The 68,423-nt window shown below is 41.9% G+C and overlaps 4 protein-coding genes across 6 annotated transcripts; 2 read left to right on the plus strand and 2 right to left on the minus strand.

Annotated features, from left to right (window-relative positions):
* The first annotated feature begins 9,278 nt into the window (after positions 1–9,278).
* LOC138929626 (uncharacterized) lies at positions 9,279–10,553 on the plus strand. Its single transcript, XM_070289031.1, has one exon. It carries the CDS (start codon positions 9,566–9,568, stop codon positions 10,550–10,552), a length of 987 nt encoding a protein of 328 aa, XP_070145132.1. The 5' UTR covers positions 9,279–9,565; the 3' UTR covers position 10,553.
* An 11,001-nt stretch (positions 10,554–21,554) lies between these two features.
* On the minus strand, positions 21,555–41,097 carry ZnT35C (Zinc transporter 35C). Of its 3 annotated transcripts, none has more exons than XM_017163854.2 (8): positions 40,944–41,097; positions 39,066–39,244; positions 34,331–34,441; positions 33,389–33,509; positions 29,661–29,840; positions 23,174–23,708; positions 22,651–22,798; positions 21,555–21,940 (listed from the first exon to the last, which is right to left on the minus strand). In XM_017163854.2, the coding sequence occupies exons 1-8, from the start codon at positions 40,973–40,975 to the stop codon at positions 21,795–21,797; spliced, it is 1,452 nt and encodes a 483-aa protein (XP_017019343.1). In that variant the 5' UTR covers positions 40,976–41,097; the 3' UTR covers positions 21,555–21,794. The 3 variants fall into 3 exon arrangements, with proteins under 3 accessions (XP_017019343.1, XP_017019345.1, XP_017019344.1); XM_017163856.3 differs by lacking the exons at positions 39,066–39,244; positions 40,944–41,097 and adding exons at positions 38,559–38,637; positions 38,702–38,909; XM_017163855.3 differs by lacking the exons at positions 39,066–39,244; positions 40,944–41,097 and adding an exon at positions 38,559–38,909.
* Positions 41,098–42,013: 916 nt separating this feature from the next.
* dao (down and out) lies at positions 42,014–47,486 on the plus strand. The gene is made up of 6 exons (XM_017163807.3): positions 42,014–42,667; positions 43,441–43,681; positions 43,957–44,237; positions 44,366–45,413; positions 45,471–45,813; positions 46,123–47,486. The coding sequence occupies exons 1-6, from the start codon at positions 42,258–42,260 to the stop codon at positions 46,428–46,430; spliced, it is 2,631 nt and encodes an 876-aa protein (XP_017019296.1). The 5' UTR covers positions 42,014–42,257; the 3' UTR covers positions 46,431–47,486.
* Positions 47,487–47,577: 91 nt separating this feature from the next.
* Positions 47,578–49,023, minus strand: PolD3 (DNA polymerase delta subunit 3). The gene has a single exon (XM_017163809.3). It carries the CDS (start codon positions 48,950–48,952, stop codon positions 47,666–47,668), a length of 1,287 nt encoding a protein of 428 aa, XP_017019298.1. The 5' UTR covers positions 48,953–49,023; the 3' UTR covers positions 47,578–47,665.
* Positions 49,024–68,423: the final 19,400 nt, after the last annotated feature.

Consider the following 68,423-nt stretch of genomic DNA (forward strand, 5'->3'; position numbering starts at 1 on the left):
GATCCTTCTCGAGCAGTGCAGCAGCTAAATAGAATACTCGTTTTGTTTATTCATCCCTTAGTCACTGGATTATCTGCAGGCCAATTCAATTTATGTGCGACACTTAAATTTTATGCAGTTGTCGATAGCTTATAATGGACCGACCATAAAGGAAAAAACTTGGTACGGCCCCTCAAGTGTATAAAGACTATGCGGCTTAATCTCTGAGCGTTGTTCCCTGAGAGCAGTGCCATGACAAATCGTCCTTATCGGCGGTCATATAAACATACAAAACCAGGGGAGTCATTCGCACGCACCCGCAACAACACAATGCAGACGAGAAGCTGATAAAGATGTTTTCTGGCTGCTTGTTTCTCCGCAGTTCTGCTGGTGTCTTTGCTTTTTTTATGACTTCAATTAACTCTGCTCTGCCGTGTCCGGGGCTATCCAGAGCTATCCCCGGCTATCCTGGCCGACCCGAGCTGTGGATGAGAGGATTTGCGTTCATAATTTTTTATCTGCTCTGCTTAAGTTGTTCGCGTTGTTGTTCCCCACATTGTTGCCCAGTTGTTGTTGTCCTTGGCATGCATCATTAGTTAGCTTAATGTACTGTACGGATACCCTAGTGCTAGACCACGCCTCACAGGAGCAGGTGCCTCTCTCAGGCGGGCTGGCTCCTGGCTGAGCGGATGGTGCTGGTCATCAGCCAGAACAATAACGCCGGCGTAGCCTTGGATATAGATACCAATCACGATTCGCACACACTCACAGCACTTGGCCGGCAAAACCTATACACAGGGGAGAAATTTCCCGTTGAAGAAAAACGGCAATCAATCGCCAAAATAGAACCCTCTTAACGTTTCGCTGCTTCCCAGCTCGTTGAGCACAGTGAGCACAAGAAGTAAGAGCTGTCCTGGTTTTGTGGTTGTTTTATTTTATTCTTGCATTGTCTTGTAGCGATTAATTAGAGCTTTGATCATATGTATAGAGAACTTTTAAACAATGTAGAAAGATTATCCCTCTTCGACCTTAGCTTTCCTACTTGTTCTAGTGCTCACTGTAGTCATCCGAGAAAGATAATCGCAACTAGAACGGCCCGCTTATGCTCAGTGGGCCATTTAGACGGGAGCACCAGCAGCAGCACCGACACGAGACCATGGCTACGGCTTTCCTGAGCCCGCCTTCGACGTAGGGCCTAATGCCACGACCGCACTCCACTTCTGCTGCTAATACTCCTCCGCCAGGACCTCCCCGCATTCGTTTCGCGGATGGCCTTTGTGTGTTTGACGTTTATGTTAACATGTATGTTGTCTGGGAGCGCGTGTCTCTGTGGTGGGTTGCGTGTGTGGTGGATGATGGGTGGTTGGTGGTGCGGGGTGAAAGAACCTTACTGTTGTGTGCGTGTGGGCGGCTGAGCATCTGCGGCGTGCCAGGAACCCAGAGTCTGAGATCCAAAACTCGAACCGGAGCCGGAGAAATCTCTCCCTACTCGCCATCCGACTTATGCTCCACACCGCGCGGCTAAAGCGCCTTTGTGTGTTCCAAACAGTGGGGCAAATGTCTTGGAAAATCGAAAGCAGATTCAAAATATAATGATAGTAGTGTTTCTCGATAAAAGTATTAGTTATTATTTAAGAAAGATGAATAGTCCATAAATCACTTTTGAAGTTACATTACAATATTTTATTCTATTTGAACTAAATAATATTTAAAAGATGTGGGAAAGAGGTGGTCTTGATAATAAATCAATTCGAAAGTATTTATTTTCTATTTTACCAATATGATGACTTTAGTAACATAAAATTCTCTCTGCAAGCCACGAAGATTTCGCATTCAGAATATACATATATATATTTTCTTTTATATCCTGATTTGAGACAACCCCTTAAGTATTTTCCCCATAATCCTCTGCCTCGATCTCGATAAATATGCCTTCCCTCTTTCCCTAACCCCGACCACTGTGCATTTATGGCCTTTGTTTAACTTTGCTCCTTGCCGCTGCTTGTTGCTGCCCTTGTTGTTGTTTTGTTTTGGTTAGCAGTTGGAAAAGCGGACAGATACCGGGATTGAGGGAGGAGGAGGTCGCATCCCCAGATACGGCGACCGGGCGGGGCAGGGAAATGCCCATAAAAAAGCGCTCGAGGTTGTTAAATTGACAACGTTAAACACTTTGTTTGGCATTTTCTGCATTATTAGGCCAACTGGCGCTGCTTGTCGCTGTAATTGATGCCAGAACCCTCGAAAGCCCCTCTTCTGGCGCTCCCTTCGACCCGATCTCCTGCGAAACACTGATTTAAATGGCTCAAAAGTTAAGTTTTCGTAATGCGTAAGCGGCTTAGACGGGTTCTCATATATGAACGATTGGGTGAGAACCTTTCAACTGACAACGCTGGGGCTCCCAGCGACTGTGCGAACAAATGTTTCAGTGTTATAGCTCCGTCAGTTGATTTCACTGTCAATTTAAAATGACATTATTGTATTGAAAAGTTTTTAATCCCTTTAAGTGGCTGCCACTGAGCGGAAGGATGAAATGCGACAAGTTGAGTGGATCAGGGCAATGAAGCGTCGCGGGACGTGGCACTGGCTTGCTATTTTATGCATAAAATTCGATTAAATGCCGGAAAGGTTAAGAACAAAAATCTCTGACTCCGACATCCTGCGCATCCTGATGCGCTGCTTTATCCTTAAATTAGGCACGAGCGCACGTAAATCTGTCATGTCAAAAGGGCAAAAGCCCAAGCTCGTAAAGTCACCCGCTGCCCCATCCCCATCTCCTTTTCCTTTCTTTTTTTTTGTTTTTATGACAAAAAGCAAAAGGATTATGTACCCCAACCTGGCCCCAAACTCCTCTCAAGCAAATCGCATAAAATGTAAAAACGTATTAAAATTGACAATAAAGCGAATTTTTTATGTTTATACACAGAGTTAGACAGCGGCGGGGAAACCGTTCAAATTTTTAAAAATGCCGAACCACTTTAAAGCTCGTTATGCATTTTTTATGCCGCCTCAAAGGGCCGAGCCAGCGGAAAACTGAGCATGAGCATCGGGAAAACCAAAGGAATAAGGCAAGTAAGACTCTGTTTATTTGCCACTTAATTTCCCTCAGTCTGTTTGCAGCTTTGCACCCCCGCCAGCACTCAATCGGAGCGTAGGTTCGTGCCTTCTGCAGCCCGACTTGAGTACAAAATATCCGCTCAGCTGCAACTTATGAGGCACCTGCTCCGGTGCCTCCGCCTCGTTTTTCCATATGCATGAGCACGTGTCTGCCCCAGCCGCCCAGTTGCCCTGGCATCCTTCCATCCAGTCTCCATCTTTAGCAGTAGTTCCCACTTCAAGTTTTCTACCATTGCCTTCTTATAGCTGGTAAGGATCTACCCTAAGATAGTTGGTTTTCCCGGAAAGCGTTTGAGCTGGATCGCAATTAATAGATTTTAAAAGGAATCCTATTTAAAATGTTGAAATTAGCAAATAATTAATAACATTTTCATGCCAGGATTTTTTAGGATCGTATTAATATAATTCACAGAATTAATTCCCTTCAAGATTTCATAAGAATATCAAGATTTGCTAGCTAATTTTATTGGTTACTTCCATTTCTTTTTCCTATAATTATAGTCAACAAAAAATTCCTACTTAAAATCAAATGAATACAGCTGCAGGCTTAACACTGACATTCATTTGATTCTTTTTTCACATAATATATTCATTTTATATGTTAAATTTATTTGAAAAATTATTCCTGGTTAATTTATTCATGGCAACACTGGCGTACAGAGAGCATTTATCCCTCGACTTTCCAATTTGGCTTTGCCAATTTTCCCCGTTTCCCTTTTTGGGTTCGAGTTATTATAGCGAGTTTGGAAGCATAAAAATTTCTTACTACTTGTCTGCAACGAACCGTAAAAACTTATGACTTGTCTATTGGACGCGCACCGACATATATATATGTATGTAAGTGGGGGAAAAACTGACCTGGAAGACGCGGTGGGGAGATCTATATCCGCTTTGTCTGTCGGTAACAGACCTTGATGTGGCTCTTGTTGTTGTTCGTGGCTCTGCTGCTGCTTTTGCCGTTGCACTTTGTTTGTTTGTGCCGGTAATATTTCCTTAAATCGAGTAAACAAGTGGAATTCAACAAAGCGGAAACGGAAGCACAATGCGTAGCTTCTTTGGCGCACATACACACACTTCCGCCCACATCCCGCCCAGGCCCACATGAGGGTAAAGCAGCTCCTCCGTGTAAGCTCCCCAAGCGCGAGGGATATTGTCTCAAAATATGGCGGCAAATATATTTTTGCTCAGCTGCAACAACAGCCAACAGGATGGCAATGGCTGGGATCTCCGTTGCTCCTTGCTTAGACTGCTGCTGTTGTTTTTCTTGGAAATTGCTGTTAAAAATAACAAAAGCACGTCGTGAGTTTCTCTTGCTTGCCTGCCAAGTTGCTTCCTTCCTCTCGTTCGGCAGTTGTTTGTCTTAGTTGTACCTACGCCCTCATTTACCCTCCCGATTGAAATTGAGACACCCGGCAAGCAGCGAGGCAATTGTATTTATTTGCACTGCTAAATGGCATAATCGAAGGCAACACGGGTCAAGGACTGCAGCCGACAACTGCTGGGGGGGTTGAACTTCCGGACGGATCTGTTGTCACAGCCGCCAGGGATCTTGGCCAGGTTTTTATTTTGGAATCTGGATTATAGAGACTCACATTCTCCATAGGAAATATAATAAATTAATCCTAGAAGGCATATAAGTATGTTGACCAGAGTTTGGAATATGTAATATTTTTAGCCTTTTGTTTCAGGCTGTTTGCGCTTTTATAACCTTATATTGCTAAGCTTTTTACATAGACTTGAGAGCCAAAATTGACTGTCATTTTTCCAGAATCACGTTGAACCATTTAAGTCACCCCTTAAATGTACTACTTACTTTTTCTAATAAGGTATAATCAATAGATGAAGGGCTGCTTAGATGGTCCTTTAACCTAAAGTTGTTGACAGATTCTCCGTTTTACAATTTGGGACTGTTTTTGCCACTGTTCTTGCCGACGTAGCCAAGAAACAACTTCAAAGTAATGTTAGGTAAAGTTAAAAAGGGAGCATTTATTAAATACCACTTAACTTCCAGCAGGTCTTCAGCCGCTGCCAACGGTCGGGGAAATTCTCGAGTAAAGCAGCAGAAAAGCTAACTACGAAGTTTTAGCTGCTGTTGATGCTTTCGCCGGCATATTTCCCATGCCTTTTCATCTTCCAGAAACTGCCAGCAATGACAGGGAAAACTTCAAAAGCTTGCCGGCAATAACTTTAAAGCGAAGACGCAACTTGTGCCCAAATTGTTGGTCATCAAATTATGTGTATGCCGATTGTTGCGGCCGCCGTTGTCTTTCGGCTAGGTTACTTCTGTTCTGGCCGAAACAAAAAATGGTCATCATTAAAATGCTGTTACCGGCACACTCCGCACCCTGGACCTGGCCTGGACGCTTGACCCGAAGCTCTGCTGTGTCGACAGAGGGCAACCGCAACCAAGATTGTTCAGGCATATACCCTTTTTTAATTTGCAACATGTCATTGGCAGAAGGGACGCGGACGCGGGGCCGAGCCTCCTCCACCTTGCCACGCCTCTCCCGTCAGTGTACGCTTTGTTGCGTCCTTTGTTTGGCCTTCTCGGGCTCTGGCCTGGCTCTGGCCCTGGCTCTGGCTCCCTTTTTTGCGCTTTGGCCAAATAACCCAAGCAAAAACAGAATTAGCAGCAACGCCGACGACAGCGAAGGGAAGAACACAAGATGAAGGCAGGCAAAACAAGACAGGGCCGAAATGTCCTGCGAGGGGCTGGCCAAGAGTTTTGACCATTTCAATCAAATGTTTCAAGGATTAAATGTATATCATTTTAACTTTTTTTTAGCCTTATTTAGCTTGCCATAATTTAATAGTTAAGATGTATCTGTTTTTTGGAAGATTGAATATACCCTGAACCTTTAAAAACCCTAAATAGATGAGAATATTTCTTCTTTTGTATATATTTTCTATTAAAATTGTTCCACTATTGTTTATTTTCTGTTCTTCCACAAGAACTTGTCCTAATTCTACAAAATGCAAAACTATATGTTCCCATAAATCAAAAGTCAAAAGTTAACTTTCGAATTCTGGCAAGAAATTTGCAAAGCGACCTGCGATGGTCACCGCAAAAATATATACAGTGTGATAGACGATGGGAAATGACCACCTAAAAAAAAACAAAGGGAGAAAAAGGCTATAGGTGGGCGGCAAAGGAAAAACAAAAGGAGGGTGGAAAGCGTCGAACTGGGGGGCGAAAGCGGGATGGCATATACAATGTCATACAAATGACCCATATTAAATTTATTACGGCATCGGGAACAGCACAATGAAATTCAATAGCCGAGAGGAAGAGGGAGCCTAATGGCAAGCAAAACAAATCAGCAACGCCTAAACCGAGAGACTTATGTGTATTGTACATACAGGAATATATATTGTGCCCTATATATAAAACATTGCCTTTTGAGAACGGGGAAAGGAGGGAATGAAAATCCGCTTAAACTCGATTTTTTGGGCAAACTTTTTCGCCCCACTTTTCTTTTTCTTTCGATTATGTTTTTCTTCTTGCAACGCTTGTTACTTCTCGGTCGGCTTGCCCAAATTGATTTATAAACCTGTCTCGGGTTGCCTTAGAGTGTGTCTTTGGCGAAAGAAAGTCCTGCCTTTCCTCGCCACGCTCCGATTTTAATGAAATATTTCAATTACTTTGCGATTAATTGGGAAAACATTTTCCACTGCATATTCGAGGTGTCGCGTCGCAGCCAGTCGTGCTCAGTGGCTTCGAATTTTCCTTTTATTCACCTGCGTCATGTGCACGAAGCCCATTATCCTGCAGCTAATTAAGAAACGTGAGACAAATGACAAGCGCTGCCATAATGTGTGTTATGCGAGAGCCTCAAAGGAGACGTGTACAAATAAAAAGCAGGACAGGAACTCAAATTGAAAAGGCATTAAGTCGGGAATGGACAGATACTGTGCAATTTTGTTAATTGTCTTGTTTTATATATTTCACATTGATATCTTGATATTTTCGGAGAACTTATATAAATGGTTCCTCGAGACACCGTACCTCTAGGTCTTTTAGGCCCTGAGATTTGTTGTCTCATATCAAAAAAGTAATAGAACGAGTTCATGTTACATCTTACAAACATTTTCCATTGCCAGTTTACTTATGATACCCTTGTGTCCCATGGGTATTGGGTATAAACACGCAAACTTGGCTAGCACACACATACATCGATGGCACTCTCTGAGCTTAAGACTGTAGCTAGAAATTTATTAATTATCAACTGGCCGGGGTCGGGATTGTAGATGTTCAGTTCGATCTGGAGAGGGACGTGCGTCGGGGAAGCTCTCAATCCGCACAGACACCCACATACAATCACAGCAAAGTCCTGATTGGCATTTAAAGCTCTTTAGGAGAGCTCTTCATGGCATCCGTCGAAACGAAGGATGGCCGAGGGTCGCGGGGCGGACAGCAAAAATCGAAGTGGAGTGACTACGTTGAGCCTCAGCTGAGCTGCTTAACGCTGCCAGAGTTCTGACATAATCCATGCAATTGTAAATTTAATAAGGCCGCCGGAAAGGGGGAAACAAGAAGTCTGTGGACTGACTGCCCAGAGATTTGTTGTGGTAGTGTGGTGTGGTGTGGGCCAAGACTTTCGCAGGAAAGCCAATTAAACAATTCCAGAGCTTTTGCTCTTTGTCTTTAAAACAGGAAAGAGAATTCTCTCAAGTGCACATCGTATTTTTGAGCTCATAACCAGGATGTTGGTCAAAAGACCAGGTCATTCAGAGCATATTTAAGTTATATGGCATCTTAAATTAGAAGAATAAAATACGATATTAACTAGATATTAGAAAATCTATAAACCTTTATTATTTTCAATCACAGTCACAGTATTTTATACAAGAATAATATAGAACCTCACCCAAAATTCATAGTATTTTGCTGTCAACCAAAGCACACAGTTTCAGTTGATCCTGGGCAGGGAACAATCCAATTATTATTACACACGCTAATTGAATGCCTACCAATCTATGCTAATACATATATTATTTATGCATTTTTCCGAAATTTTGTTTTTCTTTTATTGGTGTCGCCGCACATTTGCCAGGAGTAAACCATAAAAGTTGCTCTGCTGCCGCCGCTTTTACCATTTCAATTTATTTGTTGGTTTCTTTTTTGCCTTTATACCTTTTTTTTGCGGTTGTTGTTTTGCATTTGTGTGTGTTTGTGTGCGTGTGTGAGAATTTACATTTTCGTTTTTGCGCAAAAATTTCACAAACTAATTGTATGTAAATATGTCAAATGTATGTCGTCAACACCTGCATGTTTGTTTGTGTGTGTGTGTGTGTGGCACTGGGTGTGTGTTTGTATTGCATATTGACAATTTCATAAATGCGGTAACATTTTCAATTAAATATGCGCAGTTTCGGCAAACACAGCTGCACAAATCGCCACCCACAATGGCGCCCGTATGTGCACGAGTATTTTTCCGAGACGCCCACAGAGAAAATCCCCAGCCATCACCCTTCGCCCACCGCCCACACAGCCATGCCATCAATCCTTGGAAAGTCGATTGATATGTACATATGTGCAGGTGTGCAGCTTTTTGGTCGGTTACAAATTGCAAATCAATCAATAAATAATTGAAATGAAAATCATTTTGCTGGTTTCAACTTATCTTTTGCAGAGCCCCCCGTCCTCCCTCTCACATTTAAATTTCCAGCCCAGCCCCGTGCGTTTCGCTCCGCTACGGTTCGACTGCGTATGCAAATGGGCAAAATTGTGTACATCTATCACAGGGATCGCTTGGGAGCCCAAATCGAAATAGCCCAGACGAAAGAGGGGGGCGGAGGGATAAAGGTGACAGCATGGAGGGATGGAGAGGGGAGAGGAGGTAGTGCGAGTCCTTCGCCAGGTGTGCGAGATTAGTGCCCAACTAAATTGTGAGTGTTACGTCTTTGCAAAGGTTAAGTACACAACACTTTCAACGGATTCAAATTATATCACCTTAATCAAGTGGGAGTTGCTGAGTGTTTTTAGGAATCTTTTCCTAATCAAAGAAATATATATAAAATATATATATGGAATGGCCTTATAATATTAACAAATATACATAAATCTGTATGGATTTTTTCATCAAGTGGGAACTGCTGAGTGTTTTCAGGCCTTGTTTACTAATCAAAGAAATATATAAATATATATGTCGGAGATGAGTTCGGGGAAGTACGCTTCTCCCAAGAAGCGTAGCGCTAGGCATAGCAGCAGAGACCAGCGCGGTCTGAATTCGGGGAAGTACGCTTTTTCTAAGAAGCGCAGCGCGAGGCATAGCAGCAGCGGTCTCTGCTGGCGAGCGAGGTCCGTTGTCGCGCTACCGAGTCATAGGAGAGAAAGAGAGGGAGATAGATGGACTTCAACGGAAATAAGAACTTGGACAGAACATATAAGTAGATGGAGAGAAGGGAGTTCAGTTCAGTTTGGTAACGATCGGCAACGGAACTCGCTGTGCTACCGCGCGAGGATATCAACATGGATGAAACATTCACGTCTCCGTCATCAGAAGTGGGATCGGCTCCGCCTCCTGAACAAAGCCCGACCCAATATATGGCTGCGTTGGAGGAACAAAATAAAAGTTTAATGGAAATAATAAAAACAATGCAGACACCAAAAGCACCGGCGTCGGACGGAAAGACAACGCATGTGACACTGCCCAAGTTCAATCCAGATGGTGCTGGAGCGGATGCATCAGCTTGGTGCACGACTATTGACTTAATCTTCGCAGACAACATCGTTGAAGGCAGCGCACTAGTGATAGCTCTCAGCAAGGCGCTGGAAGGCAGTGCCTCGCAATGGCTCTCCCAAGTGTGCTTCGCCGGCATCACTTGGAATCAATTCAAGGAGTTATTCATCCAACGATTTGTGGGCATTGAGACAACGGCTGCTGCAGTGATGAACGTTTTAAACGGGCGTCCCAAATCCGGAGAGAGCTACGCCGAGTATGGCAGTCGTATAGTCACCCTACTACTGTCCAAATTAAAGGCAAAGGATATGGAGGAGATTGCGGTGTCAATAACTTTAGCCCACATGGCTCAAATTGATACAAATTTGCTTCGTTGCGTTTTCACCACAAATGTGACGACGCGAAATGAGCTACAACGGCAGCTGCAGGCGTACGCGTTCAATAAGCGTAAGCACGAACAGGACGAATATTCGCCAGCTACGGAGAAGAAACTACGAATCCAGTCGCAGCTGAAGTGTCATTTCTGCGGAAAAATGGGACACAAGTATGCCCAGTGCCACGCCCGGATGGAGTATTCATCACACGGTAAAGGAAAGACGTACAACGGAGGCAGCGGTTCCGCAGGGAAGGATCGTCCAAACATCAGATGCTACAAGTGCGATGAAATTGGGCATGTGGCTTCTGTGTGTCCCAAAGGTCGTGCGCACGGAATCGACAAGTTTAAGGAGAAGCGCGTAGACATATGTCAAATACATGAGCCTAAAGGTTTGCTCTAGCAACTGGGTGAGACATTTCCATTTTTTTTTGACTCGGGCGCCGAGTGTTCATTGATAAAAGAAAAATTTTCCAACAAAATTTCTGGAAAAAGAATAAATAACCTAGTCATATTAAGAGGAATTGGCGATAATATTGTGAAGAGTCATCTACAAATTTTGTCCACTGTCCAAATATCGCAATATAATTTGGAAATTTTGTTTCATGTAGTATTGGATAATTATTTAAAGCATGACATAATGATTGGTCAAGAAATATTTAAACTTGGATTTGGCGTTATAATTGAAACTGATAAATTTAATATCTACAAAGCTAAAATTGTTAATGCTGTACAAGAAAATACATACAGTTTGGAAAATTTACTAGACAGTAACATAAACTTAAGTGAGATTGATAAATGTAAATTAAAAAAAAAACATTTTGGAAAAGTATTCTGATAATTTTGTAAGTGGAAGTGGAAGTTTTTAGTTCGAGAAAAAAATAGACCAAATTATTAAATCCAATGTTATTCGTCCGAGCAGATCACCATTTGCAAGCCCAATGTTGTTAGTCAAGAAGAAAGATGGCAGCGATAGATTGTGTATTGATTTCCGTGAGCTAAATGCGAATACAATTTCTGATAAATACCCACTACCATTAATTTCGGATCAGATAGAGCGCCTGCGAGGTGGCAAATATTTTTCTATATTGGACATGGCCAGCGGATTTTACCAGATACCAATTCACCCTGATTCCATAGAAAAGACAGCGTTTGTGACCCCAGAGGGTCAGTACGAGTTTCTAGCCATGCCATTTGGGCTAAAAAACGCGTCCTCAATTTTTCAACGTGCCATTGTGCGAGCATTGGGGGACTTAGCCTATTCCTATGCAGTTGTTTATATAGATGATGTACTGATTGTTGCGAATACGAAAGATGAAGCATTTGAAAGGATAAACAAGGTGTTGGAAGTCTTGTCAGAGGCGGGTTTCACGTTTAATGTAAAAAAGTGTGCCTTTCTACGCACTGGAGTTGAGTATTTAGGATTTTACGTTAAAGATGGCGAAATTAAACCGAATCCCAGTAAGATTGAGGCCCTTTCTGTCCTTTCCCCACCAACTACTGTGACGCAGTTAAGACAATTCATAGGTTTGGCATCGTATTTCAGACAATTTGTCCCACGGTTCTCGGAAAAGATGAAACCACTTTATCAGCTAACTTCTAAACTCAAAACATTTCTCTGGAAAGATGAGCATGAGCAAGTTCGACAGAAGATTATTGAAGTACTCACTAAAGACCCCGTTCTAATCATTTTCGACCCCACACTTGAAATCGAACTGCATACAGATGCCAGTGCTGATGGCTATGGCGCAATGCTTATGCAAGAGTGCACAGGTGGTGGGCGTACTTTCAGGCCTTTGATTTTAGTGTTGAGTATAGAAAGGGTAGCCGAATGGCTCATGTGGATTTCTTATCACGAAACCCAATTTCTACCGCCATTCCTAGGATAGCAGAGGTTCGAGTAGATCTAGCAGCAATAACAAATAACTGGCTGATAGCTGAACAGCAACGAGATCGATATGAATTAAAATCATTAGTTAATAAGCGAACATATAAGTATGCTCACGAATGTCTAAGAGCACTGCCAAACAAAGAATTAGTTGGGGAATTAAATGAAGAATTCCAAAGTGACGATGAGTCCCGAGATGGGATGTAGTATGTGGACGACATCGGAGGATGTGCGTCAGTGTCCCAAGTTGGGAAAGAGTATGTGGACGACATCGGAGGATGTGCGTCAGTGTCCCGAGATGGGATGTAGTATGTGGACGACATCGGAGGATGTGCGTCAGTGTCCCAAGTTGGGAATGAGTATGTGGACGACATCGGAGAATGTGCGTCAGTGTCCCGAGTTGGGAAAGATTATGTGGACGGCATCAGAGGATGTGCGTCAGTGTCCCAAGAGGGGAATTGTTGATTGCAGTGTAACAGCTGTCTCGCAGGGACGAGAAGCGTTATGTCATGGAGGTCTTGGTGACCTGGAAATGTTCTTGGAAAAAAATAATGTAAGAAGAAAAATTAAATGTTTGAAGATGAAAAGAACTGTAATTGAATTGGTAAAGAGAAACTAAGTTGATGTTAATTGGTTAAGTTTAAATTGTCATTTTATGGAAAACGAATCATTTATGTTATAATTGAAAAAGAGAAGAATAATGAAAAGAAGCGGTGAATAAATCAGAGCCAAGAAAAGAATGAGAAAATCAAAATAATTCTTACGGTTTTGATTTATTTGGTCATTGAGGAACTCAACACACAGGGACGTGTGGTAGGTCAGGAAGGCCGTGTCGGAGATGAGTTCGGGGAAGTACGCTTCTCCCAAGAAGCGTAGCGCTAGGCATAGCAGCAGAGACCAGCGCGGTCTGAATTCGGGGAAGTACGCTTTTTCTAAGAAGCGCAGCGCGAGGCATAGCAGCAGCGGTCTCTGCTGGCGAGCGAGGTCCGTTGTCGCGCTACCGAGTCATAGGAGAGAAAGAGATAGATGGACTTCAACGGAAATAAGAACTTGGACAGAACATATAAGTAGATGGAGAGAAGGGAGTTCAGTTCAGTTTGGTAACGATCGGCAACGGAACTCGCTGTGCTACCGCGCGAGGATATCAACATGGATGAAACATTCACGTCTCCGTCATATATAATACATATATTGTAAGACCTTGTAATATCAACAAATATATAAATCTGTAGACAATATTATTAAAATTTATTTTCTGAGCTGCTCAGTCGTTATACAACAACCCTTTCCTATTTTTAATTTAAGACTGTTCGAATTTCAGCGGCTGGGAAAAAGGATAAATTGAACGGAGTAACAGAGGCACTTGCTCATCTTGTTTGCAGGGGCGAAATTCGCTAAGCCAGCCACTTCAGTGAGCTGCTGCCTCTCCGGGTTAAATTTAATTTCCAAAAAGTTCCACTTTTGTTATTTCATTTTCTTGTCGCTTTTTTGTTCTTCGTTTGTTGTTATTCGCGGCGCTTCGTTTTTGTCGTTATGCCAAAATCCCGCACAAATCCTTTGAGCCAGCACACGAACAGCTGCTTTTGCAGGGAGTCATATGGTTGTTGTAGCCGGTGCCTTTGTTGTTTTAAGCGTTGCTGCTTTGGTTGCAGATTTACGCACCAACAAATCGTGGAATTTTATTTGGCATAAGGACGCAGCGGATTCGGGCTGGAAAAGGGGTGAGCCAAAGGGCGCGACATTTCCAATTCAGCCGAGTGACCACTCATATGTATGCACACCCCCGCACACCACATTCAATCGGATCTTGATTGCATTTTGTAAATACTAACAACAACAGCAGGCGTGCCGAATGCCCACACAATGTCTCACCGCCGCGGTGGCAATTCAATCAATTTGGCCACCGGCCATTCAGCTGAGGTGATAGATTTCAACGGGCCTTTGTGTCCTTGACAGTTCTTAATAGGTTTGAAATTGGTACTTCAAACTGAGATATCGATCTATTATTCATTTGTTTTATCCAGGAAGTGATAAATTCATTTTTTCTGCAGTCTTTACAAGATTTCCATATAGATAGAATAAAATATAAGAGTATTTTATGACCTTTTTTCAGAACTTTAAAATTACGTATACGCCACCGTCTCCAATTTAGATTCGACTTCATAAAAATCCATTACAAATTTCAAAATATGTTCCTAAAATCTTTTATTTTTTTAAAACACATTTCCTTTTTTACATAGATTTTATTACATAAAATTTAAACTGGAGAACGTGACGTATACGTAATTTTTAGTTTGTAAATATTTAACGCATGTAATCATTGTTTCTATAAAGTAATAAATTTCTCTATTAAGCACAGCATGATAGAAAAACAAGAAAGAAAGCTAACTTTGGCCAGCCAAAGTTTGTATACCCTTGCAGGTAACAATTAAAATATATCATAACTAAGCCAAAAATGCATTAATTTCGATTCGTAAAGCAGTTGTGTGTTAGTTTTGATTAATTTAAAAAAACTGCATACCAAATTTAAAATGTTAAGAAATCAAAATTTTTGGCCATTTTTGCTAATTTTAGTGATGTCACCCCTTATCAAATTTCGCAAAAATGGCCAAAAAATCGATTTCATCCGGACATGTCAAGAAAGATTCGCATGTTAAAGCTGATCAAGAATATATGCGGTTTATGGGGTCGGAAATGATTCCTTGACTCAGAAAAATATTATTTTGTATTATAAAATCTGATTTTTTCTAAAATTAAAAATATCATAACTCGGCCAAAAGAGCATTAATTTTAAATCTGAAAAGGTATAATCTGCAAGGGTATAATAATAATGGTAGCCTTAAATTTAATTTCACAATTCTGCAAGGCTTAAAACATTTTTTAAATTTCTAAATAAACCTTGCGGTTTCCAGAAGGGTCCCTTGGTGGTGTTGGCGCGTCAAGAGCAGGTCTGCCGCCAGAATTCTCCTCCCATTTGGGCCATCACACAGCCTTCCAATCTAAATAAAGCCGAAAAATAACCCCAAAAACCCTTGAACTGAACTTTTCCTACTTGCAGCGTAAATGAAGTGCCACATGAGCGAATGCGAGTGTGGGTGTAAGTGCATTTGGGCGAGTGCTTGCTGGTGTGCGAGCGAGTGTGATTGTGCAAGTGTTTTTATTAAAACCAAATGACAAAGTTTTCCCTTAAACAGAAGCCGGCGCTTCCACCGCCAGAGAGCCCAGAACCCAACAACGTCAACAACAGCCAAAAGCTAATTTACACTTTCGTTGCTTCGGCTACTTTATAAGCGCGAGTGTGAGTGTGTCTGCGCTACCCTGCCCCCCACCCGCCATCCGTGCCATCTATACATATAACGCCATAATGGAAAAACTATTTTGCGAGGAACAAATGTTGTCAAAAAATGTGTGAATGCTAAAAAACAGTCAACACAGTCAAGTGAATGTGAATGAAGTAGGTGGGGAGCGGTTCGTTGGCAAGTAAAAAAGCGGAAAAAATTAAAAAAAAAAACGTGGAACACAGACGAGCACAAGACCCTTGAAATCGGATATACTCTAGGTATCATGGACTAGAGAGTCTTTTGATTTAGTCATAGATATATTATAAATTACAAGAAATAATTAATAATTCAAATTTATTAATATAACGCCAATGAACCTCTTGTGCTAACATTTCTTTAGACAATTTAAATAATTTAAAAATCCCTAAATTATTCAATATGTTCTATAAAAAAATAATTTCCTTGTAGTAATAAAATCTTATAATAAAACCACTTTTTTCATTAATAATATACATTATTTTAGATCTCACATATCTGCGTATCATTCGACTGACAAAAATGCTATTACCCCCTGGTAGGGTATTTGCAAGAAAAAACAAATCAAATGTGTGAAGTTTAAAACTATTTACCGCCCAAAAGAGTGTGCTGCGGAAAAAGTTTATTCATTTAGCTCAACGAGTGCAGACGGCAGCAGGCAAGCCTCCGAATCGGGAATACTTACCTATCTTTTCACTACATAGACTATTCCGGGTTTATTTCTCTCATTAATTGCATCAATTTAAATTAAGTGAGCTTTTCCAAATTAATACATACAAGTACACAATTCAAGCATCAATTTTAATAGATTTTTATAAGATTTATTAACAATTAGAGGTAACAAAAACTGAATTTTAATTAAGATCTCAACATGAGCTGCACTTTATTATTTATAGAATTGAAATTGACTTCTCCATGAATCCATGAAACATAAAATCCAGTAAAAGAATTCTAGGCTCACTCCCTTAATTATTTGAAGATAACATTCCAAGTGAATCAATTGAAATTTAACCAGCTTTATAATTGTTTATTTTTTATTTAACTAACTTAGCAAGAGTGAAAAATAAAACAAACTAAAAAGTAACCCCAGAGCTTCAAATAACTTTTCTCAGCCGCAAAATATTGGTATTTCGTGCCGGGTGTTATATTTGCGGCTAGCGTGGGCAAAAAAAAAAATATTCCAAAACCAAAAAACAAACGTATTGAAAAATAGAAAAAGTCCCCTTGCGAATAGAGCAAAAGCCCACAGCGATTCCGCCACCTCGATGTCCACCAACCGAACAAACCGACACCGCTGTCGTTCGCTAGTGGCATCCAAGTTCATTTGCAGTTTTTCCCCTCTGAGCCAGGGCCAGGTACAACTCAAATTATGTTTCGGCTTGGGGGATACGCAAACATGAGCAAAAAGTTATGAATGAAGCCACCTCCGAGTGATGAATGATGCCCAGCCCAAGCTTATCCAAAGCCAATATGTAAGCCAGCTGGGGGTCATGAGAGGTCTAAGGACAAAGCGTGTTTGTAGAAAAAATATCTTTATGTCTATTCTAAAGTCAGGACACTATGACGAGACATAAAAAGCCCAAATGCGGCGAATTTAGAGACTACAGTTGTCTTCCATATACTGGCTTAAAATAGTAACTCCAACAAGTGCTATAAATATTCTTTTATTTGAAAGATATTATTTATAAGAATAATAAGAATCAATTGAGGAAAATATAGCAGTTAAAGCCACCTAAAATTTGTAAATTAATTTCAGAACAAGTAACATAAAATGTAAATAGTAAAGTTAAAACAAAAATATATTCTCGCATACTAGGAAAGTTAATTTTTAGGTTTTTTAAGAGTCATTTCCTTTGACAATAACGCATATACCAACCCGTAAAATTATCCGATTATGTAGATGTAACTTTTCTTGTGCAGAGTTATTTTCATTTTATATTAATACTTATACCTTTAATTTTTTATTCTTATTATGTCCTCTGAATTTCATTGTTTTTTAGCAAGTTACCCCCTTTATTGACTTTAATGTTATTGGTAGCCCTTTGGGTGGCTTCTGATGCTTTTGTTTGTGAAGCGCAATTACACAGCCGCCTATGTTGTTAAACCGTTTTATTTTTTCAGATATTTTCTCGTTTTTCCACTCCTCCATTGCAATGGCAACAATTGCCGTTGCAGCGCTTGTAGTTGTTTCCCATTTCTCCCCTAGAGCGCATGTATTCCCTATAAATTTTTTACGATTTTATGCAATTGTATAGTTTGCAAAAGTTTGTTGCAGCTATTTTTCGGTGCCGCCGTCGTGGTATTGTTTTTAACAAAACAAAAACAACGACAGCCACTACAATGCACCAGTCGACCCGGGCCGAAAGGGACACGCCCAGTGCCGGGGCCCTCCCCCTAACCATGGCCCGCCGCAAACGCGCCGAACAAATGAACTCGAATGTCCTTTATATGCGTTCAGTGTTTATTGTGCCATTTTCTATGCTTTTCTGTCCTAGACTCTGCGCTAGAAAACTTGGCAACAATTTGTTGTAGCCGCTGCTTTTACTGGTATGCCTCCGTTGTTTGCTGGCCGAAAAAAGAAAAAGGAAACAAAATGCATCTTCAAGGCCCCTCTGCGGGCACCGACCAACATCGATCCGTTTTGCAAAAGCTTTTGGATTAAGTTGTACATAATTCATGACACTTCTTCAGCCCCGAAAAGAATGTTCAGAGAATCAGGTCTTTAATGGAAACCAAGTCATAGATATAGAAGTGTCGAGATGTGGATGAAAATGCTATATTTTCTAAGGTTTTTGACTATTAAGAATAATATTTTCTTGAAGAGGGGCATGTAATTATTTTAGTCAAAAGTATAGAATGCAATTAAGAAGTTATTTTAGAGCCTTATGTCGCTCTAGATATTCATTCGAATGTTCTCAGGGAAAATTTCAGCCCTTTCTAACGATTTCAAAAGTTGTTATATATTTGAGACTCTTAATTAAAATTCTGGTAACGGGGAAAATCAAATCATAATGCCGTTTTACACACCATCTTGTTTGTTGCCATTGCATTTCCTTGGGTAATAGTGGTTTTAACTATATATTATATATCAGAGTTCCCAAGAAAAGCAAAGATATTTAAATAAAAAACACCCATCTTGCGATGTATCGTAATGCAAAATATAATGCACCTTTTCCCCCTTTTAAAAATATTCCTCTCTTTTCAGTCTCATCCATCAATTGAATATTTTTCCTGTTTGGCCTGGAGTACATGCATGTCTGCGGATTCTTGTTTCTCTTTCATTTTTTTTGTTGTTGTATATAGGCTTTATTAAGCAACTGCAACGCGTCCGCTCTGGCATTATATTGGCAATGCAATCTACCCGTGCGCTTCCCTTTCAGTTGTCGCGGCTTCCTTCCATAGACAAATATTGCACTGCCAGATGCCCTGCGGCGAACCTTCTGCACTTTCCCCATGCACGGGCACGTATTTTTTAACGCCGCTTTCAACGATCCGTGCGGCCCGGACCCCATATGTGGAGGAGGGTGGTGGTGTGTGGTGTGGCAGGCCCCTCTTTACACAGCATGAAAATGTCGCGGCTTTTGCTTTCGTCTGCTCTTATTTCTGCTGATTTTTTTATTATACTGCTTTTTGTGCTGCTGCTGTTGTTGCTCTTTCCACAGTAGTCAGCTACTGGCAAGTCCGGCTCCAGCTCCAGCTCCGACTCCGGCACCGGTGACGATGGCCAGTGGCCGCCGATGGCCGCGGAGAACCGTTCGGCTTATATTGAAAAATTTGAATGCTAGTAAAAAGTTTTAATTGTCGCCGCCACGGCTGTCACATGTTGGCCTGTATGGCTGGGTCATTTAAAAATGCCGCCGCTGCCCGTTATTGTTAACAATATTTTCCAATACAATTTTCGCTTGATTAAAATATGCAATGCACTTGTTTTCCACCGGGGCATCCAACTGAGTAATACTTGCCCGGCGGCTTAAATTCGCTTAATGGTAACTGGAGTTTATTTGCTCGGAGCGCGAGCGCTTAAATAAAATTTATATTTTTCAAATAAATCAGCAAGTCCTATTGCCTCAATAAGTTTTCGCTATCCCTGCTCCAGTTTCATGTTTCCAAAATATCTCGCGCCCTTTTCGTATACTTTGTGCATTTATAATTTACACTCTCCGCCTTGCTTTTCTTGTTGTTTATCTCCCGGCTTGAAAAGTTCGAACTGGCTAAAAGTTTTTAATGAGCAACGACGTTGGACGTCATCGTCTTAGCTTTCCCCGCCCATCTCCCCATCTCCGCCAGCGCATTGCACGCAAAATTTTCTAGCTGAAATTTGTTGTGCATTGCAGCGAAATGTCGGAGTGAAATCGTGACAGCGAGTTGGGTGGCTTAAAGCGAGGGAGCAAACAATTACCCAAAGCTTAAAGTTTGTCAAAGAAATTGTATATATTTTAATCAAAAGCTTATCCAATTATTTTAGCAGCCAGTGACTTTGAAAAGACAACACAAGAGATTTTATTTTTTTGTCGAAATTGTATTACATTCCTGGATAAAATAGTCGAAATTACAAAATTCTGCATAAAATAAAAACAGAATTTTAATCTTAACCAAAGCTAAGGTATTTGAATTTTGAACAATATATCAATGAAATTTTTAATTTAATTTTTAGGATCCGTTTTCTTAAGATCAGCAAATCCTTTGCAATGATAGATAATTTAAAGAGTTATAACATAGTATAAAGCAGTCCTTACAGCATTTAAGAATTGGCTTTGAAAATTGGAACAACGTGGCTAAATATGAGAATGAATTTAGCATACATTCTAAGCAATATTGATTATAAAATAGCTCACAAAAATGGGTAATTAAACAGATGACTAAATGATGCATTGTTTACATTCATTGCACACTGTAAATATGCCAGCAGACTCTCTAGGGGTTTTGGGCACCAGTGTTACAGAGATTTTTGATTCCCAAATGCAAATTAACTTCTAATAAATATCATATAACGATTCCCACCCCTGCCCTAGTACTGGCAGAGTAGACAAGAAACTGTCTTTATTAACTACCAGTGTGGGCAATGCACTTGGTTCTCTTAGGGCGCGCCTCCTTTTTGGTTTCATGTGCGAACTGCATTTGGTTTTAACTGCAGGTCAAGTGGCCGTCAAAGCAACGGCAAAAGCCGCAACGTAAGCACATGGCCTAAACAAACCTCTCAGCTCGCTCGGGGCTGCTCTTTTCTGTTTAGCAGTTTAGCACACTCGGAGCTGCGCAGGCGCAGAGAGCAAGGGGTGGCGCGGCAGAACCTTGGAACAAGAACAAATATTACTGCACTTTTGGGCCCAAACCACCAGGTGCTGAGCCGCGTATTCGGTTGTCGCTTCGCTGAAAGTTACGGAATTTGTCCAAGTTGACGGCGGCGTCTTTGCTCGCTGGAAGCATGCAAATCTGTCAACAAATTGGCGGCGATTAGGCGCCAACTGTTCTCTCCCAGACAGTGGGACAGTGGCACTCCCGCGGCGGCAGGTGGGCAGGTGGGCCGGAGGTGGACAGCTGGGCTAGTGGGGGAGCATGTCAAAAGCCAGACGGCCAGTTTGTCGGTCAACAATTTAGACATAATTTGAAAGCGCCGCTACGTTCCACACGCAATGCGTCGACCTCGACATAAGCGTCGCTTACGCAATGGCCCCACATCCAAATTATGCATAATGGGGCAGTGGGTAGAAAGGAGCGGGGCGCGCGGAGTGGGTGCTAGGTAAGCCACGTCGCGTCCCCCATAAATTGGCATTAGTTCTGGGCGCGATGGGCATTTTTGTGTGCAGTGTCGCCGATGGCAGCCATCGGGAGCCTAATAACTTTTACGCGTGTTTGCATGTCACTCCTGCAGCGAATTTGATGGAAAATTCGTATGAAAAACTCTGGAAAAAATGGTTTAAAAAGTGGATGAGTGGTTCAGCCAAAGAGATTGCGAGCTGGAAATCCGATTAAAAATTATAGCCAGCGGCAAAACCAATCGCTTTGATCACAAGCCCAGTGCATACCGCACAGTCGATGTGTCCCTGCTAGTTCTTACAGCTCCCGGGCTGAGTATAAAAATCGTCGCGTATTCCGCATTATTCAGATTACATTTTGGGCGTTATTTATCATCCGCCACACGCAGCCAGCAAGCTATGATAAAGTGCAAAGTATGATGATTCCATATGTAAACCAACGTTAGCTGTGATGGGTGCCTATTACGGGCTATTTATTTAACCAGGCCCGGGATTTGTGGTTCGCTGATAGACACTGAGAAGAAACATAAACTCTAATATTAATAATATATTTTGTAGTTGATTTGTTTATCTGGTCTAGCCAGCATCATGAATTTGTTTACTCATTACGCGGTCTCTCTCTCTCTTAGCTGACAGTTCAAAACAGTGAATATATTATGTTATATTCTATATTGGAGAGCCAAGATCTCACTTTTCGGGCACATTGCACTGCTGGCAGCTCTCCATCTGGGTTGTATAGTCCTCGATCTGGATGGTCGTCTCAAAGAAGTTGTAGCGCAAGTGAACCGCCGAGGTGGCTGCGTCCAGGATCTGCTTCGGATTGGCATTGGCAGCTGTGTAGGAGTAGAGGGAGAAGGAAACGATTAAGCGGTATCAGAAGGATAACATTAATGGGGACCAAGCCAACTCGACTGCTCCTTCTCTCTGGCTCGCTCTATCAAAATTGTCCACGCTTAAAAAGCCATTTCAAAAATAATTAAGCTAATTGCTCACTGTCTGCCCATGGACATGGCCACAGAGCAGGGCCAGCAGCAGCGCAGTGGGAAAACAGCTGAAAACAACAACAAATCCATTGGGATAATTACCATCCATGCCCAAAAGCGCGCCCCAACACACTCGCACACTCACAAAGCCCTGGAAAACACATGCATCAGGGCACACTCGGAACAATAGTTGCAGGGAAATTTAGAAATTTTAGCACATTAACATGAAACATTCTGAATTTTTCCTAAATTCATGCAATGCAAATCCCGAAAGAACAGCGCAAAAAACTATTTTGTATACAATTAGGAAAGTTAATTTTAATAGAAGGTACAACATTTCCTAATTTCAAGAATTATTTTATAACAAATGTACATATATCTTTTCCTCAAGTTCAACATTTTGTTTATATAAATTTCATATTTTAAAATGGCTTTCAGATTTTAAATACATTTTCTAGTTTCAGGACGATTTATTTTTTGAGTGCATAGGCCACCCAACAACCTTTCTGGTCTGATTTGGCTTAGCCTGGTCGGTTGGAGTTGCCGGGGGCGCTACTTACCAATGGCCAAATGCGCAGATAGCGCCACTTTATTAATGCTCAGCGCCCAGATCCGCAGGTTGTGCACCCGCTCGACGCCCTCGATGCCTTGGAATATCTGAAGGACTTCGGTGTAGTGCATGTAGTTGGGAGTTCCCTCCATCAGGACCTGCGGGAGAACGGACAGGCAGATGTAATTAAACTGATTTGCTAAAATTATGCGCGGTTTTTGCGTTTGGTCAGGCCTAAATTATATGAAAATCAATTTTAAATAATTATTGATATGCACAAGGCTTAATTAGATACTATCTGCCTGGAATGTTGTTCACTAAATACGTTAAAAAATGTTTGCTTAGTGCTGAAAATAAGCTATATTATTAGCTTAACGCACCAAGGATTAGAGAGAGATAAATGTTGCCTTAATTCAATTGAAATCACTTCGTAAATTATACCTATTTTGCCTTTATCTTCAGAGAAACCCAAGCTTATTGATTTTAAGTTAATTACAATTAAGTAAATAAATGTTTCAGTTCTCTTTACTTACCAGAAGGGCATCCTTCATGATCGTAAAAGTAGTGAACAGGACAATGATGGAGAACACAAACGTGCAAATGGGATCAACAATGGCATACTCCGGCCAAAAGTAGATCACACCGGCGGCGACAAAGACCCCCACACTCTGGATGACATCGCCAATCACATGGATGAGGGCTGCGCGGACGTTCATGTTGACGGCCTCGCGACCCGCTGACCCTCCATGGTGATGGGAGCCCGGTGCGGTCTCGGCCAGCACGGCCGCAATTTCCAAATCCAGTGACGGATCCACCAGCTTGGCATTCTGGTAGGAGTACGTTGGTAGTCCGCTGCCGGGCAACTCGGCGTCCTCAGGGGCGAAGGCCACGCCATCCTCGATGCGCTGGGTGGGCGAGTCGGAGCAGGGCGTGGATGTGGCATGGGCATGGGACTGCAGGCCGAGCTTCTTTACCTTCTTCTCCTTGCTCTTGGCCGAACCACCGTGGCTGTGGCCGTGCCCACCGCCCAGTCCATGCGAGTGGCCGTGCTGCAGCTGGACGCCCATTCTGTTGGGAAAGAGAAATTGAAAACGTTATCACAAATATTTAATATGCTTGAAAATGTTGCAAGCTATGTTGTGCCGGCCAACTCCCAAAAATCCGTCCTTGTCTGGGCCACGTTAGCCCGGCCACAGTATGAAAACAAAAACGCACCCCAAATGCTTTTTGGCTGCTTTATTTGCCGGCAGAGGGGCTGCAGCGGAATGCGGGCAACGCTTTTGCATTGTTTGGCATTTTATTTCAGCATTTTAATGCCCAACAACAGTCGCACCGCACAGTCAAACAAACACACTCAGGTCACGAGCAGCAGTGGGTCCGAGATGTGAAAAAATAAACCAAATAAAGTGCTGAAATTTAAACCCTAGAAGGTAAGGTTGGATTTTAAGGTAATGCTAGCAAATAAAGCCAGCAATGATTAACCCTGAATACTTTTATAAGATACTTTGTAGTCTTTAAAAACAAGGATACTGAAGTAAATAATAAAAAAATGTAGTAATATCAGAGGATTTAGATTAATACTGTTGGTGATTTCCCTCCTAAATCAAAAGACATAAACAGGAACTTTAAAGAGATAGGTTGTGTACATTTAATATAAACAATTTTATTTTATTTCTTAAATTTTAAAGCTCAAAAATGTATAAAGAATTTCACAGCAATTCCTTTAAAAACATTACTCACAAACCCTCTGAACTTGGTAACATAAGCTGATTGCCTAAAAATAAATACAACTGTTTAACTAGACTCTATAGGTTAAGCAGTCATTACCATAAATCAATAGCATATACCATATATATAGTATTTGGTTTTTCCAAAAATAAATAATTTTAGACATTGCCCAGTGTGAACTCTCCACCACAATTCTACCAGACCACCAACTCCTCGTCCTGTCGGTCCCATTGCCACCGTTTTGCTGCTCTGTGCACCGGAAGGTGTGTGCCAAGGATCCTGCGAGCAGACCGACCATCCAAACTAACCGCTCCTGTCCGATTCCGACCCTATGCCCATCTGGGCTGCTCCAGTTCAGTACGTCCGGACCCATTGCCGCATGCAAATACAAATGTATTGTCGAAAATGGCAACCAGTTGACCAGGCCGCCCCCGACAGACCGCCTCTTGGCCCACGGCATGCATCAGGCAGTTAATAGCTCGGCACATTGACTTTTTATTCATTTTAAATGCTCCGACATTGCAGATTTATGGGTTTTCTATTTTGGGGAAAAAGGGCCATGGTCGACCGGCCCGGTCGACCGACATGCCAACGCACGGAGGCTCCAAAAACGATTGCTCTCTTCCGTCGCCGCCGGCTGCACTTAGGCGGATTTTTGGGGAAACAATGCACTGCCGGGCATCAATAAATAAAGTCGCATAAATTACGCGCGACCATTGGCAGGGCCAAACACAAAGGGCCAAGTGAGCAGTCGCGGAACGTTCCAGTTAACCATCCGCTTGGGACCGGACCGAGTCCCCAAACGAAAGGATCCTGCAACCAAGCCGATTTGACGCTAATTGACGTAGTGTCAGCTGTTGAACCAAAGCCATTTTGGCGTATGGTCTTGGGTCTTAGCCATGAAACATCGAAAAATTGGTCAAAATATAAGGAAAGATAACTAATTTTTTATTACTAAGAGTAATAAATCTTAGTTTTAACCAAGAATAGATCAAGAGATAATTAAACTATAAAATGTGTAACAAATACCCAAAGTTAAATCATTTCAAGTAGCTGAACAACATTTTGGTGGACTTTCATCCTTTAGCCTGTTAGTGAATGATTTAGACACACCACCAGTCAAATAAATACCAACAGTCGGTTGTAAAACGCGCGTTAAGATGAGCGCAATAAACGTGGCTCCTTGTCCTTATCCCAGGACTTGGCGATGGTCCTGCTCCATGCCCGACAGCTTAACGAGCTGCTCAACCGGGCGACAGGACGGAACCGAGCGAGGCCAGGACCAAGAGCTCCAGGCATGACCCGGGACGTCCTTAGTGGCTGCAAATCCTGGCAACAGTCACATACGCGACCAACGCCAAAGCCAAAGCCACGCCAAGGCGAGCTGAGTCAAGATATGCGCTAATATTTATGTTCCTGTCAATTAAATCAGGACATGGCATATACGCTGCCAGGAGGAGCTCAGCTCCCAACTCGCCGCCAGTTCCTTGGATCGCTGCTGGGTCCCACCTCCTAGGTCCCGGGTCATGGGTCCTGCGTCCTACGTCCTACGTCCTGCGTCCTGCGTCCTGGGCCCGGAGTGCTGGTGTTGTCATGGCTGCTGTCGTTTGTTGGCCACTAACGAGGCGAGTAAAGATGCCGCAAAATCAAGGGGAAATGCTTCATTGCGCGCTACAAATTACAGCGACGCAGTTGGAACAACAATGCCGGGTTAGCGGGGAACCCAGCGGAGAATCGCTGCTGGTGGTGGTGGAATGTCGCTCACATTGGCATTTTTTGCGCTCGAGGACACACAAGCCCATGGCAGGCGAGCAAAGTGAGGATGGGTATGGGGTAAGTGGCAGTGGCCAGGGGTAATGCCTCCGCAATCGGATGCTCAAAGTCAAAAAGCGTATGTGCCCTGCATGGAATCCCTGGAACCAACGTGGACCACCACCAGCACTGACCACCACACTGGTTTGGTCATGATAAAGGCGGTAGTGACTACCTAGTAATGTTGCCAACATTTTGGCAAACATTTTACGCTCTTGAGGGATACAACAAGGCTTAGACAATCTTTAGTTATCTTTATAATATAATGAATGTTTTATTTATTTTGAATTCATAGAAATCGACATACCATTTCTAAAGGAATTTCGAAACACCCAGTATAAAACCAGTGACCAAGTAAAAACAGAAGCTGATTGTTCATCACTACCTCCCACAACAGTAGCAAGATCTCTGCTATTCCCTACAATTTATTTAGTGGCCATCAACGCGTTGTGCTACAGCAGGCACAGGCACCACGTCCCTCCCTCCATTCATTCCCGTTCATATTTATTCGCTTCTTGTGTTTATTTTCTGACGTCTCCTGTTTTTTGCTGTTTGACAAATTATGGCCACATTTGGCCTGGTAGCTTCTTCTCTCCGGACTGAACTGGCTAGGCCATCACAGTGGGGTCTGAAGAAATTGAAAATGAAATTGAGTTGCTTGCCTAACAAGCTTTTGGCCAGTTTTGGCCTCAAGGGGATGGCGGATAGTAGAACACTGAGGCGAGACGACCAGTAAGCAGTAAACAAAAGCAAGTACATAAATATATGTACATTGTAAAGGAAACAATACACATATAAGACTTTTTAGGTCGAGGGTTTTGGTCAACCTTTAAAAAAATAGAAACAATCAGCGAACATCGATCAATGTTTATATTATTCGTCATTTAACTGTAGGTAATTAAATTCTTTTAACTGATATTTTTTTTTAATATTTTACCCTCGTTTTCTTCAATACCCCAACATTCCTTAAATTTTTTGATTTCAGTTTACTTCACTGAGTTATACCTTTCTCTGAGCCAAATTTAAAGAAAAAATCCGCTGTGCATTCATCCATCTGTCGTTTTCTGCCATTTTCATTCCCTTTGCTAAGCTCCTCCATCTCCACATTCTGGTTGTAATTGCTTTAGCACCTCTCGGCACCAAACTCTCTGCTTTCCCGCCAGAATAAACCTCTCATATTTCACTGGCATTTACTCGCGCTAATGTCCCATTTGCAGTTTAAGGTCAGGCTTTTCGAGAGTTCGAGTGTATGTTTCTTGTACAGTAAACACCCCGCTTCAGGAATAATCGCTTGGCTTTTATTGATTTTTGACAATTAAGATATGTTATAATTGGATAATTCTTTGTATTGTCTTTGAAAGGTCAATCTTAGTCTAGAATTTAAAATATATTTAAAAAAAAGCAATCTTATCAGTTAAAAATATATATCTTTTGTGTGGGTGAGTTATTATAAACTTCAAGCAAAAAGGCTTAACCTGACCTATACAGATCTCCAAGATCACCTCAGAGGTCAGGGTAGTGGTCATTCGGTTGAGGTTTCACAGTACTTTGGTTATCCCCTTGGCCCCTGCCATTTCCCCTGATCTTGCTCCGTTTGCTTCGCCGCTGCTTTGGCACTGCTCTAATGGGCGCTTTAACGATGTGAAGTCGGCGGACGTCGTTGCCGCCACTCAAAAGTTAACCCAGCAACAACTACAGCCGCACAAAAAGCGAGCCGGAAACTTCTGTGCGTGCGCATGTGTTTGAGTGTGTTTCTGTGCTATTTTCGGCATTGTGCTAATTGAACTAAAAACTGGCAAAAAAAAATAAAATAAAATAAAATCCAGAGAGCGCTCAACAACTAAATGAAACTAAGTAAAAAGCCTTCAATGGCAAAATAGTTCAACTTGGCTGCAAAGTCGTTTGCCCAAACGCATAGCGGCGAAAGATGGCCATTTCATTCTATTGTTCGATTACAGGTAAGCGTTACACCGAAATAAATACCAGGTTTCTGGTCAAGCGATTGATTAAATTCTAATAAAATATTATATTTAATTTTAATGTGATAGGAGGCCGGAAAGAACGATATATTAACTATCCAAAACGTCAAATATGATAAATCAGATACGATTTAAAATATTATTCAAAGTGTATGGCAGACTTACAGGTCCAAGGAGGAGCAAGCGGGAGCATTGACTCGACTTAACTTCCCACTTTTATGGCAGCTTCCGAAGATGGCCCTAGTCGCGGTCCCTTTCCGCCCACCTGCCCCCCGACTGGCCTGGCCATCTCCTCCTTGGCTTGGCCACAGGTCTAAGCCAGGAGAGTTGCTTCTGCTGCACGTTTTTCACAATCAATTCACGTAATCAAACAATTCAAGTGGCAAACACTGAAAATGCCAACGTCAACTGGAAAATTCTTGCTCTACCCGCTCAACTGCCAACAACAAGAGCCAGGCGCTAGCGCTAGAAAAGAGGTGAACAAGGGGGCTAGGTAACGTTGGGAAACTTGTGTGTGAGCTCGGCATTGAACGTTGCGATTTATGCGCCAAAAACTATGCTTCGACAGCCACATGAATGAGCATCAATGGGGACACGGAGCAGGAGCAGAGACTGGCGGACGGTGAGCGGTGTTCAGCATGACGAGAGGAGGGGGCAGATGTTTGCAGGTGCTGCACTCAACGAAATCAAAACAAGAGTAGCGATTAGGAAATTAGAAGGCGAACAGGGAATGCTCTGCCTAACTTTTTTTTTATGTTTTAGATTTATCTACGTAAGGGTTTTATCATTAATTTGTAGAACAAAACCCATCTACTCTTAAACCCATTAAGCAACAGTTCAAATTTCTGGCAAAAGCTTTAAAACAAAAGGAAAAATTGAGTTCTCTGCCAACTTTACAAGCAAAATTGAATTTAATAAGGCATTAAATTCGCCAGCCTCGATTTATTTTTAGCCGCGCAAAGTGAAATGAAATCCAACGGTTAGGGGCAGCCCTATGGCCACCAATTCGAGCAATTTTAAAACCCTCCACAATGGCGAGTTACCCCGTACCGCCTAGAGAATTCTCCACCTTTGCGGATAGCCAACACAAACACAAGCAACTCCTCGTTGCCATCGCTTTTGGCCTTTGTTAACGCTGACAGAAAAATAAAAAAAAAATGAAACGAAACGAAAAGAAATTCTAAACTTGTGGAAAAAGTTGTCGCTAAAATGTGGAGAAAGTTGCCGCAACAACTGGCGGATACGTAAGGGAATGCCAACCAAGAACGGGAATGGGAATGGGAATGGGCAAGGGCATGGACATGGGATAGGGAGACATTGGCAGCACAAAGTTGACCCATTTGCTGCCCCATGCCATGGACAAGTTGATTGCGGCAATTGCAATTGGAAAACTGCCCAGGGGAAAACAAGAAAACTTTTGCAGGCACGCGGGAATCAGACAGAGCAGTAGATATGCCAGACAGCTGCAATCAAAGATCTGCATATTGATAGGAATACTTACATGACATTGACCAATATGGCTAGCCCCGAAGTGATCAGCATGATCTTGGCGTTCACCTCATAGTCTCCGTTGATGAGGCGTCCGATTGCCAACCACACCAGGATTCCTGTTATAACCCAGATCATGAATACAGAGGCCATGGCGCCAATGACCTCAGCCCGATACCATCCAAAGGACATCCTGTTGAAGACAAAAAGGGAGTGTGTTTTTAGATATAAATTCGAAAATAAACGGGGGAAACGGATCTGCCCAAGACTGAAATCGAACTTATTTCCTTATAAATTACCTGAAATATTTCCTGCTCTTCTGGCAACTTACAAGAATTTCTTAAAATCTTAAGATAACTTGAGCTAAGTTTTATGCTAACCGGAGTATCCTTAGCTACAAACCATCTGGTCAAAAAAATTATGAACAGTGGCCTATTTAAAAGTTAATATGTTATGATAAATGCTGCCGAAATTTGTCAAATGCTATTTTAATTCAAGTCCCACGGGCTTGTTCTTTTGGGGGCGCGGTGCTCCGCCCAGATGATAATGCTCGGCAGGGAATTGGGACTGCTCCAGTATTTCCCTAATGTAATGAGCGTTTTGCATGTGCGTCCCATTACTTCTTTTCGTATATTATTTTTTGGTTAGGTCAAAGTCAACACCTGAACGACGCCGGCGACCAGGTCGAGGGTCGTTCAATTAAAGCCCAACCCAGACCAGAAAGCAAACCAGCCACAGAGCCACATCAGAGCGAGCCAGAGCCTGGCCAGACCAGGTAACCAACCGACCGACGGGTGGCGGAAGAGGCGGTAGTGGTAGTGGTGGTGGTGGGGCCAACCACTCTCGTTATAAAATTGAAATAATGGCAAAAGGCAACAATTTTGCCAGCCTGCTAACTAATGTGATGCCAGAAGGCAGCAGGCAGCTACAGCAACGAATGTCTCGCCATAATAATACAATTTAATTTCCAGCAAACATCCGTCCTGTCCCCCCACCTTGCCGTCCCTCGTCCGCAGTGTCAATGTATTGCGGGCCTTTCTCTCTGTGTGTGTATACAAATATATATGTAAGCCGGGCCCTTGCAGTTGGCGTTGCAAGTGCAGCCATTTGCTTAATGACCGCCTGCTGCTGTCGTCCTTCGTCCTTCGCCCCGCTTGCAGCCCCGATGGCGGAGCAGAGAAACATCGCTACCTCAATGGCGGAAACGAGGGGTACACTGGTGCGATAATTAAAAGAAAGTACCCAAATACACTTAATTGGGATTAGCGATAATGAAATATGGCTGTGTGTAGTGCCAGCGAAACTTTTTGGCAGCCAGCAAAATGGATCATTGGGCACCCGTTTAAAATAAAGAGAAGAAAGTTAGGAATTTTAGTAAAACTGTAATATAAAATTAAGAATTTGGGTAAACTTGTGATGAAGCATATTTAAATTTTGTTGAAAATCATCAGAGTAATTAAATTTAGACATTTATTTTGGTGTATATCATCTTTAAAGGCAACACTTAAAGCTCAAGAAAAAAAAACCTAAGTTTCTGACATTTTTGTGAAGTTTTTTTAATATTTTATACCCATGGACAATTGCCATTAGAAACTGAACTCTCTTGTTATAGCTCGATCTACTTTAGAACTAATAGGTATGTATGTATGGCTGCAAAATCAACGATAAAATAAGGAAAATAACTTTACACAAGAATTTCATCATCACATAAGTGAAATTAGCTATAGTTTTTGGCTTATAGTCATGCTTGAGTCTTAAATAACTCAAGCATGACTATAAGCCAAAAACTATAGCTAATTTCACTTATGTTTCAGTTATTATTTTTTAAATATATATATATTACTTAAACAATTCCTGCACAAATGTCACTCTAATTACACCGCAGGATCTAACCAAGTCATTCCACTGTACCATGCTTAGTTTTCGTTCGTTTTGCCATTTCGTTTTCTGCGTTCTCCTTTGCAATTGTGCAAATGTGTTTTGTTTTGATAAATTAGGCTTGTCAACTCGGCAACGCCAGCTCTGGCGCTCCAGCGCCCAAAATGGGTGGTGCGGCCGGGGACCCAAGAGAAGGTAGAAGGCTGCGAGCCGCACACTGGAACCCAAACCCTGCCCAAAACGAAAAGCATTCAGCCAGACTAAGACTGAGGCTGAGGCTGTGGCTGCAACATGCAGCAGCAGCAGCAGCAACATGCAGCATGCAGCATCAGAAACCAGAGGGAACAAGAGCAACTGGAACAGAAACAGAGCCAGGAACAGAAGCAACATCAACGCACAAGGGGCGTAGGAGCCCAAGCCTGAGTCTGGTGGCAGCAGCGAAATTTACAAAATTACCATGCAACACGCTTGAAATTGCAAAAGTTTTTCATTATTCACTTTGTGGCTGCAGTCGAGTCGTCGAGTGAGTGAGATTTTTGCATGAATGAGCCGAACGTGCCGCTTGCCTCCCTCTAGTCTGGCACAAGACGGATGCAGTGGAGTAGCGGCCAGGAGGGAACGGTCCCAAGGACCAATTGAAAAATGTGCAGCGGGCGAAACTACAGTGCGCAGCAGCAACAGCAGCCGCCAGTGCTGGCAGGAGCTCATTTCGAAAATAAGACAGAAAACTGAATTATTTTCTAATCTCACGAATGCAGTCATGAAAAGCATTGACAATACAAGATAATGTTGATAAGGAAATGGGAAAATTAATATGAATTTAAACATAATAACTATTTTATTGAAATAAGAAGGTGTAGATCACTTGGCTTGAAACTAATGAAGGCAACTATACATCGTTTCTTAATGTAGTTTTTCTTTGAAATATTAAAAACAAAAGTAAACATTCACATAAAATGTAATACTACTATAACATGAAAATCGCTTAAGAGAGAGCACATCTGTCTGGAAAAGAACAAATTGGCAGCCCTACTAGGAATAGCAACAAAATCGGCCAGAGATGCCACAGGAAGGCATGGGAAATTTTGAAACAGGCTTTTCGCCTAATTAGACGATGGCGAATGGGGAAATACAGAGACACAGACAGAAAGATAATGGCCCAGCCGATCGACAGGAATTATGGTGGCAGCGTAAGCGCATAGAAGTGGAATATGAATTGCAGGGCAATGCAGATACATTATTTTGCTGGAATATTTTAATAGTACAAAATAGAGTAGTCACCAGAAATTCCAATAAATATATTACAAATACAAAACATTGTTTAAGTGGTGGGATATTTTAGGTATTATATTAAATATGTAAATTAAGTAATCTGTTTTCTGGAAAATGTATATTATTATAGTTATTGTCCTCTTTAAAAACCTGATATCTGGACCTGAGTTAAAGAGCTCTTTACTATGAACCCATTATTATAAGTCAACCTTTAAGTTAAACTACAAACTACATTTACAAGGCTTGTATAATCTTTAAAAAGAGCTATTTTTAAAAGAACTTTTATATATATTATTGATTTAACCGCTAATCACCGATTCAAAGCGAATTAAGTTCTTCTATTTCTTAATATCACCTGCACGAATACAATATACCTTGCAAGTAAAAGGTATAAAAGTCATTTCTATGGATTTTCCCGAGCAGCGTTTGAAGTCACCGGGCTCGGGGCTGGGTCAAGGCGCACACAAAGCAGCAGCCAGCGACGAAAAAATGCAGAAAAGATTGAAAGTTTACGTTTTATTGATTTCCCTTCCCCTCGGAACGACCTTTGGTAGTGTCTTTATTTGGCGACGCCACGTTGGGAGTACTTACCGCTGCGTAGACGGGCGTCCGGCAATCCAGATGGCAAACAACGAGATCATAAAACTGGCAAAATCGGTGAGCAAATGTGCGGCGTCTGTTGCGATGGCCAGGCTGTTGGATAGGACGCCACCTGTTCCAGGTCGGATGGGAATAAATAAATGCGCAAAAAATTAACTCGACAATCTGTGGGAATTGCGGACGTTGATTTTGGGACCGAAGGACCGAAGGGGTTGAGGGAGAGGAGTAATCGCACGGTTACAAGCCGCTGGCTCTCGTCGGAAAACAGTAAAAGGGAGGAGCTCTCGGCTGGTCCCAGGCACTCTGTCTATTTTGCACAATCGGAAAAACAATTTCGATTTGAAAGCGAAAGAAAAGTGCAAAGCGAGGTGCGCAAAAAAGAAATCCTCTTTCCTGGCCCACCCTCGCGCCGTGTCCGGAATGGAACATTGTAGGTAATTGCGAAACGATTAACGACGGCAGCCGTCGAAGCCCCAACGACATGGCCGTCCCTCGAAAATTAAATGTTTATTGTATAACCACCGCCAGCACATCCCCCCTCATGCGCCTCTGGGCCGTCATAAACGGAGGACGGTTGACAGCAGACAGTAAGCCCTTCCGGTCGCCATATTGTTGCACTTCCGGTTCTCAGTTTTTAATCGTCTCGTCGACGTCTCCTTCAAGTCCCTTTTTTTTTGCCTTTTATGCTCTTTTCTTTTTTGCTTTCCGCATTGTTTGACTCTTTTCGCTTTTTCCTCTTTATTTTTTGTTTATTTGTTGGCTCAGGATTCTTGGAGGTGAGCAAAATTAGTTTGGGAATTGAAAAGCAGCGCAAAAAAGGCCAACAACAGGCATGAATATAAAGAAAAAGGATTCTTTGTAGGGTTGTATAGTAGAAAGGGGCGACCATAAAGAAGGGAATATTCTTTCTATGAGTATAAACTCCCAACTCACCCACAATCTCGGCAATCATAAAGACCAAGCACAGGATACTGGCTATGATCAGTTTGCGTCGCGCCTTAACGTCCACTCCCTCGCTGCGGGCCCGATGGCAATGATCTCGGACTGAAAAGGATGAGAAAGATATATTAGTACAGCATAAAAAATATATTGAATAAGATATAAAGTATATTAGATATAGTATTATGGGCAAAACACTAATATATTAGTTAGTTTATGAGACTAAAGGTTGTCACTAGCAACTCAATCTATCTTTGTAGCCACTGTAGATATATGAAACCCTTAGCATACATATTTAAAATTAGCCAAAATTAGCCATATATGAAAATTTAAAAATCTAACTGTTATTTTTAATAAAATTTTGACTACTGATTTGATTATTTATTTATTTTGCCATTCATATATATGAACAACTAATGAGAAGGAGTTTGTACTTTCCGTTGCCTATAGCATTATTTAAAGAAACATTTTAATATTTTATTTAATGAATTTTTAAACTAAAAACAGTTTTATTTGATAACAGTTCGCTTTCAATTGATTCTATCCTCAAAAATCTATAAACTTTAATCAAGGCAACTTTCTATTAATATTTAACTAATGCAAACAATACTTATTTTCAATTTTTGCTCCTACTAGAACTCATTGTTAAATGGGCTTTCTCTTATTTAAAATGTATTTATTCTGCAAATATTTACATTTAACATTGCTTTTAAAAGTAACCCATAGTTTCCTTAAGGATATAAAACTGTTTTTTAAGTGTTAAATTAACAATGGGCCATTGTGAAGCGCATTGAGTCCCTGTTGGGGAATTCGTTTTCCCTTCGCCCATCCGTTATGCCGCCGAGCATGCAATACATATTTACAAAACAGGCATTTAAATTTATTTAACATGGTACGTGAATAATGACCGCCAATGCTGCTGCTCCAGCTCCTGGTGCCCGGCTGCCACGCCCCTCCCATATGGATACGCTATATGGCCCATTTCCGAGAGCTTCTGCGCTTGTTTTTATGGTATTTTTTTCCTTTTTGGTTTTATTCTTTTTGGGTGTCAGTGACAGGCGAAAGTTGGTAGTTGCTTGGCTCGGTTTGGTTCGCTGGTTGGTTGGTCGGCTAGGAGCAGTCTATTAAATACTTTATTGCATTTGTCGCAGCCGTATTTCATGCTTTGTCATTTCCGCTGCATTTTCTTTGCACTTGCTCTGGTCGCTCCTTCTCCCACATCCTCCTACTCCTTGGTTTTCCTCAGCTTTTCTCTCTCAGGACCTCATTGTGCGCAGCGGGAAAGGCTGCGAGAATGTTTGGGGAAGGTGGATTCCTACATGTGCATATGCTTCGCTGGATGGCTGGCTTCTCTGGAAACGGGATGCATAGAGGTGAGACCGTGCTTTTCTTATTCCTTTATGAATTTTAAGAGTGTTGATCAAGTTCAGGTTTAACTCATTAAGGGTAATAATACCCCAAGTTCAAAATGTGTTTTCAGATATCTTTGTCTATATATTTGTTGTGCAAAAATACCTTTGTCTTGCTGCATCCTTTTGTGGATTTCAGTCTTAAGATCTTGTGAATGAATACTAAAGAAACAATATGTCTTCTTATCAATGACAACATTTTGAAATATATATAACTCAAGTAATTATTTTTCCTACGTGTCAGTCGAAATAAGAAGCCGCTCATCGCTGATGTGGTGGCTTTGTGAACGCAGTTTCTTCATTTGAATCCAGCACAAGGCCACCGACGCGTGGCCTCCGTCTGCCGGCGACCGCTTCCTGCTCTTGCTCCTGCTCCTGCTCCTTCTCCTGCCACCTCCGCTTCCTGCACATCCTCCGTAGCCCTCGCCTCCACATGCTCGCCACACACTCATACAATGGCAGTAACAAGGCCGGCAGCGAAATTAAATTCCTGTGCATAACCAAGGCCCGCCCGGTACTGGCGGAGGAGCCGCTGCAATGGCGACAGCAACGGCAGCATGTGGAAATTTCACCTATTAGACCCGCATCCGGCTCCGCTCGAAGCAACGGCACGCTGATGCATAAGAATCGTCGTACTTGCAATTTAAACAACTCCGATCCATCTGCATCTTTAATTGGTCGCCTTGGACCGTTCCGTTCGCCTTGTTTGTTTGCGCACTGCGGAAAGTATGTTGAGGTCCCCGTGCTGTGGGGACACATGCTGCCTTGGCATTCACAACGTGCCCGGTGCCCGTTTCTCCATCTCCTTCGCATTTATCGCTTCTTCTGCCATGGCAACAATTGTATGGAGTACTTGTACTCATAAATAATTAATGCAGAACGGGGATCGATGCCGGAGGGGAATGGGATGGCGACGAACCAAGTGCTGGCTCACCAGCACTAATTGAATTGAATAGAATCTGAGATAGAAGGCGTTCCATTATGTGCAAATATCACACAGAACTCGTCTGGAACGTTGGACAGTTAAAGGTGATCCAGCAGGTGATTCCAAAGGGTGCGTGTCATGACATCCACGAGATTATGACACAACAGTTTACGCTTATTTATTAATTTAATAAAACAAAAACTAGTCAAGAATCGGTAGACGTGCGTTAATTTTTTTTAGGTATGAATTGAACTAATACGGAATATGAATTTACTTCCCTAATTGTGTCATAAAGCACACAAAAAGGTGGCTATGTCATTACTGAAAGCCTATTAACAATACTTATCAAATTCTGTAAGAAGTATCGAATCAAATCAATTATCAGAAGAAAAGTAACTTTTTTAACCGACAATTCCATTTGTTTAAATAAATCAGAATCAAGGATATTTGTAAACTTGAAACTTGTATAATAGCTCAACTTATTAGTGCTTCCCCTTATAACTTAAGACCCCACCAGTTATCCCTATATCCTTGCTCATTAGCAAGTTACCTGAGCTTGCTTCCGCCTCCGTAAGCTTGTGCGCATCCATAACCCGAAATCGAAGAATGCTTCGATAACAATGGGGCCACACTACTGCTCATGGGAACAATGCACGGACCTCTGTTGCAGCTGCTTAGTATTCCGGCATTTGCAAATGGTCCCATCTGGACCGCGTTTAACGAACGACTAACTACGGGCCAGCGCAAATCAAAGCAGCTGCATCGAGCTGCACTTGGCAAGTCAAGCTATCTAATGTGAGCTAGTAGCTCGAACAATGATTGAATGCACCAGGCGCCCCAAGACGCTTATATAATATTCATGTGACCGGAATGTAAGGTATATGTAAGGTATGTGCATTTCGGCGCTCAACGGCGGATCCACCTTGTCTAGACACAAGTTAATTTCATTTCAGAACCCGTTCGTCTGCCAATAAATCGAATCATCCAAAAACGGGGACATATACATATAAGGTTTGCGACTATCAGATGCCCTTTAGTGGGGATTAAATCTCTAAATATAAACTAGCCTTGAATCAATTTATTCTTGATAAGAAACGAACTTTCTATATAGCATTTCCTTATTTATTTCGAAATTAACTTCCTTTCTCGTTTATTTTTTCCATTAATTCATCTATCGTTCCTTTACAACTATTTTATATAATTTTATAGTACTGAAAACAAAAAACTATAAAAAAAAATGCTTTAGTTTTTGACTATATGGATTTGTCCATATAAATTATGTTTAAAATTGGTCCAGAGTTAAGTTTTATAATATGAATATCGTGCGATAGCATTTGTAAACCTAAAACCTCTTTTGGTTATTATACAAAATTTGTTACAATTTTTCACATTTTCACTAGCCTAATATACCCCTCAAAAATCAAGGTAAAAATAATGTAACAACTTGCAGACGCTGCAAAGGAAATTAAAATATAAACTTGATGACATGGCCACATCGATCTCTAGGTATTGGTACATTCGCAGACGTACTCTATGGGGACAAGAAAAAATGAGCCAAACATTTATTTGGTTCATCGACGATGTCGTACGTAAATTATGGGACCAAGCCTTACGTTTCGCTGCGATTTATGACATATGTATGTCTATGGTAGGGTGCGGTCTGCTCCCAGGAGCGGTGTGTCGGCAAAGAGCATAAATTTTGATTATAGCACAGATGCTGAGAGGGGATTGGTGGGTGGTGGGTGATGGGTGGTAGCAAGTGGTTCAGGTCCGCCATAATTTGGTTGGCCGTTCTCGAGAATCATCGGCTGATTGATGGCGGAACCGAATTCGGGGCCAGTTGGGCCGGAATAAGGCACTGACTGTGGGGTGGCAAGTTGTTTCTCACCATATTCGTGGAGCATTTCCATGCGGCATTTATCCAGCGAAGTCGCCGCTTTCCGACACAGCCGGGCATCATTCATTTCCTACGATTTCCGTGCCGCCTGCCAATTAGCGAGCATTTACCCGATATTACAGCTCCTCACTCACCCAATACAGCCGGCAGCCACGGGTAAATAGCACAGAATTTTCCGATTTTCGATTTTACCAAAAAAATAACAAACACTTAAGAACAATCAAGCAACTACAATAGTACACACCACACACATACACAAAATATTATCAAGAAAATAACAATGTGAAAACTAATTTTGTTGGCTTTTTTCGCTGTCGATTTTGATTTGTTTGCATTTGACTTTTAGTGCAAAATGCCACTGCCTGCTGCGTTTTCTTGATAATTTATGAATGACTGCAAATTGCTCGGAGGGAGTCCGCCCTGATTGAAAGCGACACGGAAGGTCCCCGTCGTTTGTCGCAGCACCCGCGCCGCCACGTTAACCCCTTGTCGCCTTACCTTCCACGTTGTTGGACCGCCCGTGTAAACAAAAAATTTGTGCAGGTGTTGAGGGCGTTGCCGGGTGATTGTTGTTGCCATTGCCAGCGCCTCCAATGGCACCTGCCTGGCCCTGCTCCAGCAGGTGAAAAGAGGGAGCCGTGCCATAGTTACTGCGCCGCGACCGATCCGAGTTGCGTCTGCAAGAAAACAAGATTACTTAGCAGGGGACATTTACAGAGAGTAAGCACAATAAATACGACAATCTACAGCCTACAAATAAATTACTCCATGGATAATGGGTTTAGTAAACTAAATAATTAAACCATCCTTTTATCATTCGTTTTTATAATGTTGTGTTCTTTAATTAAGTGCAGTTTCTCAGTTTTAAAACCAATTAATATTTGGTAATCTAAAGTATATTTTCCCTATTTAAAATATTTTTAAATATTATCACTAATTAATGTTATTTAAGGATAGGTTTAAAGCGAATTGCACCTCCATATTTTAGGGCTTCTATATTCGGAGGGAAAAATCGATCATAACTAAGCCAAAAATGCGTTAAATTCAATTCAGAAAGCTTTTCTATGTTGGTTTTTTGTAGGCTAACAAATCTGCATACTTAATTTAAAATCACAAAAAATCAACATTTTTGGCAATTTTTATGATGTAACCCCTTATCAAATTTTCAAAAAAATTTAAAAAAATTATTTTCTCTCCAACACGTCTAGAAAGACTCGCCAGTTAATGCTGATCAGGAATATAGATACTTTATAGGGTCGGAAATGACTCCTTCACTGTCTAAAAATATTAAAACCCTTCAAGGGTATAAAAATAAAAAACAATAAAACCAAACAAAAGTTAAGAGCCTGTCTTCGTTTCTTAGGTTGATTGCGCTTTGTAATGTCACGTAAATGCCCGGACTAATTGTATAATTAAATGGTGACATTCCGTTAGACATTTTTGCAACCAAGTTTCTATAGAAATGTGCTTGTTTTCCGCCGTAAACAAAAGTAGGAAGTACGGGGAAAATGAGAAGTAACTGCAGCCACAGGAGCAGAAGCAACATGAAAACTTTTTTGGAAAGCTTCAACTCGAAAAACGCAGCGTTGCCGGTGCCAACACAACACTGCGGCATTTAAGCAGACACAATGTACTACGCCCACTGAAAAACCACGCCTCTCCTTCCCCGAAAATCCTTTCCCGTCCGCCCGGCACCCTCCCCCACCACCACCTCTAAAGCGGCAGCAGGTCGCACTGTAATGAGCTGATGCTTCGGAAAGCAGAGAAACGCTGGAAAGGGTTTTTTTGATAGGTGCTAAAATGAAAAGTGCAGCGAAAAATTCAATTTGAAGTTTTGTTACTTAACGCAAACTACGATGACTACTTAAAGGCCACGCCCACTGCCACTCCGCCCACTGCGCCTTCATCAGCAGCACGTGTGTGTGCGTGTGATGTGCCCGTTGATAAGTTTTCCGCCCATGTGTGTGGGTGTGTGCCAGTGCAAGTGCGCGTAATTTTTACTACGAAAAGTGTAAATGGCGCTAAACTACTTGCTCTGCAACTTTCCAACGCAATTGCACAAAGGAAAAAAACTCGGCAGGGAGAAGCAAAAAAAAGGCATCCAAATACGTTGGCCGTCGCTTTTTATATCCAACTTCTCGGGGCCTCTCTGCGCACCTAGAATGTCCTGAGACCCCGGGAACCGTCACAGTTGTCGCCGCTCCCACGCGGTCCGCTTTTACGCCTATTTAACAAATCAGCAGCTCATTTGGCGCTTTATGTTAATTTCGCCCAAATGAGATTTTATTTTCGGCGAACTTTTGCCCGGCAGAACTTTCCGGAGGAAGTCAGACAGACGATAAACCCATCCCGGCATCCCAGCCTCCTCCCACTTACTTGGCAATCGGTGTATCCTCGTTTTTCGACATTTCTTTTCGGTATTTCCCCAAACAATTAACAGATTTAACAATTTAACACAAACACAGGTGTGCCGACGTGACAACAGAAACTCTGACCATCGAGTGTACCAACCATATACGATTCCACTGGCCCGACTGCTCCGGACTCGGGAGGCTGCGAGAGATAAGATCGGAGCAAACAGCAGATAAGCCCCGATAAGACTTACAACTTTCGGACGGGAGAGAGCCGAGTGCAAGACCCGAGCGAAGAAGTGGATCAAATCTTATCAGCGGTTGATTCAAGTGTGTATATACAAAGCACACGGGCTGCTTGCCCTCCGTTCGACGATGGTAACGTGCGCTGAGACAACGGGATCTGTTTACCCCCAACGGCAGGTCTGTCAAGGCGGTGGATAAAGGTGGATAGGAAATCACCCTACAGACTTATGGGAACCAGCAACAGTTTGAAATTTGGCGGCTTGCCGGGGGCTGCCGGATGTCTGAAAGTAGATTGCTCCAGGTATATTTGTGGTATATACATAGGTAGTTGGTGTTGGAAAACGGAGGTGACATATAACCGGTGGTATTCAGATAATAAATATTATACATATCCTTTTACCTGTAATTTTAACATATAACATTTTATTTTATTATTATTTTATTTCGAGACTGATTGATTTAAAATTTTTTGATTATTAATTTTATTTGTGTTTTAACTTCTTAAAGACAATATTAAGGTTATTACAAATCAGTTCATGAGGTTGTTAGAAAGGTGTTTTTATAATTTAATTTTTTTATTATTTATTGATTTATTTATTAAGCCAGAGTTAAATGTTTTCCTTCTGTGATAAACTCTGTCGACAAAAATAGTGAAATATATTCCGTATTTCTACGTATTAAAAACAATAATTTAATAAAGAAGAATACGTTAAAGTAACATTAATTTAAATTTTTAAGAATAATGATTAATTTTATTATTACTAGTTTAACTTTAATTTTGCGTTGTGTTTTTCCATCCCTCGCAAATAACGGTCACTTTCACCCCCAAAACGATATTTATTCGTTACAAAAACGGCGCATCTCTAACACTCAGGCGATGTTTTAAAAATCAATATGAAGGCCACAACGTGCGGGAATTCGTTAAAGTTTAGCAACCGTTATTAGTCAACGATGTCGGGGCGTTGTGCACTCGGATTGATAGCCATTAACTCGCCGGGACTGCCGCCACAGTGACAAAATGGCCAACTAAACGGAACGCGTGTGCGAAATTAGAAAAACGCCTGTCCGAAGCACCAGCAAGGCACACCAAGTGATGGCTTCTTCCTCTTCCTCTGCGCGTGGAAACTACAAAGGTGCCACGGGTCCTGCTTCCTCTTCCTCTTCAGCTCCTGCTCCCGCTACTGGTACTGCTCCTCCTCCCGCTCCTCCAGTTGTGTCACTCAGCGACCTGATTGGCCAGCAACTGAAACAGCTTAATCCGGAGGATTTGCTATACAAGGATGAGCTACAGCTGGTCCTGCTCCTAACCCCTGTGCAGCGCCGGAAGCTCAGCCGAGACCTGGACGATGGCGATACAGGGGCCAGCACGTCGACGGCGCCGCTTTCCCGTCCGGAGAATAACGAGGAGGATGATGACCTGATTGGAGCTGTGGGCGGTTTGAGTATTTCCTCCCCAAACGCACCAGCAATAGCCACGACCAAGGAGCCACTGCTGGATTTTAGGTGACAAAACGGTGGTTATGTGTACCATTTGGGGGGTTTTTTTTGAGCGGGATAGAAGATTATCCCCTTTAGAAGTTGAGGGAGTAGTTAGTTTTCCATTTAAAAGAATATCCTGTTATCATATTTGCCTTGTTTTTGAGCAGGTCACATAAATAATATAAAAAATAATACAAATAAATTACATAAGCGTACTTAAGCTACTAGTAACTTATTTTTATTTTTGAGAAAGAAGAATATTTTTGTAGTATAATGTGTAATGTAAACTGTAGCAAAGATCTATAATTTCATTCACCTGAAATAAGGGGGTTGAAAGAGTGGCAACATAATTTATACTTTGCACGGTGCCTGATTCGATCTTATAAATTTGTACCTGTTAACCTTGTTGGACAAGGCGAAAAACATGTCAAAAGCCGATTTCACGAGTCGGCTCAAAGTGTGTTTAGTATCAGAGAGGTGGCCAACCAAGCCATTATGCAAATCCATAATTGCCCCATGAAATTAATTTAATTTGTGCGGCTTTGCTAATCTGCCAATCTGGCTCAGAAAATTGGTTTTGTAACATTCTCAGGTTGTGGGTGGGTGGGTGTTTAGTTGGGCGGTGTTGTCGTTTATTTTGCACCCCTGGCACCCGGCCGTATGTTTTGATTGCATGCATTCGTACGTTTAAGTTAAGCAGCATTGTTCGCTGTCGAACTCGGTATTCGGGTCATTTCATTTCGTTTTGACATTTTCCGTGAATAATTAACCACAACACTTCCCCGGACCGCACACAGAACACACGTACTCAAATGGTTTCAACATCTGCGCCACCAAACGGGCCACTTCAAGTCGGAGGAGGAGTCGCGTCGTCTGCGGGAGGCTGGCAACGATTCGTACCGCAAGGAGAGGCATCCGCTCAAAGCCAGCGATCTGTTCACGGAGGCCATTTTCCTGGCCCCGGCCCGTAACACCCTGGCAGCCGCTCTGGCCCACGCCAACCGCTCTCTGGTCCTGTACGACTGTGGCCTATATGCGGTAAGTTCTGCTCTACCCCCTGCTTATCATATCTGACATATCTGGAACATTTCAGACAATGGACCATTACGTTAGTCAGTCAATACTCATTTACAGCAATTATATTAGCGACAGCTAATTTCCAGCATGTTGTAGAATTTTTGGAAATTTGTGATAGAAACTGTGATATACACTTTGAGTTTTAAGCAATAATTTATTATTTTAAATGATTATTAATTTGTATTATCTGATTTAAAAATTAAATTAATATTTCTTATTCCTTGCCACCCACCTAGGAATCCTATGACGACTGCCTGTGCGCCCTGGACTTAGGTTATCCGGAAGAGTATTTGCCATTGATTAAGCTGCGCCAAGCCGCCTGTGCCTTAAAACTGCGTAACTTTGCGCTCTGTGAGGAGCACCTGCACGAGCTCCTGCACATCGAACTGAACCAGGTCTTTGAAACACGCACCCACGAGCTCTGGCACCAATGTGAGGTGCTCAAGGTGGAGCGATTCGAGATGGCAGTGCAGACGGGAGACGATCTAGATACCAACGACTCGAAGCCATTTGAAATGTAAGAAGTAAAATCAAGTTAACGTGGCAAACAAATTAATTAAAAACAAACTAAAATAATTAAAAAAATATATGTATTCTTGTAGACATTTATAATAATTACTCATTGACACACAACTATTTTTTCAGTGCTTGGTTGGACAATTCCTCATCGCTGCACACCACGCGAGCGGTGGCCAAGAACGCGCTGATCTTCGAGTCCGAAGCGATGGCGATGGTGCCGAGCGGAGCCTGCCGCGTGTGCGACTACTGCGGAATCACCCAGTTTATTCCGTTTCCCTGCATTTACTGTTCCAACCGCCTTGTGGTGTACTGTTCGCGGCAGTGCCGCTTTAAGCATGCTGCGATCCATGCCGTGGAATGCTTTGGCCACCAGATCGAGTTGTTCGAGTCGTTTGGCGACGTCTTTGCGATGCCCCGTCTGCTGCAGCTCGCCTTCCGGATGCTGATCACGGGACTGCCGGAGTTGCTGGTCCATTGTCGAAAGAAACCAACGCTGAGCAAGCTATGGTCGGCCATCAATGGGGGACTTCTGGAGAGGCCAGACATCGCCTACAGTGCTGTGCTGCGATTGGAACACCTAAGGGAAGAGCAGGCCTCGGAGACCGTGATTACGCTGGCCCTGACCTCGCACATACTGGCCATTTACCTTAGCAAGTGCACCACGTTCTTCGAGCAGCTGGAGAAGAGCCTGCCAACGGCGTCCAGGATGTCCAGCGCGGAATGGGAGCTGCTCTGTGCCGCATTGTTGATGCGCCACATTGGCCAGTTGCGCCACAGGTCCATGACGCTGTGCCGTTCCTTCGTCCTGCCCACAGATCCGCATGTATTCTCGCCGCTCAACGAGTTCCAGCTGTGGGCAGCCCCCATGCGCCTGCAGGAGGGCCACCTCCACATTCTGGCTGGCGAGGTGGCAGTCGTTTCGTATGCCGTCTACCCGGAAACGCTGAGTCTGTGCCGTCACAGTTGTTCCTCCACAATTTGCACCAAGTTCTCGGGCCGAAAGATGACTGCTCTGGCCCTGCTCGATCTGCCAGCGGGATCCGGCATATACAACTGCTTTGCCGGTGGGAATTTCCAACAGCTGCGGAGGGAGGAACGCAGCAAGCTTCTCCAGGAGCGCGGCATTAGATGCCATTGCTCCGCCTGTCAGCTCTCTCACACGGAAGATCAATTTGTAAGGGAAAACTCTTCAAATTTCCAACTCAACCTAAGATTTTGGTCTTTCTTTTAGCACAAATTCCATCGCTATCGTTGTGATAACCCAAAGTGCATGGAAATCTTTACCCTCGACGCCATGCCGCATGCCCCAAACCTGCGCTGGTGGCTGTCCGAGGAGTACACCCAGCCGGAGTACAATGGCGCCGAGCTGATCGTGTGTCCCCACTGCAGCGAGCCCCAGAAACTGGAATGGTTTTGGGCTTTCCACACGGCGCTTATTGACTGCGAACTAATAGAGGAGCGGTGCAAGCTGTATGCGGCCATCGAACGGGCGGAGGGTCAGCTGATGGAGCTGCACGAGTGCAAGGTGGCGCTGGCGAGGCTTTTGTTGGAGCAGTGCCTCATGGTGCACCGTGGTAAGTCAAATACATACATCTGTGGAGATGAAGGCTCCATGATTTATTCGCTTTGTACTCATTGCCAGCTCTCGGAGTCTCGGTTAAGCACCCTTCCAACAGCTTCAGATTTTCTGTTTTATTCATAACAAATCTGACTCTCAAATATATCGAAATCTAACTTTTCTATGTGGGAACAAGGCCTAGACTGTCCTTCAATATATCCCTATTTAGGCCCCCCTATACTATCTATCCCAATAAACTCTAACTTTTGATCTGTTTTCTGTCTTCTCCCTCTGCTCTCTCCTATCTCTTGATACCAACATTAAGAAGGGGCAACCGTGCTGGACGACTGGGAGTTCAACAAGCTCGGCTCCATCATGCGCTCCGTTCTGCCCAGCGTGATGGCCCAGTACGGCGGTCAGTCGATCGAGTATGTTAAGTACTTCGCCTACTTCTGGGACGTGATGGCGCTTAGCAACTACAAGTGCAACGACCGGGAGCTAATGCAAATGCTAAACGCTTTGGAATTCATTGCCGATGAGTTCAAGGATATATTCATTAACTACTATGAGGATTATATTGCGCCCAAATTTGCTGAAGAGTCCTATGGCAGTGTCGTAGATACGCAAGTTTAGAAGAGAAATCGAAACAAGCAAACAAGCAAACTTAAATTAACTTAGATTTATTTTACTCTGTAGAGAATCCAAAATAACAAACACACACAAAAGCTAGGAAAATTCTATTGTTGACCCCTATGAAACCTACCTACATACATACTTTGTGCTATTATTAAAAAAAATGGTGCTGAGATATTACATTGTACGAAACGAATGTTACATTCATTTAGGTGATTAAGTCAATGCAATTCGATGCGAGGGAGAGACGAATCAAAAACCGATCATATTAGTAGAGAGTCATATCATGCACATTATGTTCATATCATCTAGGAAATTATTAATTAACTGATTGATGATTAAATAGCAAATGACTTTTCATTTAGCTTGGCGAGCAATATTTATGAATTAACAAAAGCTTCAATTGCAAAGTCCCGTTGATGGGGTCACTGTAAGCCAGGAGATCTAACCAAAGACCTTATAATATATATTGTTTGAGAGGGATCTTTGGTCTTACAGTGAGCCATCACAGAGGAGAACTTAATCGAAACAATAATCGACGCAAATCTAAGTATAAGCCATTATTTAGCTTCTGAGAAGCTTTTACCTAAGCTTAGCCGCTGATCTCGATTGTTTGCTACAGTTTGAAGAGAGTCGTTTTATCCCAAGTCCCCTCCTTAATCACATACATATGTAATTGCTTGCCATCGGGCAGCCTGACTGTAAGCTTTTAATGCTTAAAAATCAGATAGGAATCAAACGCAATCACTGCAGAAACAAACGACAAAAAACAAACAAAATAAATGAACAATTTAAATTTAAATTTATTAAATATTCAGATTGTACGAACGAAATGAACGAATGAAATGTTTTTCAGACCTCGCCTTAATTTTTGAAAGTGTTTTGAAAAAGTACCCTAATTATAACGACGACACAAATTGAAAACAAATACAAAACGCACTGATAAAGCATAGGCCAGGCTAAACACACACAATGACACACACACACACACACATACAATCGGACACGCGAATAAATTTAAATAAATACATTCAACAAATTACAAACAAAATACTCAAACTTCTAGCAGCTATAAACAATTGCAATAAAAATTCTTTTTAACAACAAACCAAATAAATTTTTTAACTTTGCATCGACTACAAATATATTCAAGATGGATATTTATATTTATTTATTTTTTAAAGAATAATTTGTTATACATTAAGTGCTGCTTTTACATCTCCTCATGCTCTGAATTATTTCTTCGAAAAAAAACTCATTATGCCGGCCTGTTTAGTCTTGGTCCCATCGCCTCCCCCCTTACCTGTCGAAGGCGGAGATTTCTTTTTGTTGGCCGGTGCAGTGGCCTTGGGAGATATCTTCTTCTTGGCTGGCGGTGGGGCAGCTTTTGTTGGCTTTCTCTGGGTGATGACGAATCCTTCCTCATCCATATACGTTTCGTTTGCCGGCTCAGTGTCCATTTCCTCGACATCAATCACGGCGGGCTCTTCGGCGGTTTTCTTGGGTGGCTGCTCCTCGTCCTCGTCCTCGGAGTCCACGATACGTCGCCGCTTGCTATTGGAGCTGGGCTTCTCCTTATCGGACTCGTTGTCCGAACCAATAACCTTGCGTCGGATCTTGTCCAGCTTCTCCTCTTCGTCGGACGAGTCACCGCTTTCCTCCTCGAACAGTTGCACCGAAGTGTTGGCCGGGGATTGCTTCTTGACGGGAGTCTTTTCTTTTTTGACTGCAGCGGGAGTAGCCTTTTTGGACTCTTTCGGTGGTGACTTCTTTGCTCCCGGCGGTTGCTTCTTGAGGAAGTTGTCCATGCTGCTGGTAGACGCCTTGCTAGGAGTGGCCTTGACATCACCCTGCTTACTTCCAGCTGCAGCTGCTGTGAAGAAGCTGTTAATGCTGCCCTTTTTGGCTGCACCAGTTGATCCCGGCTTGGCTTTCGAGGACTGGCCCTTGGGTGAGGTATTCTTAACATCCGGAGGTGACTTATCTTTGCTGGCGGCAGGTTTTTCTGCTTTAATTGGTGAAGTTTTGGCCGGCTCAGATTTTACGACAGGCTTTTTGGACGTCTGAGGCGCCACGCCATTGGTTTTGTGCACACCATTTGTAGTGGGAGCAGAGGCAGGAGCAGGGTTGCCCGCTCGCTGCTCCACGTTGGCCAGCTTCACCTCCAAATGCTGCATGGGTTTAAAGATCATGGCCGGCGACTTGGAGCCGCCCGCGACTTCCACACTGTACAGCTGCGACTCGGCATCCTGTAGCTTGGCCAGCCAGTCCGGCAGCTGGCTCTCGCGCACCACAGAGTAGAGCTCGTCGCCAGCATTGGTTCCGCCTTCCTCATACTTGCGCTTTCCGCGGACGAGGAATCTCTTGTCGAACTTGGTGGCCGGCTCCTGGCTACCGACGTAGGCCTCCAGCAGCTCGTGCACCTCCTTGTAGGGCAGCTTGTACTCCTCGAGCAGATCGGTCACCAGGACACGACGATCAAAGTCAATTAGGCAGTCGTCCAAGGCCTTTTTCAGCGACATTTCCAGGTTTGTTTTTTAATTTGTGAAATTTGTGTTTTTTTGCGCGAAGAAGTGTGGCCAGATGCAAATTTTGGTTCTTCCCCTAAGAAACCCAGAAAAGGCGCGAAAATTTCCGATTTCGTGGAACGTTTATCGATATACTGCTTTACCAAACAACTTGAAAGTGTCACCACTAATTAACTGCTTTACGCTATATCATTCTGAGGTTTCTTTCTCAGGCAGTAGGTGGCGCCATGAAATAACGGAAACGGAAAGGAGCAACTTTTTCGCAAAACGTGCAGTTTTTCATGCATATACATGTCCCGCCTAATGATGTCCTACAAAAAGTCTTGAAATATAAATACAATTTGTTAATCTTCAGCAAAAATCACAAACAAAAGAAACTTTAATTAGGTAAACTATAAATAAAAATGTTTAATTCAATAATAATAAATTTTGACCGTTGTATTTAGTAAATATACGTTACAAGAAATTATATTCTTACCTTATATATAGATTTAATTTAAAATTCCTTGGGAAGGCTAGATCCAATCGCTTGCATTGAGTCAAATTATTAAATTAAATTAAGGCTTTTAAAATGTGCTCGTTTAATGTATAGTTTGTTTTGCAAACTGGTTTGTAGAAGGATAAATGTGTTTTCTAAGTAATACAGGACAATCAATTTTCCAGGGATCAAATCGAACTTTTGAAGAATATTTAAATTATCCACACACGACTGCAGTCGACTGTAGCTGCAGTAGAGAGATTCCACTGAATGAATTCTATATAAATATGAATTAATACTGTTTTCTTTTAAATCTTTCTAAAGACCTTTTTCCACTCTTTAGTACTACAAAGGAAAAGCCTAAGACAAAGTGCAAAAAATGATAACATTTAGGTGACATTAATCTTCAATTAACCCTTAACCACTTAATACCTTTCTTGGTCGGTCTCACGGCCTTTGTCGGGCTGCTCTGGGCCTCCTTCTCCCGCTGCTCTTGTTGCTGTTTGGCCGTTGTTGCTCTGGCAATATTTTTCAAGTTTCCTTTAACATACTTTCCTTCGCTTAAGCTACGACAAATATTTTGATAGATGAGCTTAAGCACTCACAGACGCCGTCGTTGATATTTGAAACTGGAAACGGCTCCGCTTTGAGTTTGCTTACAAGTGGCCGCTTCACCATTTTCCACCTCGTCCCCCTCCAGCCGCCTTGCTCCCGCAGATTTTTCACATTTTCCTCGATGTTACCCGCCGCCCATTCTCCTCCTGGACGGCGCCAGATCTTCTTTTGGGTGTTGTGTTTGCTCTTTGTGAGGCAGATGAAGTTTCGAGTGCAAGTTTTTAAGCGAGTTTTGGGCGAGAGTTTCGCCTTAAAGATTTAAGAGGAATTGTAAGGTGTTTTCGGAAAGTTCATTTACAGGAAAATCCCGTGTGTTTGAGTGTGCGATTTTCCTTTCTTTCTTTTTTTCATATTTTCATAAGGTGGGGATGTGTATAAGAAAGGGAACTTGTATAACCAAAAATAAAAATTAAAAACGAAACTAAAACATTTCCATAAGTACTGTTGTAATGTTATTAACTTATATAAATACTTCAAAACTTGAAATATATTTTGTTAATTTTTGTACGCTTCTGCTTTCTAGAATCCTTTCTTTAAACCAAAAAACCCTATATTTTTCCCAACTCTTTTGGAAACTAAAATAATACTTTCACTTTCTTTTATGTTTCTGTTCAGTTCTCATAAACTCGGGCAGCCGTAGAAGAAACTAAACAAAAACTACACCCATGACAAAGAAATCTGGAAAGAGGACGCCGAGTCAGTGGAAAACGAGATAAGTTTCCAAGCCGGAAAATTACACAACTTACCCGAGGAACTGGCAAAAGGGGCGGCCCAGAGCTTTTAGAGCCAGGGATCAAGCAGCAAAACTGGGCCTACGAATATTTACGATTAGACGCAGGACTCGCATACTGACAACATTGCGGAGGACTCGTGCATATGCATGTAAGTATGTGTGCATGCATAATATGCAGGCTCGTATGTATTATGCGCCCAAGTGTGTGTGTGTGTGTGTGTGTCTATGGGCGGAAGTGGAAGTGAAAATGGCACACGCAGTGTCCTCCAACTAAGTCTCCCTTTTTAGCCACTTGGATCGCTGCCAGCTTGTATCCCTGTGCGAGTGTGTGCCCGGTCGCTGTGTTAGTGTGTGACGGGCAGAGGACAGTCCTGAGTCCTGCTGACACTTGAGTGGAGACAGACAACCACTTGACTGCTGACTTGCCACGAACAACAAAGAAAACAACAGCAAAGGGATAGGGCGCGGTAGGCGAAAGGACACCATGGATGCAGGCGTGGCGGGGATAGTGGTGTGGTGTTACCAAGAAAGGGGGGTTTATACTATATGTTTACAGCTGAGGTCAAATTAATATTAGTAAGATTTTGGTTACTACTTATCGTACATTAAATAACTAAATTAAAAAGGAAATTTAACTAAATTAATAATGAACTAAATTTATAATTATTTCTGAGATGCGCTTGACAAGTAACTGATTTTATATGATTTCAGTTTGCCACAGCTTGTGATTCCTTCTTAACTCTGCCTCCATTGTGGTCAGACTTGGCCATCATTGTCATGCGGACATTAATGTGCGTAACTTGGACAATTATGACAATGAAAGGGGCGAAGAAAGGATGTTAAGCAGTTGGGCGTGGGGAGCAGAAGATAGTTTTAGGGGCAAAAGGATTTACTGCACAAACATTTGTTATATGCCAGAGAGTGGGCTGCAGCCGCAGCAGACTAAGAACAGACCAGAGCTGAACGGAACAAAACTTCCAAATAAAATCCAATGGTAAATATGATTGAAAGCCCAATGAATGGAACACTGAATTGAAAGCTCACATCTCCTCTTTTTTCCACCCACGATGCGACTCTTCATGCCCGTAATTACATGGGGATTTAAGTGCTCCGGGATTGTAGTTGTTGGTATTTCCGTTTTCGTGGCAACAAAGGCTTCCCAACCAAACGGGGGGAAAGGAAAATGGCGAAAATAAAGTAAACTAGACTCGGATCAAAGTGATTCGAGGCGATGAAGTGAAAGTACATATCGGGCTTAATTGAAAGCCTGAGCCCAAGCTGAGCTCAGCTCAGGTTCGTAGCAGGTTGCTTGCTCTGCTGCTCTTGTACTTTTATGGGTATTAGGTACTGTAAGTGGTTTTAGCACAAGTTCTGGTTGCTTATTTTATTCTAACGTTTTTTAGAATGTGCAATAATAATGTTTTGAATTGGATATTTTTCTTCTTGTTAAAAAGCAAACTGAATTAAGCACTCCTCTTTCTTTAGGAAGGGAGGTTTTATTATGTTATTTAGTTATATTGTTAGTTGCTAGTTAAATTAAAGATACTGCTTAAGAATTGATTAAATTTAGGTTAACATTTCTTAAGCTTTGATAATATTGCGAGTATACTCAGTTTGTACAATACATTCTTAAAACTATTTTAAATTATTTGTTTCCGAAAATGTTGTATATTTTATTAGGCTTTAACCTTTTACTTACCCTGCAGAAACATCTGGAAACAAGTGCACAGCCGGGTTTGCAGCCAATGGCTATTTATGGTTCATGTTGCCAAACTATTTGCTCATTTCGTACTGGGTGTTTTTTGTTACATCTCCTTCTCCTCTCATTTGGCAATTGTCTTTTACATGTAAATGTTGCCCTTCATGCTCCAACGCCTCGCTACAAACACCAACCAAATGGTCTAGCCCAAAGGCAGGCAACACTTACACTCATTTTTTTTTTACTGTGGTAGTGTGTGTGTGGGGTTATTGTGGGGGGTTCCCCGCCCACGCTCGGGGGTATGCAACAGCTTGTGTTAATCACTTGCCCAAAAGGCCTTAATGAGCACCGCAACTACAACACAAAGAGCAAAAACGCTTACCACTGCCGTTAAAATCTTCGACTATAATATACCTCTTAAATACAAATATGTATTTATTAATATTCGAAATTCAAGGAAAAAAGGAAAAGTAAACACAATTTCAACAACCTTAAGATAATGCTATTTAAGTACTTATTATATGCCTAATATCTGGACAACACAGCGACCCTCATGCTAGCAGGTATAAAACAGGAGAACTGCCCAACATTATCATTAAAAAAATCAATTCGTAATTATGTGCAGGGAAAATGTGTGAGCTTAAAAAAAAAGTGACAAAAATTATATCGCGCACGGCCGGTATATACAGCTTTTTACAGCATAAGTGAAAAATGTGTTAAGTGCATTAATATTAAATTTTATTTTCTCAGCGGCCGGACATATGCGGGACACGCACTCCCATTGAAACATACATACATATCCAAGCGTATAGTATATGTGGATGGGCAGGACTTTGCCTGGGGATTTCGCACTTTTTCATTATGTGAATCCAAGTAGCAGCAACGAGAAGATGAACAACTGTTAAGGTTGGCGGATTAATGCAAAAAGATTTACATGCGCAATCGGCAGAGGTCCAGAGGGGGGGAAACACTACACCGAGAAAAGTCGGAGACTAATTATAAGGTTTGTTAAGGTTAGATTCAGAAATTTCGATTGCTCCTGGTGAGGATAAAATAACTATAGAATATGGGTTTAATAACAACTTTTGGAATGAATAAATTCATCTAATTAGATTGGAAATATTGAAAATAAACATACATATATTATAATTTTGTAAAATATATCCGAATATTTATTATACAAATATTTGTAGTACTATTATATTATAAAATTCAATCTCAATAAATACATATATTTCCAAATTTTAATTACCATCTGATCCTTTTCTTGGTGTACGCACATTGGTCCTTCGAAGGGTGGGTCAGTTCTGGACGCTGTCCTGTTGGAGAAAGATGGCGGCAACAAAAAACAAAAACACGGCGAACGATGTTGAAACATGTTACCAACATAGCGTGAATCTGAGCTGAATCTGTCCCCGTTACTATCTTCCAGTCACATACTGTCCTGCTTGTCGTTTTTCTATATAAAACATTAATTTCGGTATTAAGCTTTAAGGATTTCGAGAGACAATTGGATCAGGATCAGAGTCACGGATAGGAATCATGTTGTAAGGACTAATTTAATAATAATGTTAATAAAACTCTTCTAACCCATGGATAAACATCATTTAACTTCACGTGAAATGCTCCTTTTAAAATTCCACTTACTACCGGTAATCAACACCTCGACTATAATCTCGGTCACTAACCAGTAAAAGCCATGCCAGAGCAAAAATCAACCTTTCTTGTCAATGGATGGATGGTCGTTGCTGCTGCTTTGTTTCTCTTTCACTCCGCTCGGCTTGATTTATGTAGCTTTAATGAAGTGCATGAAGCGTCGATGGGTTGGCGGGTCGGATTGGCTGCTCGGGAGCGGTTTGGGCCAACCGCAAAGGGCAGGGCAACAAGCTCTACATAAGGGACAGCCAACAAAGTTAAAGCCATAAGCCAAAAGCGTGGTGCACTTTTAGTTTTGCTCCACTTTCAGACTCTGACATGGGGAAACCCTCAATGGACGCGGGCAGTGAGGGTGAGGGGGCGGAAGCTCAGATCCGACCACGAAACGAATGCAACTAACTGATGTTGAACTTAACCTCAAACCTAATAAATAGCTTAATTAGTCCAGTCCGTGTGAGTGGGTTCCTGTGTTTCACCTTCGACCCTGACCATCAGGGAGCGTTGCCAACTGACCCACAGCTCTATTACATATTTAAACGGTTGGCTCCTTCGGTCGGGTTGCCAGTGGTCCTGCTTCGGGGTACGCACCTCTCAATCTCGTCTGCTATGACTGGCACTCACAGAATGTTGCCCATAGACGTCTGGACGGAGGCGTCCAGAAATGTTGGCAAATGTATTTTAATTGCTCTCGTTACTTACTATTAAATTTCAAGCAGCTGCAAATGATTGTAGTCTAGAGAGTAGAGGCTTGAGTCGGATTTATTATTTAAATTCTTGCTTTTGTAATAAAAATAATATTAAGGTAAATGATCATGGCAACAATATAGGTCTAGTTATATTCTTATTAAGTCTCACATATTGCGATTTTCAGACAATTTTAACGATGTAACCCCCTAAAATAATTTTAAAAAAGTGGTGACATATTTTTAGGAATAACAAAACTTTAAAAGTCTATAACTAAGCCAAAAAGCCATAAAATTCTTTGTAAATAAAGTTGTAAATAAACAAAATAAATATATTAAATAAAAGCGATTTATTCAATTCTTAAAACTCGTTTAAAAACCCCAAACGGGTAAATGTCGACAAACGAACAAACAAAAACCAATTTATAAATGAGATAAACACAAACAAATGCACACAATTTTTGCTCTCATTTTTAAATTTCATACTTTCAGCCTGGCGACTTAATTATGTACATTTTCCACCTATTTTTTTGGCCATTTGGCTCAATGAAATTCAAAAGGGTGTGAGAGAAAGGATAAAAGGGAACGCTTAAATGTTGCATAAATTGTTGTTCTTTTTGACCCCGCGACCATGGCTATTATTGTTGCTGCCGGGCTGTTGCAGCGCGTTGTCCACTTTATAATTATAGACGTCAGTCAGGCATTTAACCAGTATTCGTTACTGTTGTTGTTGGCGAACACCGAGAAGCAGCAGCGAAATGGTTGCCGGTCTCGTCGGTTTCAATTTGTGTGGAACTCACGTAGTACCAGCAACATACATAAACGCACTAACTCTGATACGGAATGAAAATTCGCATACAGTCAAGCTTTCATTTTATGAACTTCAACTGTAGAGAGTTTGCTGTTAATGAAATGGACTTCAAAATAATACTCAATATTTTTAGAAGAAAATAGTTTGTATTTAAATCAAATTTTTGTGACGCCTGTCAATATCAAATATCATCGGATCTTGAATTTAAATATCGAAAAATATCGGATTGAACATCAAATTATCGATATTTTTGAACTTTATACTTTAAGGATCCTTATTTCATTGCATACTCTTAGGCACCTTAAGAATTGCATTACAGTCTCACCAACACAGATTTTCATTCATGTTTTGAATTCCAATTACAAACTATTATTGGATCGAGATGAGGAATTCCACTGTACGGCGCACTCGAATGCTCTTAAACGTGAAAGCAAAACAGTTATTGCCGCCATGTCAGCTCCGTTGGTGTTGTTGTAATTGTTGTTGTTGTTGTTGGACATGCGAAATAATTGCTTCATACATAATTATCGCGAGCCGCGGCGCCTCGGTGGCCATCTCGCTCGCACTTATTTAGCCGCTTTGTGTTTTGGTTTTGCAGCTGTTTGTTGGTGTTGGTGTTACTGCTCGACATGTGTGTGTGCCCAGCAATTTTGTGGTCTGGCGCCTATTTTTCGTTCACCGCGCCAAAGTATGCAACACATTTCGGTATTTAGCTATGGTCCTTTGTTAGCATTGTGGGAGAAAGAGACGGAGCGCGGGTGTATGAACAGGACGGGGATAGGTGAAAAACAAATTTGCCAAATTAAAATGTATAAAGTAACAAGGGTATTTGAGCTAAGTGATACGTGTGCGATTATTCATATAAAACGAACATTAAAAGCAAAGTTTACAACAATGAAAATTCCATTGCGCAGACCCATAAATACAGTTTGCTTATGATTTACTCTCAGCTTGTGTTTCAGTAAAATAAATAAAATCTGCTTTCCCCAGGGATAAATTGATTTCGGTCTTAACATTTTTGAATCCGGTTTCTTTAATGTCCACGCTATGGTTCCTGCCCCTGTCAATTCCTTATTTATGGCCCAGTGCACTGCAGTGGTGAGCTCGTGCGAGTGCGGGTTGTGCTCAGCTGCCATAAAAGTGCCCTGCGTTTTTAATTAATAAAAGCAATCTGCAGATGCCTGGAAAGAAAAGCTATCTTCCAGCCACTATCATCAGCCAGATGCCAGATATTTACATAATCGTTTGTCTGTTGGCTTATCTCCATCTTTCACTTGGACCCACCGCTTCACTTTGTGTCTGCCAATCAAGGGGCGCCCTCCTGATGGAAAATACAACCTCTCGAGAGCAGCAGAAGTTACAAATTCTCTTACCTTGGATTTCCTTCCAAGTCTCTGTGTGCAAAACAGAAAATGCAAGTCGAATGGCGGAGGAACGGATCCGGGAAATCCGGGAAAGGCAGGGGCGTACGTAATGCAGGCAGAAAGAGCGGGCTTATCGACTTCGAAATCGAATCAAATCAAATCAATTTGCAAGCGCCGCTCGTAATGGAGAAATATGCCAACTTCCAACTTGGCAAAAACAAACCCGGCAAAATAGATGCAGGTCGGCTTTGTCTTCGTCTCCTCTCTCTCTCTCCTCTCTCTGCTACCGCCAGCTCTCTGGCCCGGTTCACTCATAAATCTCAATTTTCACCGGCAAATGGCTGGCAAAAGTTTTCAGCTGCTTTCCTTTCCAACTGTTTTCCTTTTACCTAGGCGTCCCCCCCCTACCTCCCACCCATCGCTTTTTAAAGACCCTTCTTTTAAGGCGAACCGAAAGTGCTGGGAGAATTTTAAATGCGTTCCCTCTGTTAGATTTCCAGCTGCACAGCAATTACAAGCGGAATGCCAGGGATGGCGGCGGTGCTGGGGATGCCAAAACGTTCGCCTATTTTATCTTTATTTCGACCTAGTCTACTTTATCGTCGCACACCGCACTGCAAATATCTTTTGTTTTATTTTGTGGCAAGCGTTGCCATTTCCGCCATAAAACCGAATCCCTTTGCTCCCCCCTACCCCCTCCCCGATGCCCTACCCGCAGCAAAGCCACCGGACCCTGCCACCATAAAAAATTAACAAAAACATGGAGGGCAGACAGGAGAAGTATTCTAAACGGCAAAAAACAACAAAAAAAAAAACGTAGGGGGACGGTGAGGGGGGGCCTGGAAAAAAAGGGTAACATAAAGCTCTCTTGCCCACAAAAATCGTAAAAAATTAAAAGTATCTCACAGATACTCTCGTACGGCAACAACAGTTGCACATGACCGGACGGAGAGGCCGCTTTCACTTCTCGGCACAGTCTGTGCCATAAATATTGCTCTATGGTTTCGGTCATGCAACTAATTACATTTGCATAACTGTGCGGAGTCGTCCTCCTCGTTGTCCCCCCTTTTTTTTTCGCCTCTGCCGAAGTGGGGCGTAAAAGTAAAAATACGGAAATAAAAAATTCCAGTCCTGGTTAAACAGATGGCAAAGCGAGTGTAAAGTTAATGAAAAGAAATCTAAATAAATGAAAGACAATGTGGAGTTAACTGTTTACTGGAAAACAAAAAGCACACACACATGTATGTAGGTGTAAATATGTGCACAATGTACTCTGAATGCAATCATATATTTGCGGGCAGAAGTAATTGCATTTCAACATATTCACATTTATTGAATTTTTAGCAAACAATTTGCTTTAACGAAATCATTTTGCAGCAGTGATGAAGCCATCAAAAAGCCAAATATGAAAGCTTTGTTAATGAAAACCAAAATTTATTGAGTTATGGTCAAGACAATATAAAACTTTTAAATTGATTGCCCTATTTAAAAATAATTGTGGCAATTTAATAGCCAATATAAAATATTTATTTTAGCAACAAGGTATATTTTTTGTTCAATATCAAATATCAATTTTAATACTCTCTGATTTATAGAGCTTAGGAATTTTTTGTTGTACCAAGGCTCGTATTGTATTTAATACGAAAAGCAATTTATTTTGAATTGCATTATAGTCAAACCACCTAACCTTTCTTAGTTGATTTTCATAACTATATATAAAGAAATGAAACAAATAAAAATACATTACTGTAACTAATAGGGAAGATCCTTCTGGCTATTGCTCTGCAAATGTAATATCTCAACCCTCTTGGCCCGGATCCTCTCTTCCTTAATACAACCCGAAAGCTTCTCAATTTAATTCACTTTAGGCGGCAAGACAAAACGACGCAATTAATTATATGCATGCACTTTATGGCAGAAGTCGGCTAGGGGCGCATCTTCATTTGGATGCTGGTGGGGGCTTAAAACGCAGACGTTTAAAGCCAAAACCACACAATCAGCTAAATAGCAATCGTTGGACCGTCGTCCCCATTTGGCCAAGTGGTGAGGGATGGTGACGGGATGGCAAAAGGGGGGAGCCGAGGGGCCACAGAAGGCGTCAAGTGACATCGACACCCGAATGCCAAACACCTGACAGCGACGTCGACAGCGACCGCGGCGCGATGCCAACGTCAACTTCATTTTGCAGTTTAGTTGTTGAGAGAGGGAGAAGGCCACAGGAAGCTGGGGCTGGGTACAGGCAGGAAATGCAAGCAGGGGCAGGGAGTGTGTGGCAAATTAATTGACACTGTGCCAAAATGTTTGCCAATATTATTGGGAACGGAAACTGTTGGTTCATGATCGCGTGAGTTGAGTGAGCAAGTAATTAGGTTTGTCTGGACTTTGCCAAAAGGGCTCGTACAGCTTTCAGTTCCAAACTAAACTAATTAAAGGTGATCTATTTGTCTAGGACTCGGCAAATATGTTAGATAAATGATTTTAATTGCCATAAAATGAAAATTAATAGAGTAAAGGCCTTGGCTATGAGGTAACCATACGCAAAAGCGATTTTTTGAAGTACTTACAATTAGCAGATTCTATTCACTACAGGATCCATTTCTCTTATAATCCTCCTGCTATATGGAATAGGTTGTAAACAGAAGTCAGATGAAAGTTCACTGCACTTATGTTCGTATGTGTTTATTCAGCAAAACCACTAATTCACTCCACCATAAGGGTTTAACGAAAAATGTTGGAAAAAATATTGGTTGGTCGTCCGTTTTTATCGATGGCTGTGCAGACCGTGGCCAGAAAACAAGAGTGGCGCGTTGGCTTTGAACTTCTCCCACGTGCACGTTCGCCTTTAATCCATTGACCAATAGACGCACCACGGCCAAATGCTATTCCCCTGATGCCTGGGCTTGGCTGTCCGACCTGCCAGGAAGACCGGTTGCCAGAATGCTTCGATGCCCGGATGCCAGGATCCAGGGATACTGGGATACTGGGAAACTGGGATGCCGGGGCAGATATTAACATGCGACGGCTGCTGCAACTCAGCGCAGCTGACAAAATGGCCAGTTGGCTTATGGCTAGTTGCCTTCGGTTCTCCTCCCTGGTTTCCTGTAAGTGATCAATGTTTGTCTATGCTCTGTGGTGTGCCAGAATCCTGGCCGGCCCAAAAAGTATGCAACGCGCCATGGCCATGGCCACTGGTCATTTGTTTGCTCCTGCTACTGTTCCTGCCTGTTCCTCTTGGGGCCGCCGCTCGTCTGTCCTGTAACAGCTCCCGCTCCCCCTGCCTCGACCGACCCACCACCACTCAATGGGCCCGTTGCAGAAATTGCCTTTGTAAACATGCATAAATTGTTGCATACTTTTGGGGTGGATGCGCTTCGAGTTGCACTCGTCCTGGCCGGCCGCCCAGTTGCAGTCGCCGTCGCCGGCCATTGCTTAGCCTGTGATTATGTTTGTAGAGCCTGTTAGGACCCCGCCCACCGATATAGTCCCGCTTCCACTGCCTCGGTCGTTCGTTAAGTACCCAGTGACTTATTTCCCTTGTCCCTGAGCGGGTGTTGGAGTGTGAGTGGGGGTGTTTGGGTATGGGTATTCGAGTGGTTGGCCGCAAGTAGGCTTTAAAATAGACCAAGACGTGCTGTTCACTTGATTGCATATTAAATGCCACTTGATATTGGGAAATTATTAGCCATACTAGTAATCTTAGGTCCATTTTATCTGGAATTCAGATTCTGAAAACTGGGTAGCCGCTGTAGTGCTCAAGTTAGACTGTTTAAATTTAATTCCTAAACTTTTACCTAGCTCTGTTATTTAGCTTAATGTTAATGAAAATTATATTATAATACTTAAATGCACAAGTTTCATAGATTTCCAGGGGATTCTAGCTCACTCCCATTCACCAGTTTTATCTTTAAAGTTTTCCTCAACTTTTGTCAAGGCCCCCACCACCTGAAGATGCTTTGTACTTGTAACGGCGACGCCGGGCACTTCCGTTGTGCGGTTGGAAAATACCTAGACTCATTGTTATTGTGTGTGCTTGTGTGTGCTGTACGTGTTGTGTGTGAATGCACACGCTGTGCTCTTAATTTCTCAATAATACGCGCCAACACAAGGCGAAGAATTTGCCTGATAAGCGGTTCCTTGATACCCCTAATTCCCCTAGTTTATCCCCCGTCGTCCTGCTGCCTTTCAACCCTTTCACGCCTTACGGAAAAGTCCGGGACCGATAAAGCCAGATGCACAGTGGGAGGCAGGGGGGAAGACAGAACTCAGACATTTTATTGGCCTGGCCCGAAAAAGGCAAAAAGGACTGGCTGAGGGTGGAGCCAGCGCTTCCGAGTATGCAAGGGAAATAATAATGGCGCCCAACTGTGAGCTGCATTTGAAGTCCCGTCGAGTGTGGGGCAATTAAAGGAACCAAAAACCAGGAGCAGCAACAAGAACAACAGTAATTGAAAGTGTGAGAAAAATGGAACTTTCAATTGCTTTTTAAAGTCGATTGTGGCCCCCATTGAAATTACACTCGAGCAACTCCCTTCAACCTTTCTCTGCTCGACTCCCTCGGCTTGCCACTCTCGACGCTTGATTTCTTTTCATATAATAATTGCATACTTTGCGGTTGCGGTGGGCCATGGGCGGAGGAAGTGTAAGAGCGCAGGCAAGATTGCCAGATAGAGAAGGTAAAAAGGAGGCAGACTGAACCGGACTTGGACCGGATCAAATGGAGCCAATATTTGCAGAAAAAGTTTGCGTGTTAAGTGCATAAATTAATGGCTTGAAATTGTTTCAATGCTCTTAAGATTATTGCCCAGCAGCAGGAGATTTATGAAGGCCGATTAAGTGAATTGTGTCTGAATAACTTAAGCGAGAAATATTCAAGAAGAGTTATTGCTGCTGAGTGATTGCTTATTGGTTATCGGCTGTCAACCTTAATTAACTTTAATCTTTATTGTATTTCAAGGTTGTTTTCATTACACTAGCCATCATTCCTCATCATTTGCTATTCGGATAGAATCTGAAAAGCATAATTCGGACTAACTATTATATTATAATATACTAATTCTTTAACCTTAACTTTCTGTGTACAATTTACTATACCAGCATTGGGCCTCATATGTTTTGCTTTGCTTAGCAGATGTATGACTTTAATTACTACGATTAAGATGATAAATCACACAATGATATATGCACATATGTGTACCTTATAAAATCAAAAAAGGAAGTACACCGTTTCTACTTTGTTTAATGAATGCTCAGCACCTCTTATTATTACATCCCAGGCGATGCTGAAGTTTATAGCTATATATATTTTATTTTTTTGCTAGCTCACGGCTTCTATGTTTTCTGGCGTTATTTTAATCAACGCTTTGCCCAAACTCGCGCTGCAGACACACCTGCTCCTGCTGCGACTTTTGCCCTTGCCAGAGCCATTGCTTATGCTGTTGCCATTGCTATGGCCCCTGCTCGAGGGCCGGACACCTGGGGAGGTGGGCTGGCGTGGTGGCTGGGAATGCGTTACATAGTTTGCACATAAATTAGAATTTGCTACAGCCAGCGGCAGGCAAATTAGAAACTGCTTGAACTATACGAGGCGAGATGTGCGTGTTACAACTGCGGAACACACAGATACTAGCACGCACACACCCCTGGTTACACGGCCAAAAATGAATCTAGAGCTGCCTCCAGCGGAATGTGCGTGCAAAAATAAACACGGAGTACCGCAAGAAAAGATTCTGTTGCTGCTGGTGGTGGTTGAGGTGGTGGCAGATGGGCGGAACTGAGTGGTGGTCGGGGACAAAAACGCCTGAAACGCCCCGAGATGAAAGTCGAACACAAGTTAGAAAAACGAAAGAGTAACCGCTAGAAGAGTTTGTTTATTGTAAACGGGATTTGAATATCCGTAGGGACTCTACAATACCCTGCAGTATTGGGAATTCGGGCTTAAAAAATGCTTAATTTAATAACTCACTGAGTGTGTTAAATCATCAATATACCTTTGGATACATTTCTTAGATTAAATTTTTAAATAAATATTTAAAAAGTACGCAATTACACTCTATTGACTCTTAATTAAATGATCATCAAGAAATATTACTCTTCCAACCATTAAAATAAGGGGTATATACCACACAAACTCAGGTTCTTTGGCATGGTCCCGGGGAAAACACCTCCAGTTTCTGTTTAGAACCAGTCAACGCCTTCTTTGCCCTGTGGGAGCAAGCCGGTCTGGAGCCCACCACATGCATTTCAATTAACGGCCACCGAAAGCACTCCACGAACAAAAACACGTGCTACCGCCCCGGCTACGCCCATTCTGGAGTCCAATGGAAAGGGTGTGCGAGGGATTGGAGGCTAGAGAGTGCTCCTCCTAGCCACATATCCTCATTGTTTATGCTGCCGGGACTGCACTTTATCAAAGCGCTGGCCAGGCCAAGGCTAAAAACAAACTGCGGTCGCCAACGCCATTTTGACTTACCAGGAGCATTCTTTTCACCTACCCTGCATGCAGGGTATTTATGAATTTAGTCATGGAATTGAAGCTTTACAAGACTTTATTTATATTTGTTAAGATGTTTAAAATAAAACTAATATATAGGGAAAACTTTATAAATATTTCGTGAATAATCAGTAAAATATTAATACACTTTCTTAAGATTTGATAGGAATACAAAGAAAATGTACCGCTTTCTAAAAAAATGTACCCAAAGTTCGGCAACTTATTAGATTTTCGATGGGGGTGCTCCTTAAAATAGGGTATGGGAGATGAAAGGCTCATCCTCGCACGCGCACGCACTTCCGTTTCTTGTTCTCCTCAACCTGGATACAGACAGGTTCATAGTTGCCGCGGGTCGCGCTCCTTCCGCTCGAGGCCGTGTGGGGAGTTTCCCCGGCAGCCAGCCAGCCGCTTTCCTGGCTGTGTGTTTTTGTTACCCATTGGAGGACAATTTCGCCAGCTGCATATGCAAACAATTACCGCAAAATAAAAGGTAAACAAAATTACTTCCGAGCAATTTCGCGTGCAAAAGCATGACGCACACAAACAGGACCCCTATTAAGGGCCCCTCCCTTTGCCATTTACACACGCGGCAACCCACGCATCCCTAATGCATGTGTCTATATGGCGAATTATAACTTTTGCTTGTCTGCTGGGGGGTTGCAAAGAGAAACGTCAAAGAGGTTAGGGGAGAAAATTACTGAAAAAATAAAGCGAAAATAAAAATAAAACTATTTAAACGGAAGAAAATATGTTTTATGGATAGAAAGCTCTGTAATTTAATAGGGACTTTAAAACAATTTCAAGTAACTGAAGAATTACTAATATTATTTTGTAGCATTCCACAGCATGAGATAGAGAGTGACATTTACTTACGTTTTGGGGCAGACAAAGCAATCTTCTGCAGCCTTGTGCCTACCAAAATGCCTATCCATCATTCAGCTTTTGTCCTCATCTACATGCAAAATAAAGCATACAGGCCAAAGGATGCAGAGCTGAAGTGGAGTTAAAACATTTTCGAAAAGACTTAAAAACTTCAGTTTGCTGCTGCTGCTGCTGTAGCTGGTTTGACAGAAAAGGTCAAAAATCAACGATGCTCCGGCTGAAAGCAATCAATGGCTTAAGCCAGAGTTCAAGAGTGGGCCGGAGCGGGTGGCCTGATAGCAGCAATAACATCGGCTACAACATCAATAACAACTCTAACAACTTGTCATACAAGCAGGGCACTTTACACAGAGATGGGCAGGATAATAGCAGTGGGCCCGGAATTTCATAACAATTTTTGCCCGCAGACTTGCTTTGAGCTGGAATAAGTAAACAGTGTTGGGCCTAAATGCAAGAGTATGCAGTTCATTCTTAGAGGGAAATCGCCTGCAATGATGGGAAAGGGTGGCAAATCCTGCTGATTGAATGGCTGGCTGCTTGATCTTGTGCTGCATCCAGGCAACAAATTGACGAAAATTGAATAAAATAATGCATGGCCTGGATAAGTAAGCCCGAACAACCACTAACACCACCGCCATAGTGCTGAAACACAGCCAGGTGGCTTTGGCTTTGGCTTATGCAATCCGGAAAATGGAAATATGCTGTATATATTTATCGCTCGCCTCGACTGCTTTTCAAGTAATATGGAATGGAAAAAGTTGGGCCCGGAAAACCTGATTGCAACACTTACACAGCCAGCAACTGACACAGGCTCACATCTCCCCACGCACCCACACACTCAGAGCGCACAGAGTGCACCAACAAGTAGGCAATAGATTTTGCAATCTGCCTTGTGTTTGCGCACATGATTTTTCTCACTCACTGTGCGTTTCCCCACCCACAAGTGTTGTTGTTTATGCTGGGAAGGTGGGAGGACTACCACCAGAGGGCTTACAGTTTTTCTTTTTCCATGGTGACTTTGGGTATCATTAGTCGTTAAGATCATTATTAACTTGATAATGGTAAAATAATAAATTCATATAATAAGCCAGTTTTGCCGTAATATTTAATAATAGCAATTAACTTTTAAACATTCGAAGTAATGTTTAATAAATAGTAATCATCAGACCTCAACTCTGATCCAATTGGAAGTTCGTTTTTGTTATATAAGCTCATTTTATAAATTATTAGAAAAATCAATCATAAGAGCTAAGCGTTCAAATGTCAATATGATATTTAGAAAATTAATACTATAATACTATACTATACTATAATAATATATATAAATTAATTGAACGCCCTGTACTCTTTTAATATGGGTACATTGTGATATTACAAATAAGATCTTCAAAAAAGAGAAAATAAATTTCAAATATTTTATATATCATATTATAATATTTTATTGCTATTGTCAGGAATTTTGCATTGTTTTCTATTTAAAATATCCCAAAAACGTTCTTTAATCTCTTGCTTATTCGTAAATATCTCTATTTGAGTCAAGATTTGAGGAATTAAAATATATTCTTCGTTAACATAATGCCTTTATCCTAACTATTAGGTCTCAGGTAATTTTCATGTCGAGACCCGGACTCGACTTGCCTTACAGCACTTTGGGTGATATGTCCGCTGGTTGTGCGAAGGAGTGGCCCCTCAGAGCTGTTTGTGTGAATGTGCATATGAAACGGGCTGATGATGGCCACCGAAGCGGGCCTGCAGCTCGGGGACCCAGCTGCCTGGCAACCAGGAGAACATGCCAACGGGAACGGGATGATGGACGCGGGGAGCCGGGGGTGGCAGGGTAAGTGGTGGCATCATAATGCTAATGATATTTGCTTTAAAGAATGGCAGCGAGAGTCAGGTTACAGGTAACATCCAGTTAGCAGCTGCTGCCGGGGACTCTAGTTGATGAAAAACTCTTTAGAAATGCATTAGTAATTTTCCGTGGCTTGTTGGCTTGTTGGTCCTTGGATGTTGTGCTTTCCCCTCCCGTGCTTGTGTTTTTGTTTTTACAGGTTTTCACAGTCAATTGACCAATGAAATGTGCGAAGGAATGAAGCGTGTCTAATGTGGCGTGGGCTTCTGTGGGAAGGCTTTTGTTGTATTGTGGGTTTTGCAAAGGTTAATCTGTATTTTAAATTAATAAATAATAATTGCTAATCAGATAAATCAGGAAAGGCTTTAAAAAATCTAATGAAATAGATAATTAAATAAATATCCATAATAAAATCATACAAATAATACATCTCTTGAGACATGCATTAAAATAAGTTTAAAAAGCGGAATTTAAATGTTGCCTTTAGGCACATTAAATAATGGTTTGCATTCTTTAACCGCTAAAAGCATCCGATTTAATAATGTTATCGAAATTGTCTTAATACGAGTGTATAAACCAATTTAAATGCACTAACCATTCAATTTCGACTAAAGTCATTATTATAAATCAAACTTGGCCATAACTTTTTTTCGATTTCCCCCCCTGACTCTTAATTGACTCTCGCTTTATTGGCTTTTCTGTTTGGGCTTTCAAATGGCATGAATTTAAATGCATAGACAGCTATTTTTTATCGCATTTAAAGTTTATCGAGATGTAAACATATGAATGTTCTTAAAGTTAAGCGTTGTTTAATAACTGAATATAAAAATTAATGATTAAACATTGAAATACAACGTTTGAACAAAAAGAATTAAATTAAATGAGCAGTATTGAGCAGTAATAATAATAATTGGCAGCTAACATGATTTTAATCATTTATAAACAGTGATAATGGGTGATAAAATTGAAATAAAAATCTGCATAGTAAATTAAATATTTTAGGAAATCCAAATTGCAGGGTATTAGTAAGGGTTGATAACAACTAAATATAATAAACCTTAAACCTTAATACATTCAGGTCTGTTGCAGTGAATTGATGCATCTCTAAATGTTAACTATCCACCGTAATAGTTTCCACAAAATATAAATATTAAATTTATCACAACAGAAAATTCTGCCTATTCACCATTATTTTCCAATAAATCGCGTGACGAAAAGCGGTCCTTTTGGTCCTGAATCAAACATCACTTGACTATTGCACTAGAACTCATAATTAAATCATGAACATAACGAATAGGTCGAATGGTTTTACCCCAAACACACTTATGCTCGATTCCGAGTGGGTCTGCGCGTTTCGTTGATAGTGATGATGATGATGATAATGATGTTGTTGATGATGATGGCGTGGGCGTGGATAATCGTAGCAATTATCAGTGATGAGCCGGCGACACTTGACGACAAACATTGTCACGCTCTGCCCCTCCGAACCCAAGAACTTCTATCTCTTTCCAACGCATTACACCTCCTTCCCCCCACTGGGGGCGATAAAATTTTGTTGCCTAGTGTAACGCTTAACGGCTCTGTTCATTGACTTTGGTCTTACGATTTTGTTGAGTAGGCTAATGTGCCCGGCCCGGCCCTTTCCCTATCGCCCTCGGAGGCGTGCTGGGAGTGCACAGTGTTCACACCCGAGCATGTGTGCGGATTGGGGCTTATCTAGCTTATCGGGCATTAATTCCCCGATAGCGCATTGCGCACATTCGACTGGCCCCCATGAATCAGAAGCTAGCTCTGCGAGCGTGATTTGATAACTGGCGTTTTGGCTTGTGGCGACACCCCCTCGCGTTCATCGTAAAACGTAGGGTATTTTTCGAAGCACATATGGAGGTAATTCCTCTATCTATATAGAAAAAGCTATGGGATCTTTTGTTAAAATACGTTGCCAAATTATTAGGTTAATGTATATATCTCAAGGAAATAAGTGTTTAAGATAAAAATCTATTGAGAACGGAAAGGATATTTATATTATATTGAAGTACACATTAACAAAGTAGTAACAATAATATTTCTTGTTCAACGCTTTTGCTAGTACACAAATTTCATCTACACACAAAAAATAAAAATGTGCTAATTAAATTGGGTTTTTTAGTCCCTGATATCGGTTTTTTATATGAATAGCCAGACAAATAGTCTTCCTGATAA

Source organism: Drosophila kikkawai, chromosome 2L (assembly GCF_030179895.1).
Source record: "Drosophila kikkawai strain 14028-0561.14 chromosome 2L, DkikHiC1v2, whole genome shotgun sequence".
NCBI lineage: Eukaryota > Metazoa > Arthropoda > Insecta > Diptera > Drosophilidae > Drosophila > Drosophila kikkawai.

Bases quoted from the DNA above. Each gene is read 5' to 3' on its own strand.
- LOC138929626 (XM_070289031.1), top strand. From the start codon at position 9,566: ATGGATGAAACATTCACGTCTCCGTCATCAGAAGTGGGATCGGCTCCG.
- ZnT35C (XM_017163854.2), bottom strand. From the start codon at position 40,975: ATGTCGAAAAACGAGGATACACCGATTGCCAA. The intron at 34,442-39,065 runs GTAAGGCGACAA...CATCCTTTTCAG, and splicing joins GCGGTCCAACAACGTGGAAG to TCCGAGATCATTGCCATCGG. The intron at 23,709-29,660 runs GTAAGTATTCCT...CTTTCCCAACAG, and splicing joins GCCATATTGGTCAATGTCAT to AATGGGCGTCCAGCTGCAGC.
- dao (XM_017163807.3), top strand. From the start codon at position 42,258: ATGGCTTCTTCCTCTTCCTCTGCGCGTGGAAACTACAAAGGTGCCACG. The intron at 43,682-43,956 runs GTAAGTTCTGCT...CCACCCACCTAG, and splicing joins ACGACTGTGGCCTATATGCG to GAATCCTATGACGACTGCCT. The intron at 44,238-44,365 runs GTAAGAAGTAAA...CTATTTTTTCAG, and splicing joins GACTCGAAGCCATTTGAAAT to TGCTTGGTTGGACAATTCCT.
- PolD3 (XM_017163809.3), bottom strand. From the start codon at position 48,952: ATGTCGCTGAAAAAGGCCTTGGACGACTGCCTAATTGACTTTGATCGT.